Genomic DNA, 72089 nt, shown 5'->3' with positions numbered 1-72089 from the left:
ACCTTTAATCCCAGCATTGGGAAGGCAGAGGTAGGAGGATTGCTATGAATTCGAGACCACTCTGAGACTACAGAGTGAATTCCAGGTCAGCCTGAGCTACAGTAAAACCCTAACTCAACCCCCCCATAGAAAGAAATAAATCACTTTGAGTTTTTTTCTATTGATTTTCATTCCACAATTAATTATTAATTTATTAATATCATAATTATATTTTATTTAAAATAAAATGTTTAAACAAACACAAAACTAAAACCAAAATGAGCTGGTACCAAAGAAGAAACTTTATCCTTGAAGGTGTAGTAAAAGAATTACCCCTTAACAGGTGTATGAGGAGGACTGAAAAGATGGGCCCTGGGGAGGGTGGGATGAATCCTAACTTTAAAATTTCTTTTGGGGGCTGGAGAGATGGCTTAGCGGTTAAGCGCTTGCCTATGAAGCCTAAGGACGCCGGTTCGAGGCTCGGTTCCCCAGGTCCCACGTTAGCCAGATGCACAAGGGGTCGCACGCGTCTGGAGTTCGTTTGCAGAGGCTGGAAGCCCTGGCGCGCCCATTCTCTCTCTCTCCCTCTATCTGTCTTTCTCTCTGTCGCTCTCAAATAAATAAATAAATAAATAATTTAAAAAAAAATTTTCTTTTGGTTCTGGCCTATGACTCCCAGAACCAGAAATCAGGTACTACCCACAATGAATGTTGTTCAGAGAGAGCTATGAGGTTCCCAAAACATGACAGACTTCTGTCAAAGCACTTAATTACCCACCTGAGGTGAAAGGTTAGACCCTATTGCTGAAGAAACCATATGCTGCTGGTACAGAATACAGAAAGACATGGCTGGAATACAGAAGAGAGTTAATCCCCAGAGTTAGCTCATGTAGTGCTGGGAAGCGCTACATGAGTCACTGGGATAAAGTGGCCTACAGAGGTGTGAGCAACGAGGTGTCTAAGCTACTTAGAAGCAAACACCCCGACAAGATGTGCAGTGGTGGCACATGCCTTGGGTAATCAGTGATTTTCTGTTTGGCTAAGAGATCTGCTCAGTGTAAAGAAACCCATATCTGGAATTAGGAACTAGATCAGAATCGTATGGAGACAAAGGTTATGCTCTCCAGTGTTAAGCTCTCACAAGTCGTTCACTGAAAGAAGGGTTACATACATCAAATCTCCCTATATTAATAATGCTTATCCCATTTAAACTATGCTGACTTCATTCTCCAATAGAGAATCTGTTCTTCTTTTTCAGAGGATAGCAAGACCAGAGAAGATAAACTACTTCTTGCACTTCAGCCAAGCCAAGGCTGAATCCACAGAGGAAGTGGGGAGATGAGCAAGAGTGCTGCTTCGATGCTGAACCTGATAATCAGCCCCAGGGTGTAGGAGACAGACCTTGAAGATACTCAACACCTACCAAAGCAGAGATCCAGAGGCTCCTAAGAGTTCATCACTGAAATAGACTTAAAACTTACTCACAATGGCTCAGGGAACTTTGGAGAAGAGAGGGAGGAAAAATGTACAGCCACAAGTTGGGATTTCATACCCAGAAGCATTCCCCTCCATATCTGACTGATGTTCCCACAATGCATAACCCACAACCCCATAGGGAATATCAGCAACTCTACTGAGGAATGCCCTCAGTGGGATGTGGCAGGGATGAAGGAAAGAGTGGTGCTAACACATGATGTATCCAGACTAAGGTTGTCAATAATGATAATAATAATAATAATAATAATAATAATAATAATAATAATAATAATAAAGAATTCAATAAGAATTTTTAAGAAAAGAAAACTTTTACTTTCTGTGTGAACAAACTTGGACTTTTAATATTTATTTATTTGAAATACAAATAGACAGAGAGAAAGAATGAGCATGTCTGGGCCTCTAGCCACTTCAAATGAACTTCAGATATGTGTGCCACCCTGTGTATCTGGCTTTCTGTGGGTTCTGGGAAACTGAACTTGGATCCTTAGGCTTGGCAGGCAAGCACCTTTACCACTGAGCAAGCTCTCCAGTCCAGGACTTTTAATTTTAACACAACCATCTATGATCTTATTGCCTATTTATAAAAAAAATAAGCGTTACAGCTGTCCAGCCAGGCCAAATTTACCAACTGATGTAATGGTAGCATGTCTGTTATGTGAGGCAACCAGCTGCTCTCTAAATGGACTTGAGGCCCACCCCATGATGAAGTCCTTCCTGGTACTGAAACCTAATGAAAAGCCTATGACATGGGAAGACATAAACCCTAGGGGGGAAAGTACTACTGTTGTCTGGCTATATTATACCCACCAATCTGCCCTCTAATTACTTATGTTTATGTCTATATATTAATACCTCTAACATTTTTTGTAATAGAAAATTATTTTCTCAGATGGTGGTGAACACTGGTGTGACGCAAAAACTGGACAAAATGATGAGAAGTGACAGTAGAGTGTCCAAATCTAAATTAGACATCTGTATCTCACCCTCCAATGCTTAGGACACTGCAAAGGATTGGGCAGAAAGAATACAAGAGCCAAAAGAGTCAGAGGAGTACTTATGATACTGTCTTCTAGAGACAAAGTGGTTTATTTATGTCCTCACAATGGCTGATGTTACCTACACAATATCTCCATAACAGAGAAAAATAATTACATCAAAATAGAAGAGTAGTGGGAAAGAAGAAGAGATTCATTGGTGAGGAGATGGGTAGAGCTAAAGGGAAGGTGGTGGAAGGAGATAATGCTAGTGGTATACTGTTTGCATTTATGGAAGTTGTCAGTAAACCAGTTTTTAAAAAGTGGTTGAAGAAGCAGAAATTTAAAAAGAATTGTATAAAAGCCATTTTACTTTTCATAATTATTCTGTTTCACCACAAGAGGGCGCATGGAGACCAAATTAAAAAATATAAAATATAAAAGGTCTTTGATTAAAAATTTTTACAGTTGTTTTTAAGCTATTTGAAAAGGTGATTTATTTCACCACTGGTATATTTATTTTATAAAACACAGTTTCACTGAGCATTAGAGTTGGCTAAATATTAAGTCATTCCATATTCTTCCCTGAATTTGGAGCTAAGAAAATGGTTTTGTTGTTTCCTGAAATAGCTAAGTCCTCTTCATTTGCTGGATGAAGAAAAAAACTAATAAGAACACGCCTTCAACTGTCACCTTAACGGACAAGAACAGTTTGACAGTGGGCAGGAATACCTTTTGTAAAAATGAGTGTCTCAAAGGAATTGATGCTATACGTGAGAATGATTTTACTTTTCATATTTTCAGTGAAGGTTTATTAAGTCATAACATTTATTTTTTTAATTTTTTTTTGCTCATTTTAATTTATTTATTTGAGAGCGACAGAGGGAGAGAAAGAGGGAGAGAGGGAGAGAGAGAGAATGGGCGCGCCAGGGCTTCCAGCCACTGCAAACGAATTCCAGACGCGTGCGCCCACTTGTGCATCTGGCTAACGTGGGTCCTGGGGAACCGAGCCTCGAACCAGGGTTCTTAGGCTTCACAGGCAAGCACTCAACCGCTAAGCCATCTCTCCAGCCCATAACATTTATTTTTAAAATGTCCTCATTTTAAAAATTAACTTTCAATTCAAAATGAATGTTAAATTTGTAATTCATATTATACCATTCTCTCTTATCCTCTTTCCCACACAGAATAGAGCAAACCTTACATGTCTCTCAATAAATATAAATATCTTTATGCTAAATATATACAAATAAATTGTATTTTTTTATAAATTCAGGAAGCATTAAGTTTAGGTTTCTAGGCTATTTGGTACAATTGCTCAAAAAGAGACTATTATTAGAAGGGGGATTGACAACCAAGGAAAACAGAAATTCAAAAGGGAGAAATGTTTCAACAACTTTAAAAGCAGTTATTTCCCAAGAGAAATATGTTCCATTTGAAATATTATACATGTCAAAATTCAAGTAAATGGTTTTCAACTTTAGGTGAAAGAAATCGGGACATTTATTTTACATTTTATCCAGTCCTCTCTGGAAGTCAACAGTGAGAAACAAGGATTTTGGAAATTTCATATAGATATATGATAAAAGTAACATTCCACATCCCTATATAATTCCTATTAAAGAGATGAGAGGAAAAATATAAACTAGTAAGTTGATGCTCCATTCCTTGTAACATTTTATAGAAAATTAACATTGGAACCAGCACAGAATATACAGTAGCATTAAATATAGGAAGCCAGTGCAAATAGTTTCCAGAACTATCTGTTATACTTTAGAAAGTGCGTAACTGTGCTCTATGCTCTTTGTAAGTGTGTTGGTAATTTATTATCGCCTCTAGTTGAACATATTTAAAAATATTAAATCTTATATGCTAAAAAAGCTGTCTGTTGAGGTCGTTCACATACTTATTCAGCAAATATTTATAGAGTGTCAACTATATGCAAAGCAACTTTGCTTTGGAAAATAAACACAGAGAAATACACCGTGATCTCTGTGTGGAGGAAGTTCTTGCCTAGCTTGAGGGGAACAAACAAGGAAGCAAAGAAGTTTAAGCTTTAATAGATACAAGACACATTCCAGAATGTCCCAAATAGATAGTAGCTGCTTTGAGTTTCAGAAGTGAGGTACAGTGCAGTATACAAAATAAAGACTGACAGGAAACACTTGAGAACTGCAACTAACCAGAGTCTGAACAAGTCTGTGAAAAGAGACATTTGCCTGATAACTTAGTGAGAAAAAGTAAATACATCAACCTTGTTGAATTGAATGTCACATATTGAGAAATAGTGAGCAATAAACAGAATAATTGAGAGCCAAGGACTTGTGAACACTGGAAGACATGGTTTACCTATAAGGAAACTTAACAGAAACAAAGCAGACTAATGTGATAGAGAGGAATGAGAAAGGAGAGGTGGGGGACATGGAAGAAAAATTCTGAAGGTACAATATATACTTTTACAAAATGTTCTTATGTAACACAGCAACACATTCAATGAATATATGAAATGAATTTTAAATATAAAAGGTATCTCACTAACAAACAAAAACAAAACAAAAGGAACTAAACAAGGGCTAGAGAGATGGCTTAGTGCTTAAGGCGCTTGCCTGCAAAGCCAAAGGACCCAGGTTCTATTCCCCAGAACCCACTCACGTTACCCAGATGCACAAGGGGGTGCACACCTCTAGAGTTCATTTGTAGTGGCTGGAAGCCCTGTTGAGCCCATTCTCAGTTTTGCTTTCTCTCTCTCTCTTTCCCTCTCTCTCTGACGCTAATAAATAAATTTTAAAAAATTTTAAAATAACTAAACAAGCAGAGAGACTTGACAGTGATTTAATAGCCCAGAGGCAAAAAAATATAGACCCAGACAAGATTGACAATGCTATTGCTTGGACCTTAAATGTTCAAATGCCCATGCTTTAAAGGAATGGCCACTAGGAAACTTCTGTTTGGATGCCATGAAACATATAAATGGTGTAAACTACTTTGAGGTTTTTATATCATTGGGTCTATGAACTAGAAGGAGTATGTAGGAGCCTGGGACATTCTACTTTCTGTCTTATTTCATGAAACAGATGAGTAGTTTGTTTTGCTACTCTTCCATAATGGGATGACTTGTCACAGGCCTAAAAGCGATGGAAGCAACTGGACATGGGCTGGGACCTCTGAAACTGTCACCCAGAATAAAGGTCTTATCTTAATAAATTAGCTATGCTAGATATTTGCTATAGCAATAAAAAATCTAACAGATAGAGATAAAAATTACATGATTATATCTAAGTTATTTATATCGTAATTTATATAAGCAGATTAGAAGAATATTCTGGAACCATTCCAGCCAAATTATAAAATTATCAATGGAACTAGAGAAATCTCAGAACAAAAGGTTAGAAGACATTTTTTTTTTCTCATTAATGGCTTTAGTTTCTGAACTGGCATAATGAAGTATGCAGGAAACTGAATCAGTTATGTGATTACTCTTACTAATACTCAGAATTCAGAATGAGAAATGATTTTATTATTAAAGGCAAGGAAGTAGAAAAAAGAACTAGTGAGGAGGAAACGGGTTTGCAAACAGGTCTAGATTTGAGTTGGAATTATGAAGATGTGTCATTTAGGATTTGTTTTTGCTGAAGTCCTCATTTTCCTGCTATACTGGAATAATAATTGTACCCTCATCATAAGCCTATTTTAAGGAACAAGTAAAAGCAAACACCTATATTGCCACAGTTTCTTTACTTGTGAGAAAAAGAGGTTTATTTTGGCTTACAGACTCAAGGAGAAGCTCCATGATGGCAGGGGAAACAATAGCATGAGCAGAGGTTGGACATTACCTCCTCACCAACATCAGGTGGACAACAGGAGAGTGTGTCCAACACTGGCATGAGGGAAATTGCTATAATACCCATAATACCACCCCCAACAATATAATACCTCCAGGAGGCATTAATTCCCAAATCTCCATCAGCTGGGAACCTAGGATTCAGAACACCTAAGTTTATAGGGGACACCTAAGTCAAACCACCACATTCCTCCCCTGACCCCCATAAACTGATAACAATCCATGATGTAAAATGCGATGCATTCATTTCAACCTTTAAAGTCCCCATAGTTTTTAATCAATCCTAATAATATTCAAACATCCCCATAATCCAAAGTCTTTTAACTGATCCCAAAAATAATCCCAAAAAATAAACCAAAAAAAGAACACCCACACTGCAAAAGATGACATTTGGCATAGCAAAGAAACATTCAACCAATACAAGATTAAAACAGGGCAAACAGGGCTTGAGAGATGGCTTAGCAGTTAAACACTTGCCTGTGAAGCCTAAGGACCCTGGTTTGAGGCTCGATTCCCCAGGACCCATGTAAGCCAGATGTACAAGGGGGTGCATGCATCTGGAGTTTGTTTCCAGTGGCTGGAGACCATGGAGTGCCCATTCTCTCTCTCTCTCTCTCTCTCTCTCTCTCTCTCTCTCTCTCTCTCTCTCTCTCACTCTCTCTCTCTCTCTCTCTCTCTCCCTCTCCCTCTCCCTCTCCCTCTTTCTCTCTCTCTCTGTGTGACTCTCAAATAAATAAATAAAAATAAACAAAAATAAATTTCAAATAAACAGGACAAATATCAAATTTTGTACTTCCAATCCCAGCAACTCTAGCCAGTGACAAATCTCCAAGTATGATAATTCTAACCCAGCAAAAAGGCTTTGGAGTTCCAGTTCCACCCCTCCAGCTAGGATACTCACTGTACTAAGAAACTTCATTCTAGGCCAGCAGCTTTCCTTAGCAGCCATCTCATGGTCCAAGCATCTCTACTCGGTCTCCACTGCAACCCACAGACTATCCTCATGGCTCCATTGGGTCTCCATTCAGGCATCCAGCAAACCTGCATTTCGCTGCCCATGGCCAGTTCCAAAACAAAAGACAATGTTGCAAATTCAATGACCCTCTCTTTCCTTCACTTCTTGTACTCCATAATACCAGATGGGGTGCCAATTTCTCTATCTTGGGTGGATTAAGCAGACTTTGGAGAACAGGACACTCCTTGAGCATTCAGGCCCTTTCAAAAGACTGCATTCTTTCTTTTGTCCTAATGCAGGTCAGCTGGCCTAATTTCAATGGTTATCATCTCTCATACAATTGTAGCTGAATGGGCAACAGTTTTGGCCAAAATATTTCTTTTCTGTGCCAAATATATCCCTCTGCTCACAACAGTCCATTTCTGTGTAATGCAACCCTGTACAAGTTCTTAGGACATGGACATAACAGAAAGCCTCTCACACAAACTGCTTCTATCCCAGTCCAGGCAAAGTTCTTTCTCATCCTGATAAGCCAAACCTCACAGTCCATAATTCTTATTGCATTCAGGTCTTTCAACTCTGACCAGAATAGTCCATCAAGCTGTACTTATAACACTTCAAAGTGTCTCTTAGGCCAAGATTTCAAATCCTACATTTCTTTTAAAAATCAACTCCAAAAGGCCAAAGCCACACAGTCAGGTGTCTAGCAGCACCACTGTTGGTACCACCTTTACCATTACATTCAGCTTCACATTGCTGGCAGAAATCACTTAACCAAGAGCAACTTGTTATATTTCTGAGCTTAGTACATGAAATAAGCATTAGAGGAAATAAATATAGATTTAGCATGTATCTTCCTATGGGGCAGGCTCTTAAAGTTCATGTTAGTGACATAGATTGTGATTACATACAGAATTTCTCTGACTGATTATAGGAAGCACATCTTCCCCTCAAGATAAGAGGTACCCTATGTCCTATCACTTTTAGCATAAGAGTCTTTGAATGGCATGTTATTTGTATTTATGATGTTCTTTTGTACGTGTGTGTGTGTGTGTGTGTGTGTGTACACATGCCAGGGTCTCCTATCAGTGAAAACTGATGCTAGTCTGATTTACATGGGGAATTGAACCATGGTCATTAAGCTTTGCAATGAAGCACCTTTAATCACTGAGCAATCTCCTCATCATCTCTGGGTAACTTTTGACCTCAACTTCCAAAGGCATAAAATAAGAAATTACAATAAAGTAAATTTGATCTGTAAATTTGATTCTAAAATTTCTTACAAGAAATATCCAAGTGCTAGTATCAAAAATTTATATAATAACTTCTTCCTAACAATATTCCTTATTCTTCTCTTCATTCTCTAAATAGCTGGAGAATGTTTTGTAGGTATGTTTTTAGCTTCTCAAAGTAGTTTGAGACAGCTGATCCTTTTATTCCTTACATGCACAACACTTTAGTAAGTGCTCCATAAGAGTCCCTCAAAAGATCTCTTTCTCATTATCATCATTTAACCAAAGATATAGCTAATAATTGAAATAGCATAAGCAGTCCTTTACTTTTCACTGAATCCCAGAAAAAAATATTTGTTGTCTTAGACAAACCCAGTCAATATGAATGAATTAGTGGCATGTTATGATAAAGGAGACCAACATTCAAAATTGATTGAGACAGTCTGATTATTCACCTCTATACCCTTATGTTCTGGGGTTTTGACAAAACAAATGCAGGACAGAAAGTGTTGCCTCCTGAAAGAGTAAGAATCAAAGATAGTAAAAGTTAATCTTTTCTTTTTTAGAGAAAGTGAAGAGAGAGAGGGAGGGAGAGTGAGAATTGGCATGCCAGGGCCTCAGCCACTGCAATGGAACTCCAGAAGCTTGTACCACCTAGTGGGTATGTGCACGCTTGCACTGGCCTCACCTTTGTGTGTCTGACTTACATTGGATCTTGAGAGTCAAACATGGGTTCTTAGGCTTTGTAGGAAAATGCCTTAACTACTAAGCAATCTCTCCAGCCCAAAAGTTAATATTTTAAGATAAGTAGGAAAAAGAAAGAAAGAAAACTCTAAGTAAGAATGAAGGAGATAACAAGCAATAGCAGGGAAAACTCTTCTCTTGATGAAATATTTGTTGGCTGGAATGGTTTGACATTTCTTATATATGCTTACTAAATATATACTAATGCCATGAAGCTTTAAATATATCTACGATATTTCTGTAAAATTAATGTATCAATTTACATGCTTTTAACTTGACACATTCAAAATAATTATTATAGCTGATTTACTAAGGACCAGATTTTAAAGTGCTAATATTTTTGACATGGAGAAAACCAGTCAGATAATGTAGAAAAATATTAAAACTCTGGAGTATTAATTTATTTTGAGAATACTTTATTCAAGAGCTTACTCCTTTAGTTAGGAAGTACTATAGTTGGGGAAAGTAGAAGTTAAAGGTAGTCATTTGTCAATATGCAGTGAAGCAAGGTTCTCCACCTTGGTACTGTTGATATTTAGTTTTAGATCATTCTTTTTTGTTCAAGTTAATCCTGCTGGGTGTTACAAAATGTTTAGCAGCATCTCTGGTCTCCACACACTAGATGCCAGTAATAAACATCCTCCTAGTTATGAGAACCATAAATGTCTCCAGACATAGCCAAACATCCCCTAAATAACTTGTGACTTAGAATTTCTGCTCTAGACCTGTTATTTTTGTCTCATTAAATCATTCACAATATATAGCTAGAGGGGTGCTTAGAAATAATTTATTTCCCTTATTCTAAAAATAAAGAACCTGATAACCAAAAGAGAAAAGGAATAAAAACCTAGAAAGGGATATATATGTATAAAATTTAAATAGTATCTTGAAACATTTTTCAACCTATAATCATTTCCTTCATTCCATCTTCAGCCTTTGATTCTTACTTATTCATTATTTATTTATGTATTTACTAATTTAAATATTCAAACATTCAGTCATAGGTTTAGTGAGTCAGTTATCTAGTCAGTCATATTACTATTCTACTCCGTTGTCCATCCCAAATTCTCTCTTGGACCACATTTTCAAGCCTTTGCCAGATCCACTCAGCTGTGAGCTATAAATTCCAAGCGTCATGCAAGGCCAGCCAACTGCAGCAGCAAAAAAAAAAAAAAAAAAAACAAGAAAATATATTCACAAAACCTATTGTTTCTCATACCTCATTTATTTTCATGATTGAATTGTAGTGTATGATAAAATTTTATTTGTGTACTACTTTAATTTTAGGATGAATTCTAGAGGGTTCACAGCAATTCAGATGAGCATATCTACATTTGTTTCATTTCCATACACATTTGTAAGGAAGTAAAAGTTTTTAGGATTCTGAATATTCACAGCTCATATTCATGCTAAATTTGAAAACATTGGTAAATTTTGAGTCTAATATTTTTGCTTAAAATGACAAAATCAAGGTATACAACCTTTGATCCCAGAACTCAGGAGGCTAAGGTGGTAAGATTGCCATCCATGAATCCAAGGCCATTCAGGGTTAGGGAGTGAGTTTCAGGACACTTTTGGAAAGAGTGAGACTCTGTCTCATTTAAAAAAAAAAAAAAAAAGCTGATAAAGGGCAGGAGAGATGGCTCAGCACTTGCTTACAATGCCTAATGGCCTGGGTTTTTATTTTATTTATTTATTTTTGTTTTTTCAAGGTGGGTCTCACTCTAGCCCAGGCTGACCTGGAATTCACTATGGAGTCTCAGGGTGGCCTATAACTCCTACCTCTGCCTCCTCAGTGCTGGGATTAAAGGCATGCACCACCAGGCCTGGAATGGTTTGATTTTGATTCCCCAGTATCCATAAAGAGCCAGATGCACAAAGTGGTGCTTGCATCTGAATTTCATTTGATGTGGCAAGAAGCCCTGGTGCATGTATTCTCTCTCCCTCTCCTTGCAAATAAACAAATATTATTTTCCTTACAAAACAGGTAAATTATGACAATATATGTGAGAACCATAGTGAAAATGTTGGAAAAATACATTTTACTTATCAAAGACATAAGAAACATATAAATGTTTTTATTTTATGGGTAATTATGTGATAGAATACATGGGTTTTAAATGAATAATTTTACTCTAATTTCTCTTCTTTTAAAAATACTTTCACCAAGATTTATAAATGATTTCATAAATTTATATTATCATATTTCCATATTCAGAAAGCTATTGGTTACCCACCAAGGCTATGATTCACTATTGCATTAGCATGTACATACTGTCAAGGTGTTTGCTTCTGAGTAGATTAGGCCTCTGGTTGTTCACACCATTGTTGACACTTTCCTCCAACAGTTCACGTAAAACCTTCCAGGACTAGATGGGCTGTCTGAGGACTGGCTCTCTTCCAGATTCCAGCCCGGTTTCTCCATGCTTTGTGTCAACAGCATATGGTTTCTTAAGCCTCAGGAGGATAATCAAGCATTTTGACATAAATCTGTCTTGATTTGGGTACCATGTAAGTCTCCAATCAACATCTCATTGTGGGTAGCATCATGCCCAGAGATATCCCCCCCCCAAAAAAAATAACTGTTTTGCTCCCACAACACATAACCCACAACCCCATAGGGAATACCTGCAATCCCACTGAGGAGGGACTCCAACTGAATGAGGACATTGATAAGGGAGAAATGGGTACCAACACATGATATATCCATACAAAATATGATATATATACATATATATACATATTATATATGTGTATAAATTTCATCTCATATAAGGATCATTATGTCAGCAAAGGAAACTGATAACTCCAGATATGGAGATACTAGGTAAATGGTTATGGGTAGAATCATCTAGCTTTATAAAATATATACAGGGTAAATATGGACATACAAAATACTATAAATTATTTTTTTTTGAGGTAGGATCTCACACTAACATAACATGACTTGGAACTCACACTGAAGTTATAGGCTGGCCTCCACAATCCTCCTAGCTCTATCCACTGACTTCTAGGATTAAAGGCATGTGCCACCACAACTGGCTTATAATTTTTATACCACATAGAACAGCATGAATCATAACTATGAATGCATTACCTCACATATTGTGAAATTAGAAAAAAAATTGGAGAAATAATAGGATGGAATTTCTATCATTTAGCATTAAAGTAAACTATTTCATTGCCATTAGAGAAAGGACAGAAGATGCTAATTTTATATAATTTATCTATTTGGAATAATTATTAGGGAAGATTATTCAAATACCTTCTTTGTAACTTCCTGTATCAGTTGTTTTTTTTGTTGTTTTGTTTTGTTTTGTTTTGTTTTGTTTTGTTTTGTTTTGTTTTTGCCTGTCAACAAATACTCAACCAGAAGCAGCTTATGGAAGTAAACAGATTTAATTCAGTTTACATTTTTGAGAGGACGCTTCATGGCAGCAGGCATGGGAGCATAGCTGATCACATCTCATTAGAGTCAGGAAGTAGGGAAAGAACAGGCCATGAGGTCAGTGCAAAACTTCAAGGCCAGTCCCTGGTGATCCACTTCATCCAGCAAGTTTCCACTTCCTAAAGATTCTACAACCTTCATAGTCACCCACCTGGGTCCCAAGTGTTCAAACATATGAGATTATGAAGGACATTTTACATTCCAAGCCAAAACATGGCCTGACCCAATGTATGACAAATCCCCAATACAAAAAGTTGCCATCTCCAAATGACATTTCCTTTCTTTAAAACTTTAACAAGTTGTATGGTATGATTATTACTCTGTAGTATTTAACATACTTAGTAATTCCAATTTTTCTATGGGGTAGAGAACCTATAAAGTTAAATAACACTAAATTTATTGGAAATTTTAATGCCTAGTAATTAGTGAAACATACTACTAGTCCTTACAATTAAATAAAAAATCATTTTGACAACTTAAGTTTAAAATAAGGCATGTTTTAAAAGTTCTTTCTCAGGTACCTGGTTTCCTTTGACTATAATATTGCATTTGCCTTCATTCTTTTATCTACCACTATCTCTACATAGTAGATCTCAAAACCAGACAACAGATTTAAGATACATTTCAAGAATACTTACTACATACCAAATTAGCATCACATTTTCTGAAGTTTCCAGGTGCCTTACCCATGCAAGCGTGTAAGACACTTCCTCTGAACACCTTTGTTGAACTTTCTCCCCTACATCCTGTACTAAAACCCACAAAGAAAGAAAAAGCACACACACACACACACACACACACACACACACACACACGTCAAGAAAGACCCTCTGCCTTGAAAATTAGAAAAAAAAAATATAAAAGTTCAATCCTCAATTCAACAAATTGTTTTGAAATGTAAGTTGAGTTTATGTGAATTTACAGATTTATTTTTCCTTGATCATTTCAGATTTTATGCCAAATATATGCTCAAAATGTATAGGTGTGGATATATTTACCTGCTTTCATATACGTATGATTTTCAGCTCACAGCCTTTAAACTTTCTAATAAGAAACATCATTTCAATATCTTTATTTGACCAGTCACCTAGAAAAGAGTAATTTTTAAATTAGTTCAGGAATTGGACTATGTGAACTTCAAAGTGACTTTCAACTTCGTTAGACTCTTTCTCATTCTCTAGCAAATTCTTCTAGGTAGAAGCCACTTATAAGCCTGACTTCTGATCAACCTACCTACCCAAAATAGCCTCCTCACTCTCCCCATCCAGTCTTCTTACCACCTTTATGTTTTATCATGTTAACATTAGCAACTAACCTAGTATTATGTAGTTATTTCCTTTACTGTCTATAATCCCCATGACATAAGGCGGTACTATGTTTGTCATTATCTTTACTGAATTTCTAGTATACAGACATATGCCTTGTGCATAGTAAGTACTCAAAAATGATTAATAAATGTATATATGAATTTATCAGACAAATCAGAAATGTGGCAAAATTAAGAAACCATCTGATTTTACCCTTTACATTCTCAAATTGAATTGTATCTGATTAAAATAGTTACATAGAAAATAAATTGGGTCAGAGTGATGGGAGCAAGAAGAAACACCTATTGTGGATAAAATGCAACTTAAATATAATATAAAACCATAATTTATAAATATAAGCAAAAATTACTTTGATCTTGATGTAAACACTCAAATTGGAAGAAAACATTTTAGACAGAGTAATTTGAATAGAGGTTACATAGTAAGTGACTATTAATGATATGTTCTTCTTCACTTCTAGGTACCATGATGGTAGTTTTGATGTTAATGTCTTTTCTTATGTCTTTTCTGAGAAAGAAACTAAAGCATTTTTTTAAAAAAATATTGTATTTATTTATTTGAGAGAGAGGGGATCAAGAGGGAGCACCAGGGCCTCCAGCCACTGCAAATGAACTCCAGAAGCATGCACCACCTTGTGGTAACTGGAGAGTCAAACCAGGGTCTTTTGGCTTTGTAGGCAAGTGCCTTAACCGCTAAGCCATATCCCCAGCCTGAAACTAAAGTATTATTTGGAGGAGAGATAACACAATTTGTAAATCACTAGTTTCTAATATCTAACTGTTAGTAAATAAATAAAATTAATTTAGTAAATCACTGATGCTTACTGAAGTTGAGAGTTGTGTTCCTGGATTTTCATTGAATATTTTTCAAAAAAAATAATATTTGTGTGTAGCAGGGGGCCAACGGGACCTCTTGTCAACTACAAAGAACACCAGATGCAGCTTATATGTGTGGCTTGAGAACTAAACTCAGGCTATCTGAACAAGTTATCCAGATCCAGAAGAAAGAAAGTCAATTACTTCTTGGGTTCTGGTCATTTCCATTTTGTGATTCAATTGCTACTCTTTGAAACAAATCAAGTAATAATATTTGTATTCCAAAATATCTGTGATTGATTTAAAGAAAAAGAATGTAGAAAATAATCCAGGGGTCTCTAGATAATTGCAACCACTCTTGGTAATGTAAGGACAGAAACCCCTTTTTACCATTATATGACTATATTTTTCACCTATCACATGAGATTATAAATAATTTACTTGAGCACTCAGCTTGCCTGGTAGGTGCTACTATGAATAATACATGCTTCTACTATCATTGTACCCCAGTTATCTCTACACAAAAGTATTGTCGGATGTATCTTCCTTTAGGAATTTTAAGGTTCTTAATAGACTTTGGATATGAATCATACCAAAATTTTATGTCAAAGGGGAAAAGAAGATACAAGAATTTACTTGAATTTTCTGAGTACAAAGTTGCTGTCATTATGAGAGTCTATACAGTCTATATCAAAATAGTCAAATTTACTGATTTGCATCTTAGTAAAGGGCAAATGCTACTATGTTCAAATGAACTCATTATGTCTGAGGGCATAAAGATTGATTCAAAGATCTGCTTGGGATTGGGCTAATAGCAAGTGCATGCTATCACACTGAAACGGGGTTTTAGGGGTTCAAGAAAGTTCTAGAACCCCAAACCCTGGGATCAGTTTTGCATTTAGCCAGAAAATTAGGCAAACCAAACAGAGGGATAATTTTTTAAATTATTATATTTATTGAAGGAAGTACAGAACCAAGGGATGGAAAATGAATATACCCAAGTGGCCTGAAAGCCCATGTGGTGGGCCTGGAAAAACCATAAAAAGAAACTTAGAGAGCAAAGAAAAGAAAGTAAAAAGAGCTCCTGTCATGTGGATGGCAGAAAATGTAAAGAGCCCATATGGGAGTAGGGGGTAGGGGTAAGGGGTTCTCCCCTCATCCCATTCCAGACTGCCTAGAGGAGGGAAAATCACAGAACCTGGAGGTTTAAGAGTGGTCAGGCAGCCAAGATGGAGGCTTGTCCCTCACAAACATCTCTTTATAACCATATTTTGGTAGGTGTTGTCTTCTGGCTCTAGTGAGCCAGAGAGGAGGCTGATTGGTTTGTGTTTGAGGCTGGCTCAGGAAGTGGCCAGCCATGAAACCAAGGTTTATCTTTGAATTCTAGGAAAAGACCTTGCTCCCAGGGAGGGGCTCAGGTATGGAAAAGCAGGTCTAGGGAACTAGGCAAGAGATTAAAAAGTCAGATCATTTTTTGATCTCTGGTAAGTGCAGATTTCAAGGGCAGACCTTAGTGCTCCCTCTCAACAATGATTAAGGATGTTGTGGTTAGGACTAGGGATTCAAAGGGAAAATATGTACAAATTCTTTGGATCCCTAATTCTAAAATCTTCCCTCTTCGCCCCTAAATATCTATCTAGCAGTATGAATGAGGGTATAACTGAAGGAAATATTGCAGAACTGTAATCAACATCTCTCTTATTGTATATGAGGCCCTCTCAATTGGAGAGAACTGATATCTAGTACTGAGAATCAAGTCAGAATCTTATGGATAGGAAAGCCATAGACTCCACAAAGAAGCTTCCACTCATCTTTGGCCAAGTCTTTGGTGTATATAGCCATCCAAAAATCTCCTAAATGACTAGACTTACCCCCTTTAATGTTTGTCTCACTATTGGTTGGAGAGTTTCTTCTGTTTCATAGAAAACAGTTTTTTTTTTTTTGCTATATTCATTATTTTAAAAAAATTACAATGATTTCTAAGTCTTGACATTGTAATGTTCCTCACTAAGACATTATCCCCTTAAGGGCCTACTTTGGTTTGGTTATTCCAAGTGATTCTAAAAATTTTGCATACCAATATGCCAATGTTAGTCTATCTTTTGAAAATAAGTAATTCCTTCTAGATTGTGAATATTTTCTGGAAATCCACCAGCCTTTGAGGAACTTCTGAACAATAAGTCACCACAGGGAGCAGAGGTAGATGTTAAAGAATTTACTGTTAATTCAAATACTAACAATAGTCAAGTAGAAGAAAGTTCTTTGTTAGGGATAAACAGGATGGTAGAAGGGGAAAGGTCACTGAGCCTGGTAAAAAAGAAACTTTATCTGAGTGCAGCCAAATCAGACAAGACAAAAATGTGAAGTTTGCCTGATTTGCTATGGCTCATCAACATAGTCATGGCACACAACAGGGACCAGGAAATCCAATCCCCACCTTACATACTGCATAGAAACTAGTGATTCAGCAGCTGGTAGATATTTTCCATTGAGAAAGAATAAAAAGGATACCCTCTCAATTCTGAGATTCCAGACATGGAGGACCTAGATTATATTGGGGAACAGCATAACAAAAATGTCTTTCAGGACATGAAGTGAGTAGGAAATGATTAAAAAGCAAACAATTATTATAGAACTATTAAAAAATAAAAGTTATTCTTACCTTGCTATTTTACCAGAGAGTATTTATTGAAACATTTATTCAATATGCGTTTATTTAATAGGGTCCCAAAAGAGAAGACAAAGAATGTTAAATTTATTAAAGGAACCCAAATATAATGGGGAAAGAGACCATGCTCACAATCAAATTTAATAACAAAGAAAAGTAATAGTGAGTTATCTGATTTGCTTATAAAGTCAGAGTTTTGAGTTATCTCCAAGGTCCTTTTATAAATTCAATAGATCCTTTTATAAATAAAGTTTGGGGGTTTGTATGCATATGTAGTATGAATATCTGTATGCATGTTTATATGTGTGTAGGCACCTGCGGAGGTCAAATGTCAATGTAGGGTGTTTTTCAGTATCTTCCTCAGTCACTCTCCACCTTACTTTTGGTGTGTTTTTCAGTTGCTCTCCATCTTATTTTTTTGAGACAGGGTCTCTCTCTCTCTCTCTCACATACATACACACACACACACACACACACACACACACACACTTAACTTAAAGTTTACTGATTTCTTATTTAGCTAGCAAGCCTTAGGCATCTGCTTGCCTCTACTTCCACAGCTCTGGGATTAAGAGTGTGGGCCCACATTCTAAACTTTTTTGTGGGTTCTGGGGATCCTAACTCAAGTCATCATGCTGAGCTGCAAACAATTTTCCCACTGAGCTGTCACACCAATCCCATTTTAAGTTTCTTTTTATAAAAGTAAACTTCCAGTTTTCTGATTCTAAAATTTAACATAGGAGTACAGTATATTCTGAGAGCACAGCAGAGGGAGAGGGTAAAACTAATCTCATCAAAAGAGATTGAGAAATGTTATGACAAATGTGCCATTTGATTTAGACTTTCAGAGATAAATGTTTGCTAAGCAGAACAAGTGTGAACTGGGGCTTTTCCAATTTACAGAAAGGGCTCATGCAAAAGCTTTGAATCATGACAGTACTTCAGTTTCCTTGTAAAGAAGATAAAATTTTATCTGACCATTAATCATATATAAGTATTCAATGTCTAAAATGTGCTAAAATTAATTTCCAGTTTCTCACTCTGCTGTTTATATGTCCTTCAGAGTCATTTTGTTTATAGTTCTGACTATTGTTTCCATAACACTGTTTGTTTCCCTATTAGTGTACTTACATATTTTATTCTGTTTATATTCTAAGACATATTTAGTCATAAGGACAGATACTAGATGGAAGATTAATTATTTAAATGTCTCTTTCAATTGAAAAAATAATATGAAAACTTTAAAATGCATGAAAAATATCTCAAAGGCATAGAATTACTAGGGAAATACTTTAATATTAGAATAAAATTCAGTTAATCTGGAAGTTATCTATATATAACTCATACTGAGTGTCTACCCTACCTACAGGTTCTTATGCTAGGTCCTGAAATAGAGGATGCTGATTTGGGGAGTAAAGGAGAAAGCCAAAGAGACCAAAACACAAATAAACCTATGGCAAAATTATACCATGGAGAAAATAAAGGACAGCTGTATAATGGTAAAGAAAAACAAATCTTCATGAAATCTCAAAACTTAAAAATTAAGATCCTATCAAAAACTATTTGTGGGGAAAATGCCATGTCATCTGTCCACGAACATAGTCATGCCCTTACATTTTTGGTACTTTAGTCAGAACCTTTCTTTATCAGTTACTTCTTTGCTGCTGTTTTTCAGTTTCTTTACCTCTTCTGTTTACCACACTGAACACATTCAGTCTCTCTGCACCATCTTTAAAGGACTTTATATTTTTGCTAATACTTCTGCTCATTCCCTTCACTCTCACTCTCACCAGCCTTTTGAGACCAATGGAAGGATTTGCTATCCATTTGTACATCTCCAATTATCCCCTCCAGTTTCTTAGACCTCTTCTAGAATTGTCTTTATCAGTATTGTATTTTGTTTTAATGAATATTTCTGTAATCTTGTCACTGCACTTTAAGTTGAATATAATTTGACATTTCTAAAACTACAGTCAAACCCTCAGGTTCACTAAAAATACACATACATTTGTGTCTTTCAAATCAAGTTTAGATATGTAGTACATAAGTACTTTGTCCAAAAAATAGAAGATAATATGACATATAGAATATATGTGTGTTTTTTGTCAGGAAGTTATAAGTAAGCTGAGAAAGTGAGTAAGTTTTGAAGTTTGAATAAGTTGTATCTGTTGTGGCTCATACTTCATGGTGTTGAGTTTCTTAATGCATGAAGGTAGACCTCTTATCTGATATTTCCCCTTGTTGATCTCTAAGCTATTCATTATCAGTCCACAGCTTTTATGTTTTTTCATTTATTGTTGCAAAGCTCACATAACTGAAACATTTCCAAAATGTTGTCACTGCTAGGTCACTGAAGTAGTTCTATGTTTGAAGATTGGGTTTAAAGCAAATAAACTAAAACAGCCACTGGAGTTCTTAAACACTGCTTAAAATCTTGATTGATCTTCAAATTATTTTTCATTTAGAAGACCATGTATTTGATTGGATAGTCTTTTTGCTCTAACAGAGTACAGCTTTGAATTCCCCTTAAAGTAAATTTCTGTAGCTGGTTCACAAATAAAGATCAAACATCTAACTTTCAAATTATCTGGCTAAAAGCCATTAATAAGGTCAGAGCCAAAGATACCTCACTTTCCAAATTAAACTAAGACACGAAACTTAGAAAGGAGAACATATGCAATTGGTTTTATATTAGAAAATTTAAGATAGATATATAATAATAATGGCTAATGCAAATACAGAATACAGTAACTTTTCTTTATTTTTTGGTGTATACTTATTCCCATTAAATTCAAATTAAACAATCCTTTTTAGAATTGTTTGATTACAGGAAACCAAATTTTACTTTAATATCAAGCCAGCATTATGTTAGGTGCTGATATGCATACAAAACATAACTTATTTGCTTAATGGTTCATTAGAGGTCACTACACTTTCATATATACATTGCTATATCTGTTTATCCTAAGGATTTCCTATGATTATATATACATATTTTATTATACATGAATATATATATATTTCCAGGGAATAAAACATAGGTATTTTCTCATGCATTCTGGGAATGCACTATATCCTAATGATTATTTAAAGCACAGAGTAAAATCTTTATTTTATAGAACCTGAAAGAAATTAACTAACATGTATAAAGGTATAGAGTGATTACACAAACTCAAGAACAGGTCTTAAAAATTATAAGCCAGTTTTATATCTTTTCTACCTTTTCTGTAATCCAGAATACCTGAATTTAGGGAGTTTATTATTTACATAGCCTATCATTAAATTATAATGACCGAAATTGTAATCACAGCCTAATGAAAAAAGTGCTGTCAAAGGCAGTAGAGTGGAGGATAACTAGGTAGGCTGAGAATTAGTGAAATTAATCCTGTTGGAAAATACTGACACACTGAACTCCACACAAATATACAATTTCTTTCATGAAAATAATTTTAAAATTATAAAATATAAGTCAGGTGTGGTGGCACACCACTTTAATCGTAGCACTGGAGAGGCTGAGGTAGGAGTATCACCATGAGTTTGAGACCAATCTGGGGAATAGAGTTACAGATCAGCCTGGATTACAGAGAGACTCTGCTTCAGAAAATGTTAACACTCAATAAAGGGCCAAAAAATGGCAGAAAAAAATGACAAAAACCTCCAGTCATTGTGGTCTATGTAAATAGCCTATAGAGAATGAAACAATGATACAAAGTTCCTTATAGATAAATGGTCAACTTACATGAAGATATAATTTACCAAAAGGGATAAAGTAATGGTTTGAAAACAAAAAATATTATCAAGTACTATTTACAATACTTTACAAAAGGAAATAATATACAAGTTCTATAATTAAAGGGCAATATACAAAATTGATGTTTGAATATAACTAGTACCATAAGAACCATGACATTATGCCTACTCTTGTCCTGGAAAATCTCATTTCTGAAAATTTATTTCAAAGAAATCTACCAAGGGGAAGGAGAATTTTATGCATAAAATTATTAATCAATACAAAGCATAAGTAATAGAATAAGAGAAACTCAAGTACTTAACAGTAAAGGAATGCTTAAGCAAGTTTGATGTAGGCACTCAACAGATTGCTATAAACCTATTACCTTGAATTAGGTGTGGTGGTCTGCACCTATAATACCAACACTCAGGAGGCTGAGGCAGCACCAATCCAGCTGGGGTAATATAACAAGATCCTAAACAAACAAACAAACAAACAAAAAGCAAATAAAATAATCTAACTGAAGACGGTAACAAAAAAGGAGGAAATGTTTATATTGTTAAATTAAAAAAAGAATGATACCTGATCTGAAAATATGTATATCTGTAATGGAACATAAAATAATAATATTCAAAAATTTACTTATCCTTTTGTAAGTCTAAGTTATTTCTTCACTATTTTGGATTTATCTCATTGAATAACTACAACAACCCTTAGAAGTAAAAATCTTATTTTTCTTGTCTTGCAGATGGTAATGACGAGATTTCAAGATGATAACTACTACCTCAAGGTGAAAAGGTCATAAGCTATGACATATTCTACATTTAAAATCTATGCTTTTGAAAACAAGGTGGAGTTTATAATTCCCAGTCAATTTCCCCATGGTATTAATCACCATTATTTCTTGAGTTGCTTTTATATTTTACTGTTTCTATAATGAAAAATTATAAACATATACAAATTAACGGAACAGAAGTGTTTTATAACCAAATGAATAACTCTTAGTGGAATTCAAAGGGAGAGTAATTGCTTTGAGCATAGCTAGAAGGCACAGAGATAAAGGTCACAGGTTGAGTATTCCCAAGTAAATGCAAACACTGAATTTAAAAAAAAAATAAAAAGATTTATGGTTACAATGAAGACTATAAGTTATGTTCAGGGAATAGTCAATAAACCTGTTTGACTGGGCAGAAGGATGCCGTGAAAGTTAAAGCCTGTAGAGGAAAGTTAGTGGCCCAAGGAGTTAAAAGTAATTTTATAGCAAAAGGTTATTTTAATTCAGTGGAAAAGACAACAATCACATTTTCTTTTTGTTTTGCTTATTCTTTAAAACCAATTGAATTTCCAAAAGAATAATATGATAGTCAAAGATAGACAAGAACAAGCAGAGAGAATACTCCAGGGATTTTCCTAGTAAACTAAGAGTGACTTGATTGGAGGCTGCAGTGACCATGGCAGTGCAACAAATGGAAAGGAACAGATGCAAGAAATATTGTATGAGAAGGCTTGGCAGGCTATGGTGACTGATTGGATATGGGGATGAGGAAGGGGGAATGCATTCTTTGATTTTTTTTTTTTTTTTAGTACTCCTTCCATCAACCATACACAAATGTTGTTGGCTCCTGCTTTCAGTTCAGATGATTTCAAATTGAATTTTGTACCTTTTTTTTTTCTCCCAAGAATTTCACAATGCTCTCTGGGACAATTAGAAACCCACTAGGGTGTGGCAAACCAGTACTGTGCTAACCAAAAAATTATTATTTCTAGCTCTATAGTTAATGCCTATCAACGTTAAGCTAAGCTCCAGCATGTAGAGCAATTTCAGAGTTTAGTATTAAGAAACAGAGCCGGTGCCCGTGCCGCCCGCTCCACCTCGCTTCTCCTCTCCCCACGGAGGCCCTGGGGGCCCCCGAGTGAGAAGCAGGGACCATGTTCCAACGCAAGCTGACTGCTCTCGACTACCACAACCCGACCGGCTTCAACTGCAAAGATGAAACAGAATTTAGAAACTTTATTGTTTGGCTGGAAGACCAGAAAATCAGACACTACAAGATTGAAGACAGAGGTAATTTAAGAAACATCCACAGCAGTGACTGGCCCAAGTTTTTTGAAAAGTATCTCAAAGATGTTAACTGTCCTTTCAAGATTCAGGATCGACAAGAAGCAATTGACTGGCTTCTTGGTTTAGCTGTTAGACTTGAATATGGAGATAATGCTGAAAAATACAAGGACTTAGTACCTGATAATACAAAAAATACTGACAATGCAGCTAAAAATGCAGAGCCATTGATCAACTTGGATGTAAATAATCCTGATTTTAAGGCTGGTGTAATGGCTTTGGCTAACCTCCTTCAGATCCAGCGCCACGATGATTATCTGGTGATGCTTAAGGCAATTCGCATTTTGGTTCAAGAGCGTCTGACACAGGATGCAGTTGCTAAAGCAAATCAAACAAAAGAGGGCTTACCTGTTGCTTTAGACAAACATATTCTTGGTTTTGACACAGGAGATGCAGTTCTTAATGAAGCTGCTCAGATTCTGCGATTGCTGCATATAGAAGAGCTCAGAGAGCTGCAGACAAAAATTAATGAAGCCATAGTAGCTGTTCAGGCAATTATAGCTGATCCAAAGACAGATCACAGACTGGGCAAAGTTGGAAGATGAACATGTCAGAATTTCAACTTCTTACCTACTAAGCACTGTTAGGAACCATGTACACTGCTGGCATGTGTTTGGAAATCAAATGTCACATTTTCAGGGGAGGAATCCCAGAAAATTGACTATGTTCTAGAGATTTACCACCATTGCTTTTTTCTTTAATAAAGTTTGGAAAGTTCAGGGAAAAAAAAAAAGAAACAGAAAAGTACAATATATCAGTAGCATATATTCTCATATTCATGTTATTTTGTATTAGGTAAAATCAAGACCCTAAAAAGGGCACTCTAACTAGAAGGGTTCAGTCCACAAGTTTTCCTAAGTATTTTTTGTTTGGTAAAACTCATTTATTTATAGCATTTTTAGTTTTTTCCCACTCTGATTGAGAATGACAATCTGCGATGTGACAGGAGGGTGACAGTTTCTTCAACCAACAACATGGAACTTAGCCAAGGAGAGTGTCTTTTATGATGAATGAGGTTCTGGTTTCTACCAGAAACATTATCACATAATATATTAGTTTTATGTCAAATGCTCTGAAACTTTTATAGTCTTTCCATTCAATGAACTGGGGCCCACTTGTCTCAGGGCCTTTAAAAATATGACCAGAGGATATTAAAACAGGGTAAAATGATTTATAAAATTTCCTTCATGAATCAGGGATGAAAACAAAAACATGTCAACCAATATTTTTATTTCTCAGAAAATGGCTATTACAAATCAGATATCGATAGGCACACAGACACTGAGTGAACATTCAAAGAATGACTTTGAGTTAATATCCCTAACTTATGTGATCAATTAGTGTCATGCTAACAAAGCTTTGGAATATGCCCCAGGTCAAATTGGGCATGGTCCAAGTTGCTTTCATAGGAAATTCATACAACCAGGTTGTCCTAGCCTAGACAAAGAGTTAGCAGATTTGTAGACATGAAGAGGGATACAGGTTTGGAAGGGTAAATGGAGATCTTCCAGCAGCAGGAAAAAAAAGCCTTGATGTTTCCTAGTGATCACTGTAGATGGAATCATATCAGGTGGCTGCTGGATCATGATGGCAGCACCTGTGCTTATTGTGACCAGAGGTAAATCATCACAATGTGACATTTGATCAGCCTGAAGGCCAGGCTACAGATTCCAATGCCTGCCCTCACACCTGTTCATTTTTTGTGTGCAGTCAGCCTCTAGGAAATTTATTTTATCTATCTTCCCATTTATTTGCTTCAGTATTTACACAGTTATTGATATCAGTCATGTTAAACTAAATGCTATTAAAAATAAAACAAATAAAAATTAAACAAACAAATGAAAACCTTTTAGTACAGATTATAGACTCTACTTTTTCCTGAACTCTTGTGGGAATATATTGAAATATCATCATCATCAACCTCTATCCCAAGAAAGTTTTTGAATGAAAATTCCGGCTATGAACAAAGAAAATTCTATAATGTTGACACAATCAGTTTTTAAGTGTTTGGGAAGAAATGGCCTAAGTTTAATGATCTGTAACAGCTGGGACAGATGCTAAACCCCGGAGTGGCTGAGCAAGATGGAAAGAGCCCTGTGTTGAGCCCGAGAAAGGGCTTCCAGTATCTTTGGCTTGCTAACTGATTGGGAAATTCAAGTAAGACACTCCTTCACTGCACAGCCAGAAAGGAATTGAAACAAGCTTCAAAAGTCCCTGCCAACTCTGTCATTTTGATTCCATGAGGTCCCATTCTTTCTATGTTTGTTTTTAAAAGGGAAATATCCTTCAAACATAGCTATTTTGGTAGTGCTTTTCCTGAGGAGGAGGCACAAGCACCGTTGTAACAATAATCTTGTCTTTGTGTACATGTTTAATGATCTTAGAGCCTTCACTTTGAGCAATGGGGATATTTTGTGCAACTGAGAGCCAAGAGAACTCCTTGATTTTGAATTTTTTGATCAAAATCTCTTCCCTCCATCCCAAAACATGCTCTCTCATTTGCAGGAAGTTATATAATTATATTGTTGAACATCAGGCCATCAGCAAAGAAAAGGAGGGCAGAGAAACAGAATCTACTCTCTGGCTAAATTTTTTTGTTGTTGTCATTTATTTGTTTACTTTTTTGCCCCAGTGATTGAACCCGAGATTGAACCCAAGATCTTACACACACTAGCCATGAAGTTACACACTGAGTCACAATAGAAAAGTATATACTAAAAAGATGAAAAGTCCTCGTCGTAAAGCAAGCACCCATATTATAGGTGGTAGGACCATACAGTACTAGTCAGACTTAGTTCTGCTAACTACTGACATAAAGGGGCAGCATATGAAAACTAGAGAGAGAAGCTCCAGATTTTAATAACATGTGTATGTGACTACAGAGCAGATGCCCTACAAAAGGTGCAAGATTGGCAGGAAGGGCATAGACATCTACAGTTCTGATGGGCTTCTCTTCATGCTAACTGCCAAAGCCCCTATGTGGTGAGGCTTAGAATATTGTTAGGGTGATCAGTGATTGATATTAGGCTTAGGTACCCAAGGGAGGGGGGTGCAGTTTATCCTATGTAGTCACTGGGCAGGGAGCGTGTGGGGAAAAGACAGGGAGACCCAAGCTTGAAGGAAAAGCATGGTCAATGATTTTGTTTGTTTGTTTGTTTTGTTTTTCTTCTTAGGTTATGTCTAGAAAGAGAGGGAAGAAAAAAAGGAAACTGGATTTTCCTTAGGCCTTAAAGGTAATAAACAATCCCTTCCACCCTACCTCCAGAGACACACTTCTGATTTTATAATGAATGTCAGTGAATAATCACTTTCTGAACAAAATACTATTTCTCCTAAATGAGTCACTAAGAAAAGGAAATAGATTTATTTTTACATTTTGCAAAGAGGTTTCAGGGTCAAAAGGTAAACAGCAGTATTATGATCTAATGTGAAAAAATCTAATCAACTGACAAATCCCTTAGAGTTCCTTGGCTCTTTCATTAAGTAATATTATACCAGGAGCTTTCACTAACTTACTTCAATTTTCAACTTAGTTTTGTAGTCAGAATCTGGTGAAATAGCATCAAGTTTGGCTTTTCTTAGCCCTATTGTAACTCCAGGTCTCAATCTCCTTACATTCTATAAATGGACTTTGTCTTATGGCCCCATTCTTAGCAATACTTTAGTTCAGGTTTTGAAGATATTTTTTTTTAATCACCATACATAGTCATGTATTCCTTTACAGCATTTTCATACATAGGTTTTTTTTTTTTAATTGATTCTTCTCCTTGCTCCCCTTCCCGTCTCCATGTTCCTCTTTCCATGGTATACCTTTTCTACTCCAGTATTTTTCTTTCTACTTTCATATCGCATGGCTATTATTCCCCTTCCCATCCCTTTCCCTTCATTCCCCTTTTTTCTACATTATGGGTTCTACACTTTTGATGTAATTGAAAGCACAGCATAAAAATTAACCCACAAAGGCCCATTATTTAATAACCCAATTGAAGTTAAGACTGAAATAACTAAGAGTTATATAATCATTCAATGCTCATGAACAGATGCCAGCTCTCTCTCATTCTCTGGCAATGTCAACTACTTTACTCTTCTTACATTACATTTACAGGCATAGACTTCCACTTACTGCCTTGGACTATCCCTAAGTCTACTGTCCTGATCTAGCAACTTTTTCCTCAAAGGGAATAATATTAAAATAGTCAAGAAATTCATACTATATGCTACAGAAGAGCCCTTATCCAAATTCTTAGCTACTATTACAAAACCCAGCCAGTTGCTTCAAAATTTTCAACTTATAAAAAGATCTTATTTTAATACTAACATAGTCAAATTTTTAAGTAAAGATTGCCTCAGCTTTGAAACCACCCATTTTGAATAGAATACTTTTGTGCTAGACTAGATGATCTGTCATAGAGAAATTGTTCTGAGTCCTTAGGGGCTTGATCTCCACCCTATTTCTTATCATTCAACCTGTTTTCCCACTTCTCTTAGAGGCAGAGGAGGAGATTCTACTTAGCCTAATTGTTGTGAGCCACTAGAAGGAACAAAAATGTCTTTCTTGGGTTACAATATTAAACCCAAGCAGACACTATTATCTACATTATCAGTAGATAGTTTAAAGGTCACCACTTCCAAAAAGGATCTTGATAACTTCTAAATTCAAAGCACAACTGAGCACTTTGTATTTGTAATTCTGGCTATGATTAGTGAAGCATATCTTATCTCACTTTCTAGGGGAAAAAAACCCAGAACACAACAAAAATTTCACATTGCTAAATACCTTTATAAACCAATTTAAGAAAACTGCTCTTAAAAATGAGCTGTTACAAAATCCAGTGTGGTGATTTCTTATAACTACTGCTGAGAACTAGAGCAAAATACTTGTAGTCTGTAACGTTGTTAACTGTAAATCTAAAAAAACAAAACTCATCTTTAATCCAAACACAGCTGTATTTCCTCATTCCTCCATGTGAACCTGTATTTCCTTCAGGAATGCTTATAAGGAAGGAAGGGTTGGGTTGGAGAGATTGCATAGTGGTTAAGGCACTTGCCTGCGAAGCCAAAGGACAGAGGTTTGATTTCCCAGGATCCACTTAAACGCGACGCACAAGGTGGTGCATGCATATAGAGTTTATTTGCAGTGGCTGTAGGCTCTGGCAGGTCCCTTCTTTCTCTATTTGCTTCCCTCTCTCTCTCTCTCTCTCTCTCTCTCTCTCTCTCTCTCTCTCTCTCTCAAATAAAGAAACGGGTTTTTTTTAGAAAAATTAAAAAAAAAAAAAGAAAAGAAGGGTTGGCCAGGAGAAATGACAGAGATTAAAGCACTTGCCTGCAAGTCCAAAGTTCCCAAGTTCAATTCCCCAGGACCCACATAAGCCACATACACAATGTGGCTTATGAGTCTGGAGGCCCTGGTACATCCATTTTCTCTATCTCTCTCTTTCTCAAATACATAAATAAAATATAAATAAGAAACGAAATGTTGAACCTATACATTGAAGAACTAAGTTGTTTAATCACAACAAAAACACTATTATTACAGTGAGATCAGATTGCATGCAAAATGGAGAGATTGAAAGGAATTGTAAGGCAAGAATTTTTGAATGTTTTCTTCACTTTAAAAGTCCCAAAGTTACAAAGATTTTCAGATAAAGAAATAGTGCATTGTTTCATTAGATATACTGTTACACATTCTTTTCTCATTCCCTCCTCTTTCCCACTCTCCTCTCCATACTTTTTCTTTCTTTCCTTTCTGTGTTTTATCCTAACAAAAATTATACAGAAGTATTCGGTTCACATTTCCTATCTTCTTTTTCAAAATTTATTTTTAATGACAGCTTCCATACTTAGAGACAATAAGCCATGGTAATTCCCATCCCTCCTTCACTTTCCCTTTCACAAATCCATACTCCATCATATCCTCTCCTTCTCTTTATTAGTCTCTCTTTTATTTTGACAACATCATTTTTTCCCTCCTATTATGAGGTTCTTATGAAGATAGTGCTAGGCTCAGTGAGGTCATGGATATCAAGGCCAATTTCTGTCTGGATGATTGCATTGTAAGCAATCCTACCCTTCCTTTGACTCTTACATTCTTTCTATCACCTTTTTTTGCAATGGGTTGAGCCCCAGAAGGTGTGATAGAGATGTTTTAGTGTAGAGCCACTCCTCCATCATATCTTCTCAATACTATGGTGACTTTTGGGTCATTCCAGTGGTCACCACAATTTGTAAAGAGAAGATTCTCTAATCAAAACTGAAAGAAGCATTAGTATATGGGCATGAATGTTAAGTAACCTTTCTTCATTATGTTTAGTCCTCAAAACCTGCCCTTTTCTCAAACTCAAAAAAGTTACATAAGCTTGGAGGTTCCATTACCTCTGCTAATGGTTGATTGATGAGTAAACATATGATGCTGGTTTGGATTAATAAGAAAACAGGGTTAGGCAACCACTGGGGAAGACCCCAGAATGCAACCTGTGTTTATTACCATCCCACTAGACTTTTCAGTCATCAACACTGAGATAGAAAGCACTAACCAAGCCTTCCTCATGTGACTGGTTTTTTTCTAGATAAATCCAGCAAATCTGAAACTGCCTTTGTTTATTCCAAGGAACAGTGTTGTTATCACTGGCTTATGTGCAGCTATGCTGTGATGAAAAGGAAAGTGCCCTCACAAACACCAATTCAACTTCTCTTAGAAACCTTTCTCATGGTCTGATTTAGAAAGTTTTATAGTGTTCCTATTAGTTTACATGAAATTCCCTAGAGAGATAGAGGCTTCATATGGCAAGTACTAGAGGTCATATTTTCAGACTGCTACTGATGAGATATGATATGGATGGTGAAAGGAAAGGAACACCTGTTCTACCCTGAGACAGCATGTTGTGGTGGATGGAATAGTGAACTCAGAGTTAAGAGATCTATGTTCCAGGCCAAACTCTGCTACATCATATTTGGTTTTATGACTCTAGGCAAGTCTGAACTCCTGGAAACCTTAGTAAAACCTGGTTTTAAAAAAGTTGAAGAACTTTGCAAACATAAATGGAGAAGTTTTGCAGGATAAAAGTGAATGAGAGCTACAAAATGGATGCCATTCTATACAGAAGGAATACATGATGCTTCTATGGTACAAGACTTTATTGTCATTACAATAGATACTAGAGTTCATATTTCTATATTTCCTAAATAGCACTTAACTGTGCATACATGTTAAAGAAGTTCAGTGGACATACCACACAGTGGAATAAGAACTAACAATATAGGCAGTATGGTTCTCTTTTGTATTACATTTGTTTTTATTGTTTCTTTCCAGAAAGAAGCAATAATTTAAGTTCAAGTCAGCAATTTTATTAAGTCTCATCTTGGTAACAGGCTAAACTCAATATACTTCCACTACCAAAACTAAAAGGCAAGTTAGACAAAGGCTGATACAGGTCAAAGATTACAGATACATATGCAATTTTATATATTTTAATATATATGTTATAAACTTACCTATAATTACATATGTGTGTGAATTGTGCATAACATAAGACACTACTAAAAATAGAATTACTACACAAACCTACCTAATTTTTACTTGGTAAAAGTGAAGTCCAGAACCTCTGTAATCCCTGCAGACACACAAGGACCTCAAGTTTTCTCCTTAAAATGGATTTTTTATCTTATACTTGACAATCCAGAACTAAAAACTCCACAGACACTCTTATATCCAGTAATCACAAAAATTACCATGAAACTAATAAAGGCTAAGAACAATAGAAGCTCTTTATTATTATATGTTATATATCATCATTAATACTCAAGGTAAAATAATGTAGATTGGAAGTTTCCAGTTAAAACTTGTTTGGATGCTAATAGCATTGTGACTTAGCAAAACTAAATTGAAAAGAACATACTTACTAAAATATGCACAAACAGATAGACTTGAGGAGGTAAGCAAAGTGGGCAGACAGGCAAGAAGAGACAGACAGGCAGGAGGATTAAGGGGCAGTAAAAGTGAGAACAAATTGTGCTCTTAGTTGATTCGGCTATGACTATATTTTGGGTCTTAAATACATCTCAAAAGCCAGTGTGTTGAAGACCTTATATCCATCCTTCTGAATCACTGGGACATGAAGAAATCTTTAGAAGGTGAGACCTGCTGTAAGAAATTTAAATCATTGAGTCATGCCCTTATGTGTTTGGAAGAATTATTAAAATTCTCCCCCTCCCTCCTTCCCTCTCCCTCCATCTTTCTCTTTCTCTCTCCCACATGAGGTGAACAGACTTTCTCTGCCATATGTTTCCCTTCCATAACATATTGTACCACCATAGGCCCAAAACAATAAGGCCAAATGACCATGATTTGAAAGTTCTGAAACTACGAGTCAAAATAAACCATATCTCTAAATTGGTTATCACAAATGTTTTGTCAAAGGAACAGAAATATCACTAACATAGTGAGAGAACTTTTTGACTTTGTTAAACTTGCTATATAAATATATTTTAACTATATTGCTTAAAATTGCTTAAATGATCAGTAGTTGCATTTGGGATAGAGATTTGGAACAATGACAGAGTTGTCTTTGGAGGAATTTGCATTATGGATGGCACAATCATATTCTTCTCATGGCATCAACATCAACACATTCATCATATATAATGTTGAACATTATTTCAAATAAGTCATCATTATATCACTTTGCAATGTCATCCTAGTTCACCGTTTCATACAATATACTTGTTTCTTAATTGATTTTCTGGGTATTTCTACACAAACATCATTTTTCTTAAAGCAGTGTGTGCTTAATTGATATTCAGTAGCAAGTCTTGGCAACAATTAACAGTTTATTTAGCCTGAAAATCTTAAAAAATAAACCATTAAATAATCTACTAATGTGACTAGATTAACTGTGTCAATGTCAAAAGAATGCTGAGAGGGAGACTGCATGACTTCACTCCAGAATGAGCTATCCCTTAGCTGCCTTTTAAGGTTTATAGATGTTTAAGAAGCAAGCATTTAATATTCCAATGAAATAGAAGGTCTTCTTAAAGTTTAAAGATCAAGGGATAATATTCCGGTGAGGAAGGAAATGTAGTCCATCTTTAGAATGGGTATTGACATTTGTGTACCTTATATTCCTTTTGTAAAATCAATTACTCTCATGACTGAAGAGATATATCAATAGGTAAAGGGCTTGCTGCACATACATGAAGACCTGAGTTCAGAAGCCAAGCATCACATCAAAACTGGTGGAGTCTGAGCCAGGCGTGGTGGCTTACGCCTTTAATTCCAGCACTCAGGAGGCAGAGGTAGAAGGATCGCCATGAGTTCGAGGCCCCCCGAAGACTCCATAGTGAACTCCAGGTCAGCCTGAGCTAGAGTGAGACCCTACCTCAAAAAACAAACAAACAAACAAAAAACTCGTAGAGTCTGTACTCAAGTGCTTTCAAGGTGGACTCAAAAAGATTCCTAGACCTTGCTGGCTAGCTGAATTGGAGAGGGGCGGGTTCTGTGAGAGGGTATCTACCTCAAAAAATAAGGCACAGAAACATTAAAGAAGGCACTAGCCATTGACCTCTAGCCTATATATACACATGTACATGCATATATGTGCATACAATATATGAATAAAATGCACATTATGCTCACACAGAAAAAATCCATATCTCTAATCTACTTGATTTACTATCATATTTCAAAGTATAGACCTTAGTAGCAAAAAGCCATCTGTGTAGTGTTAATTGTAACATAAACAGAATATAAAATACTCCCTTTCCAAGATGTGTATACAATATTTTAATAGAATTCTTTAGCTTCTAAAACAAAATTAAATTTAGAATTCTGAGAGAATAATTTCCTATCATGACAGTGAAAAAATATATAGTTGATGTCTTGGTGAAAAAAGGCACAGAAAATGTCATACACTGCATTGCTTTTTCATACAAGTCCACCCTTTTGCACTGGCAGAGAAACGACCATCACACTAATGTGTGAGTAGAACCATTTATGGTGCTTGAATTTTAATTAAGGAAATTTCAAGCAGGATTTTATAATCATGATCTGGTTTGTTATGTTGGAACTGACAAGAAGAAAATATATGCAGTCCACTTGAGGAAAAAGACTATTGTTTTTTAAGCATGCTTTTCTGGCTTCCATATTACCAAGCTACCACTGTAAATTGGAATATTTGAAGCCTTTAATATATTGAAAGACTGAGTTAGTTTCAATTAAAGGCATAACATAATTGAAGATGAAAATAGAATTTCAAGAATAATGAAAGTGAACCATGTGATGTGAAATAATTTAGTATTCTGTGCTTTAAAATTAAACTATAAAGTAGGAACATAATATATTGAGCCAATAAAACCAAAATATATAGGTAAAATAACATTTTCCTTAATAATAATTAATGAATATACAGCTACCTGTCATTTATTTGGATGGGAACAAAACTTAGAAGTCACAAATGTATCTTTTTAAATTTTTTGTTTATTTTTATTTATTTATTTGAGAGCGACAGACACAGAGAGAAAGGGGCAGAGAGAGAGAAAGAGAGAGATAAAAGAGAGAAAGAATGGGCACGCCAGGGCTGCCAGCCATTGCAAATAAATTCCAGATACATGTGCCCCTTTGTGCATCTGGCTATCGTGGGTTCTGGGGAATTGAGTCTCGAACTGGGGTTCTTAGGCTTCACAGGCAAGTGCTTAACTGCTAAGCCATCTTTCCAGCCCCACAAATGTATCTTAACATAACTTTACAATGTCATTCCAGATCACAAATATATTTTAGTGTCACTTGCTATATTATGGAGCAATTGAAACAGTTGGAAACTTTTAAAAGCACTCCAGGGGCAAGACTTAAGTTTCTTCCTCCTATTATTCAGGACTAGGGCTTCAGATGAAGTTTGATCTGGTAAGACACAGAGATATGGATTCAAGACTATGACTTACGAATGAGAATATGGCTGAGTACTCAAAAGCACTTGCTTACAAACCCTGCTGGCCTGGGTTCAATTCCACAGTACCCATCTAAAGCAAGACTTAAAATGTCGCTTGCAGCTGTGATCCAAAGTCACCTGTTGTGACAATAGGAGGTGAAGACAGGAGAATCCAAAGTTCACAAGCCAAATAGTTTGACCTTCCTTTGCAGTATTGCAATTTGTTTACAATGGCAAGGGACCCCATCTGAAAGCATGTATAACATAGACACCTCAAAGTTGCCCTTCGATCTCCACACATATGTTGTATGTGTATCAGAATTTTTATATAATTTAACGAAGGTTTATTTAAAGAGTAAACCTTTTTACTTGAACAAATTGAGAAAAAGAAAAATATTTTTATAAATTAAGTAGGGCTCAGATTCCATTCTCTTATTTATGAAATTGTTGTATCTCAATCCCTATTTCCCACTTTTGAGACAGTCTCAAATGTAGCCCAAGCTGGCCTCAAACGTGCTATGTAACTGAGGCTAACCTTGTAATCCAAGTCCTCTTGCTTCTCCTTTTTGAGTGCTGCCATTACAGCTGTGCTCCACTGGTATATCCACTAGAAAAACTGTAAATGCAGTGCAGAAACAAGAGTCTCTTTATAAAAGCAAGGTTTTCTTTTTTTTTTTTCTATTACCTCTTGTGGGGAGCTCTAGTTCTGCTCCCAAGATTTGACTATACAAGCAATGAAAGGAGGAATCTAGAAAATAGCCTGGTTCTTTAAGGAGCTAAATCAAACACTTGGAATTTTGCCCAGAAACAAATGGCTGGCCAACTTTGCCTTTAGCTACTTCTCTGTTGAGAGAAACAGTTCCAGAATACAGAAGTGATGTTATTTAGGACCAGTAGCCTATAGTTATGTGTAGGCCAGGGAAGTTTTTAAAGGGCTGCAAATGTACTTACTACTGAGAAAAGTCCCAAGTTGGGATCCATGTTTACAATATAATCAAGCACTTCACCTTTCATTGCCCTTGAGAATATGTATATTATTGCCCTCTCTCGATTTGCTCACTTCTTTTAGTGGCAGCAAGACAATATAATGGGAAGTAGTACAAACACTGTAATTAGATCACCTGAGGTAGAATTTGATATTGGGCATGTTATCAACCTATTAAAAGAATCAATCAGCTTGCTCATCAATGAAATTGAAATTGTTGTGGACCCACAAAAGGCTTATATGTTGATGGCTGACTTATCAGCCAGGAAATCTAATCATTGAGACATGATTGAATCATGAAGTCTCTGCTATCCTCAAAGGATTGATCCAATTATCTAATTATATTTTGATACCTGGCCTTACATAGGTACTGGAAAATTGAACCTGGTTTTACAGGCTTTGTAAGAAAGGGTAATTAACTGCTGAGTCCTTCATTTTTTAAAATTTTATTTATTTATTTATTTAAAAGAGACAGACAGAGAGAGAAAGAGACAGACAGAGAGAGAATGGACACACCAGGGCCTCCAGCCACTGCAAACAAACTCCATATGTATGTGCCACCTTGTGCATCTGGCTAAAGTGGGTCCTGGGGAATTGAGCCTTGAACCGGGATCCTTAGGCTTTAGAGGGAAGCGCTTAACTGCTATGCCAGCCCTCCAGTCCCTGAGTCCTTTATTTTTAATAACAGGTTAGACCAATTGTAGTTTTTAGACCACAGAGTGATTCCTCCATGTGAAAAGCTGTGAGGAGTATGTAAGCATTACAGGAAATTGGTGGGCCACAATTGTATGAAATAGGACACGGGGGCATGGTTTTGCAGACTATATCTTTCCCTGGACCTATCTCTGATTCTGCTTCCCAGCCACCATAAAATAAGCAGTTCTGTTCTGCCATTGTCTTGCATACTCATAGGCCAAGAAACAATGCAGCCAGCTGACCATGAATTAGAATCTCTGAAACTATCAACCAAAAAAATAATGCTGTTGTTCTTTTAAAAATAGAGTAAATAACTCGATCAGATAAAAGGCTTTAGCAGAGAAATCTGAAGTTCAACATGTTTAATAAATGCTTAATATTATTATTAAAAATGCCACCCTTTGTCCATTCTGTGAAGCTCTGTGATTCAAAACCAAAATTATTTTTTCTATTTTACTCCTTAATATGACTTGTTGCAGCATTGGACCTTTTGAAATATGGCTGCTAAATTTCTGTGGAAGTTTTCCCTTATTTCAGTGCATCAAACATCAATATGACTCACCACCTCTCACCAGTAATATGTAAGAATGCCTCCTAAATGGTTTCCAAATATAAGCATTGAAATTAATTTTCTTAGAGTGCTATGTATAAAGCCATAGTATGTAAGTTAAAGATTCATATATTCATAATAACATTGGTTGTAGGTGAAACTATTCAGTTGTTGGTAGAATTACTGTGCCCTACTCAAAAGCATGTGGCCAGTGTTCTCTCCATAAACACTGGAAAGTCCATGACAGATATGTCATTACCATTCATGCAATGATAGTATACTATACAAAGGGAAAGTTGTGTATGTTTTGCTAATGATTATATTCCCATGGTCAAACAGTGTAGGACACACACTATGTCCTCAGTAAGTATTTGATGAAAGAATAAATGAGTTAATGAAAGAAATTATACCACTGATGCCTCTAACCACTTTAGCTTGGTGTGATTGAATTTGTGGTAATTCAAAGAGAGTTGACATTGTTGCTTGACATACAATTGCATGACATGTTTCATTCAGCCCAAGTTGTGATAATTTAGTCATCATCTGGCATGTAAGAACAGGGAAGTCATTTATAAACTTGAATGGTGTGCATTCAGACATGATTAACAATGTGAGCTGGAATTGGTATGGCAGCCAGATCCCCCACAGTTTCCAAAGACAAGAAAGTGAGAAAAATTGATTCTAAGAAGCAAGAATTTGTTACTAGGAAGGAGAGAATTCAATAAAGACCCAAGTTAATGTTATTCACTTTTAGTAGATGGAAATGTATTCATGAGTTTTCAACTCAATGACCAAGCAGTTTATTATTTAAAATTCAAAAACATTCAGGAACTATTTGCTAAAAATTAATAAATAGATATTAATATTGTGTGTTGTTGCTATTCTATGTTCCCAACATACATACAGTAAATACACACATGTATATACATACATACATACAGAGAGACAGAGAGAGAGAACACAGACACAATGACAGGTGACAGGAGGTAGTAGTTGTTTTTTTGCCACATAGCAGCTCAGTACTTTAGGTGACATTCTGAAAAGGGAATATGGGGTTTGCATAGAAAAGATGACTAAATTCTTTTCTAAAAGTTAGATATCAATGTGCATGACTCTTGTTGGAATTTTGACCTTCTCCAGGAAGATGTATATCTGTACACTGAGGTACCGTAAGAGTTCTAGAAGCTGAAGGAACATAAAATGTGAAAAATAGATAGTTCCTGTGAGCTTGAAATATGAATGTGTTAGAGACTAAGCTAAGAACCTTAGGGTATCCAACTATTCCATGTTTGTATCCTTTTCCCAATGACAAGAAAGATGAATTTTTTCTCCTCATTCTTATACATAATCCTCAGAACACCATAATAGAGAGGAGGAAGTGATTTCTGAAGAGATAAGGTGGATTGCTCAATGGTAGATATTAGAGATTGGGTCAATTCTTCTGAAAAGAATGGAAGGAATTCCTACAGCTCCTGCCTTTCATACTTCAGGTAAGACAATACTAAGATGGTCTATTAGAATCTGATCCAGCAGCTTGTAAACTTGGTATATAAATGTGTAAGAACAACCATTTGCTCAGTTATGCATTATGTGTGTATCGTAGGGCCAGAGCAGCACATATCCTAGCTAACTTGTCATAAAGGTGATTACAAACAGAAGGTAACTGTAAAGAGAAACATTCTGGGAAATTTGGAAATTGAAATCTTCTTTGACTGAACTAAGACTGCCTGACAAATGCTAAATTATAATAGCCAGGCTTAAGTAGGAAGAAATGAAACAACAAATATGCCAGTGTTTCTGAATAAACTCAAACTTCCTGCTTTATAAGGTTCTGGCCATAGGTAAGGCGCAGGCACCTCACTCTGCCCCTCCATCTGCTGTCTCATTTGTGATCTGTCAGAGAATATGAAGGCTGTCTTTGCAAGGTACCCACAGTGAAGACACAAGTCTTCAGAGACAGAGATAGAGATAGAAAAAAAAAAAGCCCTACAGTGGAGAAAAAAGGAAAGAATTTCTTGGAGAAAGGGGGAGCAACTCAACATATTCCAGTCTGTTCAGCTAAGTAAATGAGTAGATCAGGCAGTCTGTAGTAAGAACTGTTTTGTTTTGTTGTTCTGTTCATTTTCTTTTGTTGGGGTTTTGTTTTGTTTTACTGCTTTCAAACATCAGGCTCCTATTATGTCTTCTGTGGCAAGACTGTAAAATCAGTACCACTAACTCTCAATCATCAACTCCACCATTTGAGTCACACTTGTGAGGTTCTCTGTAACTCGTCTTGGAGAATGGACTGAAGAAACAGTATGAAAATAGATGTCCATGTAACTATTCCCATAATGGTTTTTAACCCAGCCCCTCTGAGTATTTTAATTTTTGTTCTAGAGCTGCATTAGCATCTGCTTAAATTTTGTATCGGAAATCTCCCTAAACACTTAGGGACACACATACCTGCTCCCCACCACCCGCCCCCAGCTGCGGTTATACACCCGGTGGCTGAAGAGAAACAGGCACAAGGCTGAGACCTTACTCTGGTTTCCAGGACCAGGGAGAAAGAAAAAGTCTGGATTGTTTCACTGATTCATTACAAGTGAGCTTTCCACCCTCCTCTGTATCTCATCATGTCCTGTCTGCAAAATGGGGAGTTGGGAGACAACAGTCTTGCCTTTCTCATCTAACATTGTTTTAGGTTGGTAAATTACAGCTGTGAAAGAAAAAAATAATAAAAAGGGGGGGAAAAAAGCAATGTTAAGGGAATGAACCAAATAACTATAAACTAGTTTCTAGGTTTTCTTTAAGTGGATGGTATTATTATAAAGGTGTAGAACAGTCAGGGAACTGTGCTTTCTGGCCTGAGTGGATGAGGAGCTGAGGAAGTCTGGATTGGTGCCAAGTTACAGTCCTGGGCCCCGCAGGGGGCTAGGCCCAAGTTTGGGAAAAACAGTCAGAGTCCAGGGCTGTTGTGGTCTGGACAGAGGCAGAAAGACATGACAGACAGGCTTCCTTCCTGCTTTGCTCTTATCTGAGGGTGCAGAGAGTGGTATGAGCATGCCTGGGGTGCAGGTGAGGCACTTCTAGCCTGAGCCGGCCTCAGGCTCCAGTTTCCCCCTCTTCCCCATTGGCAACTTCCCACCCCCACCCTCTTCCACTCCAACACTTGGGTCCCCCTCCTGCTCCTCCCTTGGCACCTCCCCGGCCCCGCCCACGGTCTCCCACTCGGTTTGGGACTGCGTCATAAGTATCCCCAGACCTGGGCTTGCAGCTGCGTTAGACAGACTGGGAGAAAGTAGGTTCCGCTAGGTCAAGCAAGATCTCCACCTCTTCCAACCTGCAGCCCAGGACTCTGATTCGAGCCGCGCCTTACCGCGCAGCCCGAGGATTCACCATGGTGAAAATCGCCTTCAACACCCCCACGGCGGTGCAGAAGGAGGAGGCGCGGCAGGACGTGGAGGCACTCGTGAGTCGCACCGTACGAGCTCAGATTCTCACTGGCAAGGTAGCTCTCCCAACTCTGCCCCTGTCTGCCTGCTAGGGTCTGGAAGTGGAGAGGCGGGGAAAGGGAAGATGCAGAGAGCAAAATGCAGCTTACCCTGCCTTCCTTGGGGCCCTTACAGGCCCATTGGGCACTGTCCGTCGGGTGTGCTCAAGCTCCAGGGTCACTTTCTGTCCCATGGCTACCCACTCCCCTGGGCGCCCCCACACCAGTTGCACTCTGATCCTCTGATCCATCCGTTAACACCACTTATCCTAGAAGAAGGTTGCAGGGGGAATTGGTGGAGATTCCCTGGTAGTGGATGTCACCGTGGGGAGTGGGCTGCTGAAACGATCAGAACCACGCAACTCTGGTTCCAGCTCCAGGGATGCATAGAGCTTCCAAGGGGCAGAGCAAAAACCTTGGGTGAACTAGGGCAAGATGAGCAGCTCTTTCCTTCATTTAATGTGAGCGAAAATAAACGAAACTAAGTCTTTCTAGGATTGCTGTTTGTGGAAATTGCATGGAGACAAATGGGAACTCTAACTCCAGACTCTGGGACTTGGGGCAAGTGTGTCTGTTGGCACAAGGGCTGGCGGGTATTTTCAGTTTCTCACAGGTGGTGTTAAAACATTAGGTAAAGGAGCTGCCAAAGTTTAGTTTTAATTCAAATTCGGAGTGTTCACTGTGCCCTTTTAGTACAAGAGTTATGTTTTTTGAGTGGTATTTTCTTGACAAAATATTTTTGTAAAAATAAAATTGGGGATACTCATAGTTTTTCTTTTGGATCTTTCTTTTTGAGCAAAACCTCGCTTTGCTCATATAAAAGTCTAAACCATGACCAATGGTGCAATTTAAGCACCTAACTTTGCCAAGAATTGGAGAAGTACCCCTGACCAAGTTATTTTAGTCCATTTTTTTCTTCCTTTAAGCACCTAAAAGCATATAGCGTGGGTAAGCTCATTTTTTCATAGTAAAATCTGTTTTAAGCGTGATCATATTTTCTTCTGGTTCTGTGGAAACTGCAATATTGGGGCTTAATCTGTCCTAACTTGTGGCATTTTCTTTATGAAGTATTAACTTTTGTGTTCAGATTGGGTATTTGAAAAATGCTTTTAGCAAGACCAGAACCCATGTAGTAAGCTTGATTATGCACACAATTTGAAATGCTAATGTGTTTGTGCAGAATTTTCGTCATGGAAACTTTTAATATTTAACTCTGCAATCAAACTAGCTTTTGTGTATCATACATTTTAGAACTCAGAAGTAACACCCCCTTGCATTGTTGAGGTTTGGATTAAATGACAGAAGGTCAAATATGTAATTGCCTTCCTACTAACTTTGTCAGGGAAACATGGCCGGATTTTGGGGGAGGTCTAATTAGATGCCAGTAGTTAAATATAGCCACACAGTAATCCTTTTTCTTCCTGACCACCAAAAACTTCATGACTTGTAGATAGATTCAATTAATATTCAAGGACTACTTCTGCCAGGCCTGTAGTATGATGAGGAATAAAAATAATGAACATTTCCATTTTGTTTATATTTTTGTTAAGTTTTAGATATGTTCCTGTAGAATCCTAATCTTGATATTTTATGACATTGACAATAATACTTACCACAATATACTGTGATACATTGATCATTCAGATCACCAAAGATTGAACATGATGGAATAATATATGGAGGCTCCATACAATAATTTTAAAATATAGTTCAGAGAGAAATGAGCTATGATAATTGATTCTATCCCCCAAAGTGAATTCTAACAAATGCAAATGAAAACAAAAGGTTCTTATTCCCACTAAGTACAGATAATTTAAGAAAATGAGACCTTCATACTTTAAACATGCCTAATAATATATTTCCTGGATACTGGAAAAAGAAAAGAAATTACAGTGCAAATTGTTTTTTCATGTATCAATAATTACAAAAATAAATGTATCCAATAGATAAATTTTAATTAAGCCATTACCAAACTATTTCATCTTTCTGAACCTTAATTTAATTATCTAAATTATGAATTTTGCCTCTAGCTCTAGGTTACAGGTTTCTAATCAAAATTTAAAGCTCATCTTCATAGTGCTAACACTAATTTCTGTTTTAATACAGCAATTAATAATTTTTGAAATTCATGGGAATTGAGAAAACCCTTTGAGATATATAGGTGGAACAAGCTTAAATATATTTAACTAAAAATGAATCTCAATTTTTTACCTTTAAAAATCTTTATTAACAAAGCATTCATGAAATTATTCCCCAGTCTTTCTCTTTTCCATGAACTTGTGTGGTTTCACCATATTAAGGACAGTTAAGCGTCATAAATATTGTAGCAATTTCATGAGAAAGTCCTAGTGAAACAAAAAACAAAATAATTATTTTTCCATATAACCCTGTATAATTTACACTTCATTATTTCATTTATTTTATCCTTGCAGAATAATACAGGTTAAGGACAGATATTGTTACATACAAGAATGGAAAAGGTAGGGCCTTGAGTTCTCAGCCATAGGAAGGGCATGGTGAAGAGTTACATTTTGCCTTAGATCTTCCTTGTTACAATTCCTTAGCAAGTCTTGATTTAACAGAAACTTAAAAATCAGCCTCACAGACAGCTTTTGTGTATAGCACATTCTACTCTCCAAAGTATAGTGTTCAAATCCAGGACTTGGAAAATGCCATTTCATTAATGCAATGATCAAAATATTGAGAGGTACTACAATTTTATCTAAATTTCTTGACACAATTAAGAATATTCGAAGATAATTCACTACCTTAAATATTTTTCTTTCTGAAATGAAAGAAAATAAAATATTCCTGCCTTCTAGAACTCTTTCTAAAACTCAATTTTACAAAACATTTTTGAAAATTTAGCCAGTAAAATGAATAATATTAATACTTTTCTAAGGTAGCAAATGAGTTGTTTTATGAAAAAATAGCTTAAAAGCAGCAAATCATAACTACGTTCTAGAAAATTAGTGACTATAACACTGTATAAGTTAAAAGCTATTTCCATTTATCAATGCTGCATAATTTCTAAAACACCAGCTTCACTGCTTGTAGTTAATAATACTTTTGAATGCATTAAACATTTATGAATAATAGGTATTATGTTAAGTGTTTTGTAAATAAAAAGGATAGAACACCGCATTCTGTTAGTTTATATTCTAAAATATCACCATATTGTATTGCATCAAACTACATTAAAGTTTTGAAATCCTAAAAAAGAGTAATGTAGTTGAAGATAGTTTACATCTATTTGATGTCAGGAATTTCCTTGAAATAGTTTTAGACCAAAATGGCAATGTGTTTAAAAAATATGATAAGTTTTAAGGGAAGATAAAGAATACACAAAAACAACTGCCTGAAACTGCAACCTAATTTTGTTTTTTTGATTTTGTTTTTTAATAAATAGGAGCTCCGAATTGCCACCCAGGAAAAAGAGGGCTCCTCTGGAAGATGCATGCTTACTTTATTAGGCCTTTCATTCATCTTGGCAGGACTTATTGTTGGTGGAGCCTGCATTTACAAGTACTTCATGCCCAAGGTGATATTTATAATTCTCGATACTTTGAATTACTAACTGTTGTACATTTCATAGTAACCTAAATAATTATATGGTCATAATCAAAGAAATGATGCCCTAAGGAAAAAAAAATCATGTTCCCTTTAGATCTATCAAATCCATTCGCCTTCACAGTGATAATGCTAATAAACACGCCCACAATAAATTGATATGAGTTTTAGAAACAAATCAATTATCCTGGTCATGACTATGACAAAGATTTTTTTTTCTTTTTTTATCTTTTAGAGTACCATTTACCATGGAGAGATGTGCTTTTTTGATTCTGAGGACCCTGTAAATTCCCTTCACGGAGGAGAGCCATACTTCCTGCCTGTGACCGAAGAGGCTGATATTCGTGAGGATGACAACATTGCAATTATTGATGTACCTGTTCCCAGTTTCTCTGATAGTGATCCTGCAGCAATTATTCATGACTTTGAGAAGGTGGGGTTTTAATTCTTATATCTATTATGGAATTATCACTTTGTCTTCATTTATTTAAAGACAATGAATCTATTAATTAATACATACCTTTCTGAAGCAGAGCATTTGCACTCTTTTGTTATTGAATAACTATAAGCTAATTTTGAAAAGATATATCACCTTATTCTAATGGAACATAGAATACCTACAGTATTAATATCACCCATATTATTCCTATTTTTCATCTTTTTTTCTCAAAAGGGAATGACTGCTTACCTGGACTTACTTTTGGGGAACTGCTACCTGATGCCTCTCAATACCTCCATTGTTATGCCTCCAAAGAATCTGGTGGAGCTCTTTGGCAAACTGGCAGTATGTATTTTGGAGATCACAACTTTATCTAAGCATTTCAAAACTATTTTTCTTCCTAAATATACATGAGTTGAGCCAAGTATTACATTTCATTAAATAACTTGGCAATAAAAATGTACACTGTGGCAAAATAGATAGAACTGGTATATATTATTTTAAGCAAAATAAGCCAGACATGCACACAAATACTTAGGTTTTCATTCATAGATAAAAGCTAAAATAGTTGACTTGAGTACAAAATAATGATTATTAGAAGTTGAAGAAGGTGAAAAAATGACTTTGGATTTGAGCAATGCATGCTAAGTACATTTGTAGAAATATTACAATTAACTTGAAAAATATATAATGCTGTGTACCTAAACTGCTCTAACATGAATTCTATTTTTAATAATTCCTATTTTTTAAAAGTGTATCTGTTATAGATCAGAATTTGAATAATGTCTTTAAGAATTTCTTATTTCAATCTTTTTTTAGAGTGGCAAATACTTGCCTCATACCTATGTTGTTCGTGAAGATCTGGTTGCTGTTGAGGAAATTCGTGATGTTAGTAACCTTGGTATTTTTATTTACCAACTTTGCAACAACAGAAAGTCCTTCCGCCTTCGTCGCAGAGACCTCTTGCTGGGTAAGCAACGGATTGTTATCAGGTCAAAGGAAGAGAGTGAAGGTAGAATGTAAAGGAAATTTGTAGAGTATGTAGAAATATCTTTATATGGACAATAAAATTCAAAAACCATGTTTTTGTGCATTTCTCACAGGCTTCAACAAACGTGCCATTGATAAGTGCTGGAAGATTAGACACTTCCCCAACGAATTTATTGTTGAGACCAAGATCTGCCAGGAGTGAAGAACAATAGATCAAGAGTATCCTTGGTAATAGGAAGTCAGAAAATTACAATATGACTTTGACATTAATGTTTGTAGGATACTCAAGATATTTACTCACACATTTACTCTATTACTTATTCTGAGAAAGGAAAAAGGGAAGAAACTACTAACCACTGCAAGCTATTGTCCAATTTTAGTTTAATTGGCATTGCTTGTTGATCGAAACAAATAATTATCTTTTTCTTTTGAATTTATAGGGTTTAGATTTCTGAAGGCAGCATGAATATGTCAGCTAACATCCTGACAATAAATTACATCCTCTGTTTTTATTTAAAGCAAGCTCTTGGCAAAATCATATGGGAGAGCATGCTTTAAAGTTAAAATAATTAAAATTGTTCTTGATGCTTTTGTGTAAAGCATTTCAAATCTCTTGACATTGTTTTGTTCTTCATTTTACTCAACTTTGCTGATTTTAGAAATTACATTTTTCATTTCTGTTAGGTGCTCTTAAGGAATCTGACTTATCTGTGAACAATTTTCATGAGGGAGTAACTTTTTACTAATGTAATGATACTTTCTCACTGATATTTGTATTGTGAAATCCATAAAACTGTAAGGTGCTGAATGCTGTAAGGAGTTTTGGTTGTATATGAATTCTACAACCCTATAATAAAGTTTACCATATTCAAACATTTTTTTTTTATTTCCACCACTAGCTGGATAATTAGTGTGAAGATTATTATGGTTTATTTAGCTTTTGTTTACCTTAATCACATATAGAAACATGAGAAGAGTTTTGCATCCATTCATACCTATACTTACTTATGTTTTATAATCTATATTTTGTTCCTTTTGCCCAATATATCCATTAGTTTTGTGAAGATTCTATTATTTCCTTGTTATGTAAAACTCAACTGCCTACTGAGACGAGAGCCTTTGGATTGCAGCTGTTTAAAATATTTTAATGTTGGGGGCTGGAGAGATAGCTTAGCTGTTAAGCGCTTACCTGTGAAGCCTAAGGACCCCTGCTCGAGGCTCGATTCCCCAGGACCCACGTTAGCCAGATGCACAAGGGGGTGCATGCGTCTAGAGTTCATTTGCAGTGGCTGGAAGTTCTGGTGTGGTCATTCTCTCCCCCCTCTCCCCCCCCCCTCGCTCTCAAATAAATAAATAAAAATAAAAATAAAATATTTTAGTGTTGTTTGCTTTTCACACAAAAATTAGAAACTATATATAGTGATAGCAAATTACTAAAGACTAGTCTTAGGTAAGACATCAATGACTTTTATGAACCTCACATGCTGTAACCTTTACTCGTTTGTCCACGATAGCAACAGGAATATAAAATAACAGAAAAATCTTTATAGAATTGGTATGGAGAAAATCATAAATCCTAAGTGAAGGGTATAAATGAAAATTACATAGACAGTAAGGAAAGCATGAATGGCAAAATGAATAAATTCACAATTAAATTAATCTGTTCAGACTCATTTCAATCAACTTTCCAGGAGATTAGATGTTGGAAATTGGTTAAATTATTTGTCACACCATCTGGAAATATAAATCATTAAGAATAGGTAAAGAAAATAAAACTAATTGGACACAGAGTTATTGGTCATAAACAGCTACTAAAACACAGCAGCCAAATTATTTATAGTAATTTTGACAGCTACTTTCAAATAAGATAAAAAATTCAATGCCAAAAGAGACTCCTGTACAAGACACATTGCATATCAAATTGTGTCGGCAAAAGTAGTTAAAGGATAAAAAACAACTGTCCTTAACACAGTATGTAGCAGTATAAGTTTACTAATGAGTACTTTGAAAAAGAGAAAAAAATACTAAATATTGTCTGTATCAAACAGAAAGCTGAGCAATCATATATCTAATAGATCTTCTAGGGATCAGAGCTGTAGGTTTCATAAATAATGCCCCCTTTCTTGTCAATCAATTTAGCTTCTCTAACATGATTACTTACATATTAGCATTTTCCCAGTATCATTCTATGTAATATTGGGTAGATAGTCTCATGAGAAATACTGCTTTCTCCTTCTGTTTTACCTTTTAAATATTTTATTTATTTATTTATTTATTTAAGTGCAACAGACAGAGAGAGAAAGAGGCAGATACAGAGAGAGAATGGGTGAGCCAGGGCCTCCAGCCACTGCAAATGAATTCCAGACACATATGCCCCCTTGTGCATCTGAATAACACAGGGCCTGGGGAATCAAGCCTCGAACCGTGGTCCTTAGGCTTCACAGGCAAGCACTTAACCACTAAGCCATCTCTCTAGCCCCATGCTTTTTAAATATTTTGTTGAAAATTTTCATATGTATACATAATACATTTTGATTATAATGCCCTCATATTGCTTCCTTTTTTTCTACACTTTCCACTGCAACGATTCTTCTTATTATTTTTTTATTTTTTATTTTTTAATTAATTATTTATTTATTTATTTATTGGTTTTTCAAGGTAGGGTCTCACTCTGGCCCAGGCTGACCTGGAATTCACCATGGAGTCTCAGGGTGGCCTCGAACTCATGGCAATCCTCCTACCTCTGCCTCCCGAGTGCTGGGATTAAAGGCGTGAGCTACCACGCCTGGCTTCAATTCTTCTTTTTAAATAGTCTCCCTTGTATTTTAAATTCATTTTGTTTGCCTTCTTCTGCCACCCATGACAACATTTTTGTGTGTCCAATACTGTGCAGGTCTTGCACAGTTAACAATAGCCACAGTGAGGTTTTTTTTTTTTTTTTCCTTTCATGTCTGGAGGGAGAACGTTGTAAGGAGTCCTACCCTTCCTATGGCTCTTACATTCTTTCTGCCACCTTTTCCATATTAGACCCTGAGCCTTGGAAGGTGTGATCAAGATGTTACTCTGTACTCTAGTCACTTCTTTCCAGCACCAAGATACTTTCTGAGTTGTCCCAAGGTTACTGCCATCTGAAAAGAGAAGATTCTCTACCCAAAGTGATAGTAGCATTTAATATAAGGGTATGAATATTAAGAGAAGTGCTTACTGGGCAGCTTGATAAGCATAGTATATACACTTATCCAGACATCAGCAGATGTTATACCCCTAGGTTTCATGACTACCCCTGTTTTAAGTTTTCAGTATCAGGGATGTATTCCCTCCCTTAGAGAGGGCCTCCAGTCCAATTGGAGGGCAGTTGGTTTCCACCATGACAGACGTGCCACTATTGCACCTGTTGGCTCATTTGGCCTGGCTGGTCAATTATAAGGCTTGCAGTGTCCACTGTTGAGTATCTTTACTGATGGTGTATCTTTCTCCCATTGAACTGCATGTAGACTGGCTTCTTCCAGCTTTCTATCAGCTGGTCTACATGGAGGAGGTTATCAGCTCAGTTCCAGCAGGATTTCTCAGTGGCCTTGCAGCCCAAGTATGTGGAGTCTTCAGCAATAAGGTCTTCCCATCAATTCCTGGTGGGAAACCAAGGGCCTCGGCAATGGCCTATAATGTTTTGGGGGCATCAGGGACCTCCCTGGCCAACAACTCACTAGAAGGTATCCCATCACTGGCACTAAAAATTTTCTAGCAATGATCTTTGGCTCCTGAGTGTTCCATTGTCCAAAACTGAAGGATTCCATTTGATTTATTTATATCCTCTTAGATTTTGATTAGTCCTCCCTCCACCTTTCCTTTACTCAATCTCCTCCCCTGACCTCACTTTGGGCATTTTCACCCTATTGGAGAGACTTTTTGATGGGCATATCCATTCTTCTTAGCAAAAGAGCAGTAGAGGTTCCCTCCAGACCTAAAATAGCTTGGATATCCATGACCTCATAGTGCTTGACACTACCCACACAAGACCATCATAAGAGGAGGGAAAGATCATGACATCAAAATGAAAGAGAGACGATTGAGATGGGGAGGGGATATGATGGAGAATGGAATTTCAAAGGGGAAAAGGGAGGGAGGGAGGGAGGGAGGGTATTACCATGGGATATTTTTTATAATCATGGAAAATGTTTTAAAAAATTGAGAAAAAATAAATAAAATAAAATAAGAAAGAGAGAAAAATGACAGTAGATAGACCTGGGAATGATGTCATGTGCTTTTAATCTCACTGAGGTAGGCGGATCACATAGTGTTAAAAGACAGTCCAGGCTACAGGATGAGTTGTAAGTTAGCCTGTGGCTAGTGATACCCTGCCTCAAATAGACAAACAAACAGACAGGTTGCTGAAAATTTACAGAAAAAAATTAATTTGGATATATAAGTAGAGTGATTTGTGGTAAGAAGGTTTTGCCATGGATGTTTTCAAGTTTTCTGGACAAAATTCTTGTGAAAAAAAGCAATGTGTATCCTGGAGTTTAATCAGAGAAAATGGGGAGATATTGCTATTAAAGTATTTCTCTGTGTCATGGCTCAAAACTTCGACACACTGAAATTGGAAAACAATGGAGATTATAAGGCTTTAGACAGGTTAATAAAAACAAGTGGGTTTTTGTGATGTTTACAAAGAAGGGAAGAAATGGTGAACCTTATGATCTCTAGCTTTGAAATGTGTTAATTTTCAGATCCTATAGACTAAAGACTAGCTATACATAAAACATTCCCTTACAGAAGTTTATGGCCTTTGGTAAAGGGCTATCCCCTACTGGGGCTATAAATTCTTAATGGTTTTCCCATTGGCCAAGCCCAACTAAAACCCATAGGGGAAAGAAAAAATGATCCAATCCACAAGTCAGCCTCAACAATGCAACAGAAAAAAATGATGAGTAGGGATTCAAGGAAATAATATTTTCCTTCCCTTCCTCCCTTCTTTCCTTCCTTTCCTCCTTCTTTCATTCTCTTTTCTTTCTTTCTCATGTTTCTTCTCTCTTTCTCATCTCTTGCTTTTACCATGTAGCCTAGGTTGATTCCTCAAACATATGATCTTTAAGACAAAATCTTCATACCACCAAACTCATGGATTTTGATTGCCTATAATCTCAATTCAGATTAATATCCATTTTATATTTCCTCCTGAAGTTAAAATGTTACTTGTCACCATTATTCTTTGCATAAGGCAATAGATATAGAGAAAGGGGAAAACTAAATCATAGCTGCTTCAGCCCCTGGATTTCCAGTTACCTATGAGTCTCAAATTGATAATCATAGATTTCATATTCCAGAATCTACCTGCCATCTCCTGCTTTCTTTTTCAGCATTTTGACTGAGGGTATTGTGTTTCACCCATTGAAAGAACCTGAACCTTCATCACTGTAAGATTTGAAGTTTTTATAGTCTTATTTATGGTACAGTTTTCCATTAACTATGGGTATTTGGCAAGGAAATGAAAGAAGCACCTCAGTAAATCTGTTGTAGTTGAGTAGTAGTCTTCTTTGGTTTTAGTGTATTTTACAGCACTAGTTCACCTGACATATACAACTAATGATCAGCCGGGACAGGGACCCCTTGTTTTCCTATTCATTTGTGAGAAACTCCAAATGCCTAAGGATCTATGAAGCTTCTGGTTTAATGGAATCATTACTGTGTTTCCTGTTCTCTCCTTGGACAGTAAGATTTCTAAATTTACCAAAACAAATATTGTGGGAACAGAAAGCAGAAAATCTCTTAATTTAATTCTCAGTTGCAATAATGAGAACAGCAAATTCCACCTCTGGCTATGAGGGAAAGAGCATTCTACATTGACTGATATTTGAAAGTTTAGCATGAATGATAGTACCTCAACTTACAAGTTTCTCTTCCAACTGGCACAATAACTCAATTGTGAAAATAGGATTTTTAAATGCACCTAATAACATTATTTTAATTACGTACACTTAAGGTTGCATACCACTTAACATCATATCGTCAAGCCTTTAGTATCCCTAGGCCTGTTAGAAAGATATGGGAATAATTCAAAGTTAAGTAGTTATTGAAAGATGAGGTCATGACCTTATGCTCAATTTATAGTAGCACTGTAGTTATCTTAGCTCATATTTTTCTGCTAAAGAAACTTATTATGTCAAGTATCTAATGAGTCACAAGGTTCAAATGTCAGAGAAGCTTACACTAGGGGCTAGAACTACTGTTGAATATTCACTTACTCTCAACCACATTCAATATCAGCATTCTTATTGATGGCATAGTGAGTTGTAAGACCATGAGTGGTATACGTTGCCTCTAAAATTTCAAAAATTCTACCTGTAATTTTGTCTATTTTTTTCTCATGGTAGGCAGTTTAAAACTTGCTCCTAATGTAAAAAAATGACACACTAGCAGGTTGCAGATCACTGTATCCCCAGAAAACATCAACAATGTGGCAGATCCCCTAGGTATGCATATTAACTTGAAAAGAAACTAAGAAGGCTTGTTACTTTCTTCTCACCAGGTTCACTTAACATGATGTCATAAATGGAATGACAGGGCAAGGTGATTTATAGAGGCAATCAACAAAATAGTATCACTATTCACCAATTTTAATATAGAAAAGAGAAGATCATATAGTGCCATTTCATGGGAACCATTATGGGGATTATTGCCCCATTACTGAGTATATTTTTTTCTTATTTCATATACTGGAACTGAGGCAAAGAGCCATAAGTTTTATCTACAATTTCACTTGACACATAAGGATGCAGATCTTGTCTAATACTTATTTTATCGACTGACATCCAAGCACATTCTCTGAGAGGTGGGTTAAATTAGAGTTGTTTTCAGACGTCAGTAAAAGGTTATTTACTATGAAATGGACAACTAGCTAGTTGCTAAACCACTGATGAACCTAACTCCCATCTCCCAGAAATGATTACCTGCTTATGGCTACTTTGGCAGCAGAAGGGGTCTCATGTATCCTTTCCCCATCAATAGTTAAATATTAAGGTGCTAAGTCATGTGCAAGGATCCACAGTTCTTATGAATTCATGAGTATAACAGACATATCATATGAAGAAGATAGCATTTCATAATCCTCATCTCCATTATTGTGCTCTAAAATTCTGTCCACCCCTCTTCTGCAAAGTACCCTGATTTTATGAAGGGATGAATAAAGCATCTTGTTTGATTTTAAGCACACAGTAGTCACTGATTCTCAGCAATTATTTTTTTTCCAGTAATCAATCTCTCCATTGTAGTAAAGACTTTTATGACTAAGCCTTCAAGAAGTACTAATCTGGGACTGGAGAAATGGCTTAGCAGTTAAGGCATTTGCCTGGGAAGCCTAAGGGCCCCAGTTTTACTCCCCAGCACCCATGTAAGCCATATGCAGAAGGTGGCACATGCTTCTGGAGTTTGTTTGCTGTGGCTGGAGGCCCTGGCACACACATTCTTTCTTCTGTTCTATCTGCCTCTTCCTCTCTCTCTCTCTCTCTCTCTCTCTCTCTCTCTCTCTCTCTCTCTCTCAAATAAATAAATGAATAAATAAATAGTACATTAAAATATATTTAAAAAAAATAAGCTGTCCATGGTGTTGCATGCCTTTAATACCAGCAATTGGGAGGCAGAGGTAGGAGGATAACCATGAGTTTGAGGCCACCCTGAGACTACATAGTGAATTGCAGGTCAGTCTGTGCTAGAATGAAACCCTACCTCAAAAGCAAACAAACAAAAAATGTGTGGAAACAAATACAAATGTTTAGAAGACTTCTAAGGTCTATGTATCATATGCATAAGGCTATCCACAATAATCCACAATGCTCATTTGTGGCGACATAAGAAAAGATATCAAATTAGCTAATTAAAAAGGAGCATAAATTTATGTCCTATACAGTTCTAGAATCAATAATGTCCAAGACTAGCAGATTTGGTTTGGGGCAGTGATTTAATCTCCACTTTAAAGGTATAACCTTATTGCCATATTCTTTGAAGGAGATGAATGCTGCCTTCAAAAGTTATTAAGGGGTGAAAGATGCAAAGGCTGCCCTTATTAGAGTTACTCATATTATCCCTGAAGGTCTTAAATTCATGACTTAATCACTTATTACAAACTCCCATGTCTTAAAACTATCACATAGATGCTTTTTTCAACATATTAATTTCGGAGGACCATTCAAACTATAGCAATTCTAATGTAAGATTAAAAAGAAAATTTGAATATATTTCAATGTTAATAGGAAAGGAATTTTAGATAGACACAGTTTGAAGACTAACGAAAGATGGAGATATTAGCAGGAGCAGAATATTAAGAAAGTGGCAATAGGAGTGGAGAAATAGCTCAGTGATTAAGGCACTTGTCTGCAAAGCTGACCTGGGTTCTATTCCCTAGTATCTCCTTAAAGACAGAGGCACAGAGTGGTTCATGAATCTTGAGTTCTTTGAGCAGCAGGAGGCGCTGGTGTGCCCATTCTCTCTCTCTCTCTCTCTCTCATACATAAATATTTTTTAAAAGAAAGTAATAGTCGAGATAATCACAAGTACTATTAAAGAGATTATCATTAGAAAAGAAAAATGAGTTTGGTCTCTTCCACTGAAATAGAAAACCATTGAGAAAGTGATTGACAATATTTTTATTTTTACATTTCAAATTTAAGAATAGTACATTTAATATTTCAAACTCCAGGACAATGGATTGGCCATGTATCTCAGTGGTAGAATAAGTGCTATTATGCACAAAGACCTGGGATTCATTCCTAGTACCACAAGAATAAACCTGGATAATGACAAAGTTGAAAACATAGCCATAGAAGTACATGCTAATATGGAGTACAGACACTGTATTGAACAGTTTCCTTACAGGGATGTTTATGTGGCTGAAAAATGGAAGAAACTAAAATGGAAAAAAAAAACTGATGCAGGGGTTAAGATTTTCATGAATGAAGAGGGGAACAATATGTGGTGAATCATACCTTTAATCCCAGAATTTGGGAGGCTGAACTAGGGGGACCACTATGAAACTGAAACCAGCCTGGTCTAAAGAGTGATTTTTATGTAATCCTGAGCTAGAGAGAGAGACAGAGGAAGAAGAGAGAAAGAGAGAGAGAGAGAGAGAGAGAGAGAGAGAGAGAGAGAGAGACCCTGCCTCAAAAAACAAAACAACATTGGGCTGACGAGATGGCTTAGAGCTTAAGTGTTTGCCTGTGAAGCCTAAGAACCCCAGTTTGAGGCTCAATTCCCCAGGACCCACATAAACCAGGTACACAAGGTGGGACAAGCATCTAGAGTTCATTTGCAGTGGATGGAGGCCCTGGCATGCCCATTTTCTCTCTCTCTGTCGCTCTCAAATAAATAAATAAAAATAAGCAAAAAAAATTTAAAAAAATATATTAATGGTGGGGGATGGGGAATAGGAACAATTATAAGTGAATAGATTGTTGCAATAATGGCTGCTTTACATGTCTATTTTGTGCCAGTATCATGTAGCTTTTAGTATTATCACTCTGCTGTATAACTTGAAATCTGGAGTGATGAATAAAATAGAGGACCCAGGTATAAGCCCATGTAGCTAGAATGAAATGAGTTTTGACAAAAGCACCAAAATTATACAATGAAGACAGCATCCTCAACTGGGGAAACTGGATTTTCAGATGTAGAAGAATTAAACTATGCATGTTGGTTGTCAATAAATACTTTTTAAAAAAAAAAAGGAATGAAACTAAATCCTTATCTATCACCTTTTCAAAAAAGTCAACTCCAAGTGGATCAAGAAACTTAATTCAAGACCTGAAACTGAATCGAACGTAAAAATAGGGAATACACTCCAAGGTACAGGCATAAGTAAGGATAATTTGAATAAGGCTCTAGTTACTCAGGAAATAAGGAAAACAATCAACACATGGAGACCACATAAAATCATAAAGCTTTTACATAGCACATGAAACTGCCCTTCAGAATGGGAGAAAATCTTTACCAGCTATATAACTGACAAGGAGTAATATCTATAATTACAAATAACTCAAAAACTAAGTGAATGAACAACCTAATCAAAAAATGGGCTATGGGCTGGAGAGATGGCTTAGTGGTTAAGCGCTTGCCTGTGAAGCCTAAGGACCCTGGTTCGAGACTTGATTCCCCAGGACCCACATTAGCCAGATGCACAAGGGGGCGCTTGCATCTGGAGTTCATTTGCATTGGCTGGAGGCCCTGGCGTACCCATTCTCTCCCTCTCTCTCTCTCTCTCTCTCTCTCTCTCTCTCTCTCTCTCTCTCTCTGTCACTCTCAAATAAATAAATAAAATATTTTTAAAATGGGCTATGAAACAAAACATCTCTCAAAAGAACAAATGATTTGTGTGTTTAACATCTTTAGCCATTAGGAAAAGTAAAATTAAAACTAGTTTGAGAATCCATTTCAGTGCAGTCAGAAAGGGTACATCATCAAGATACAAATGATAGCAAATGCTGTTGAGGATGTAGGATAAAGAGAGCTCTTATCGATGTTGACAGGAGTATAAACTGATGCAGCCATTATGGAAATTAGTGTGGAAGTTTCTCAAAACACTAAAAATAAACTCCTTTATGACTATGCTAAATCACTCCTGGGCATATACCTAAAGGATTCTATCTCCTACTACATAGATACTTGTATATCCATCTTCATTGCTGCTCTATTTACAGTGGTAAGTAAATTGAACCAGCCTAGATGCTCATACACTAATGAATAGATAATTTATAATGTGTAATATACACAATGTAATTTTGCTCAGCTGTAACAAATGAAATTATGAAATTTTCGGGAAATTGCAAGGAACTCAAAAATATAGAAAAACACCAAATGTTCACACTCACATGAGAATCTCAGCTTCAGATTTCCAGATATGTGTGTCTACTTGGAATGTCTATAGGTATCAGGAAGACAGAAAGTGAAGTAATGAAGTCAGAGAGGGAGGAATAACCCTTAAATAGGAGAATCTAGAGCATAGGTGATATCAAAGTAATTAGGAGTGGGAATATTGCAATGGAAAGGTTGAGCAGGGTTGAGAGTGGAAGAATGAGTTAAAGAAGGGAATGCAGTGTGGGTTAATCAAAACTTAAGAGTTAGGGATTGGAGAGATGGCTCATTAGTCAAGGTGTTTGTTGCAAAGCCAAAGGACCCAGGCTCAATTCCCCAGGATCCACATAAGCCAGATGCACAAGGTGCCACATACGCCTGGAGCTCATTTACAGTAGCTAGAATCCCTGGCATGCCATTCCCTCTCTCTGTCTCTTTCTGTCTCACTTTCTCTCTCTCTCAAATAAATAAATAAAATAAAACATTAAAAACCTTAGTAGATAGGAAAGAACCATATGGAAATCTACTAATTTACAAACAAATTAAAAATATAATTAAAAAATAAAGGAATGAACAAAGGTACCTTGCATGGATGGATAATGCTTTTCCTGGAAGCCATGGATTATTTATTTATCTATAATATTTTATGTATTTGGAGAGAGAGAGAGAGAGAGAGAGAAAGTGAGAGAGAGGGAGAATGGTCATGCCAGGGATTCTAGCCACTGCAAATGCACTTCAGATTCATGTGCCACTTTGTGAATCTGGTTTACATTGGTACTGGGGAATCCAACCCAGGCTGATGAGCCCCCATGGGTTATTTGTTAAATGAAAATAACAGTGCCAGATGTGGAATACATTCCTTTAAGTTTTGGGTCAGGGACATTCCAGTGGTCCCCAAAACAATACAGGCTACTCCCATTGCTCTTGGTTGCTCAACAGAAGTGAACAGCAAGACTCTATTGCTGGAGACTATGACTTATAGTTGCAGGATGCAGAAAAATCGTGCTGTAACTGAACTACAAATCTCCCTACCAGCTATCTCTCACAGTATTGCAAGGTACTATGAAAGCTGCCAGGTAAGAAAAGTCATAAATGGCATCACCCAGCCAAGGACTCTGTGATTTTATAATATTGCCATGTCAGGCAGGAGCAACTTATTGATGCAGAAGTGTCATAACTACTATGGGGGTAACTGTTTTCTGATTGAATTTGAAACCTTCTCTACAAGAGGACATTCATGCCTGATACTATAAGCCAAATCAAAAGACCAGGGCTGGGAAGACCATAGGCCCTGGGAAAAACTGCTACTATTGTTTTACTAAACAAATATGTGGTAAAATACCTTCTAAAGATTTATATTTATACTCACAGAATAGTACTACTCTAAGCTTTGGGTAGAAAGGCATGCTATTTGCAGTGGGGTGTGGTTAAGACAGGGTCTCATTACCAGCGAAAGTGATAAATGCAAGTGACTAATGAGTGCTCATCCCTACATGGGACATCTATATCATCCTTTTCCAAGGCTAAGGAAACATCACAGAACTGTGATGGAAACACAGGAAAGAAATGGAGGATGGGAAAGAAGGCTGTGAAACTTTTACCTAGACATGACAAGGCCCTTGTACTCATGAACTCACAGCAGCTGTGATTATCTGCACAAGACCTGTCAAGATATAGACAGCCCATCATGGATGGGGGAGGGGCTTATGAGTCACCACCCACTCCTGAAGAGCTATTGGTAGTTAATGGTTGCTGGAGGAAGGAGAGATCTTCTCCTCAAGGATGATCCACAAGGATGGGCAGGGAGAAGGGGTTCAGTGCAAGTGGGAGGTGATAAGGAAAGGGTGATGGACATCCATACAAGGAAATTACAATATATATGTATGAAACTGTCAGAGAACAAAAATAGTAAATAAATACAGAAATGAAAAAGAATGGAATAGATGGTACATTCCAATTGTATGGACCGAGAGGGGGAAATAATTTTGTACAGGATGAGCAACAATAATCCGGAGTGTCTCTGATGAGAGCTAAAGAACATAATCATTATTATGCTTCATCTTGATTAGCCAACTTTATGGGAATAAGAATCACCTAAAAAACAAGCTTCTGAGTGCCTCTATGAGAACCTTTCCATAGAGACTTAACGGTGGAAAGACCCACTTGGAATGAGATTTGCACTATGAGATGATGTGGGTCCTCTGACGGGATGAAAAAGGATAAATCAAATGAAGAATTAGTACTCATCTGTCTCTACTTAACTGCAGATACAGTGTCCAGCTGCCTTAGACTTCCCCCTTCATGCCTTCCATTATATCTTCAAATTGTGAGGTAAAATCAAATCTTCCTTGTTTTCTTCAGTTGCTTTTGTCAGATATTTTGTCACAGCAACAAGAAAATAGCTAATACAATTCTTGTGTCAAGAATGAGATAAGGGGCTGGAGAGATGGCTTAGCGGTTAAGCGCTTGCCTGTGAAGCCTAAGGACCCCGGTTCGAGGCTCGGTTCCCCAGGTCCCACGTTAGCCAGATGCACAAGGGGGCACACGCGTCTGGAGTTCGTTTGCAGAGGCTGGAAGCCCTTGCGCGCCCATTCTCTCTCTCTTCCTCTACCTGTCTTTCTCTCTGTGTCTGTCGCTCTCAAATAAATTTTAAAAAAAAGTAAAAAAAAAAAAAGAATGAGATAAGGATTAATGATTTTCCTCAATGCAGTATTATTATTGCCTATAAATGCCTTTCCCTATATAAAATCAAAGAGAGATTACTGATGAACTATAAACATCAATCTAATGTATGTGCTGTATGTAATAGGAAATATGTCAAGTTTATTCTAAAATTCACCTAGGAGAATAATATTTAAGATTAGCCAAAATAATTTTGAAAAGAGAATAATAAAAAGGTTCCTTCTACTCTAGCAAATGTAAAATTTTAACTTGATTTTATAATTAAAACAATGAGGTTTTACAAATGGAAAAAGAATGAACACTCTATTTAAAACTTACAGATATGTATGTACGTATAAATGTAGCATTATGCTAATGTGTGGTATAAGTAAATGACATCAGTATAACAGAAGAGAAGCATAATAAATTGGACTAAGTTTAACTAATTAAAAAATAGCTTTGGAAGCTGGGAGTGGTGGCTCACGCCTTTAGTCCCAGCACTCGGGAGGCAGAGGTAGGAGGATCACCATGAGTTCAAGGCCACCCTGAGACTACATAGTGAATTCCAGGTCAGCCTGGGCCACAGTGAGACCCTACTTCAAAAAAAAAATGGCTTTGGAAGACCTGACTGTTCATATGGAAAGCAAAGTTAAGTGTCATAGCTTATGCCATTGACAAAATGTATTTCCAGGTGCACTGGTGCTAGAAATATAAAAGGAAGTTATTGTAAACACTATAACAAATTATTGAAGGCTATTATCTTTATCTTGGAATAGAAAAAGAACCCACAAAGAAAGAAAGTAGTAATTAGCAACGAGAAGGAGTCACAGCATCAATTTTCAAGACAAGTTTCAGACTAGACATTTTTGTAATATTCAAACCTGACAAAAATGGTTTAATTTTTTAAGTGGTTTAACTTTTTGTCCAACTGGCTTTACATAGGTCCTGGGGAATTGAACACAGGTCAATAGGCTTTGCAAGAAAGTACCTTTGACTAGTGAACCATTTCCCCAACCTGGTTTCATGTTTTTTCTACATATCAAATAATAAAAATGAGGAAAGTTTAAGTAAGAGAAAGTCATAAAATAGAAACAACAGAGCTTGTCAAAGAACCTATGAAATATACAAAAGGGTCTTTAACCTTTCTAGTAACCAAACAGATGCAAAGTAACACCAAATTAGATAGAGATATATTTTGTGACTTGATATTCCCTTCTACATGGCATCTGCCTCAGAAAACCCTCTTATTTGTACTCAATAAAGCATATATTTTATGCTTATTGTGGTACTATAAGTAAAACTAAGAATAGAGAAAATGTTTATGACAAAGTAATAACTGATATTTACTGCCTGATTCTCATGAGGCAGGTACTAGTCGCATAACATAACCTTGTGCCACCACATTAAATCCCCACATCAACATTATAACCTGCATTTTATTGATGGCAAAATAAGTCACAGATTAACTAGTTTGCCCCAAGCTAGTCTGCTTAATCACTATAATACTGCATAATAATTGGCTAAGTATGCTGTAGCATTTTAATTATGAGTGATAAGCAGTAATTTAAAAATGAAATTCAGCCAAATGAAGATCTCCAACATGTATATCTTTAAATCAGATGAAAATATCTCCAGCATATATTACAGACTTAAGAAAAATGACACAAATGTGTCTAATTGCTACCATTTATTTTTAACAAATACAATTTGTACATGTATATATTACTATGAAAACACACAGAGAATTATTTTAAATAATCAGCAAGAAGGAAATGGACATAAATTAGGAAATTTATCAAGGAAAATCTTAGCTTTCAGGAAGAGTGTTATTTTTTTAAAATCATATTTTAAAATTGAAGTAAACCAGACACAGTGGTGCACATCTAATCCCAGGGGAAGGCAGAGGTAGGAAGAACACTATGAGTTTGAGACCACCCTGACACTACATAGTGAATTCCAGGTCAGCCTGGGCTAAAGTGACCCTATCTTGAAAAAAAGGGAAGTAAAGGAAATAGGCATTGCATTCTAAGAAGTTAGGAAGTTATTATTGTGTCTTTATCACAAGGATGAAATTTTAAAAGAGGAAAAAAATCCTTACGTTTGTAAGAGAAAAGAGATTTCAGGGCAGAATACCTAATTTTTTAAAGCAGACACTACAATTCAGAGAAGTAAACAAATCAGGAAGTTTTGTTAAAACCAGTATTAAAATAGGGAAACACAAACTACATGATAAATTACTGGAGGCTCAGTGTTGCTTAGACTTACAGATGTACTTTTCAGAAGATCCCAGTCATCAGGTGGTTCCTCAAATTTTGGAAGTTTACTTTCTAAGAATTTAATAGACTTTCATAGACAACATCAACGAAACATCTCAACATGCTTTTATCATACAGAGGAGAGAAGGAGCCATTTTGAAATTATGGCATTCTTCACTTTTTTTTCTTTTTTTAAATTTTTTTTATTTATTTACTTGAGAGAGACAGACACAGAGAGAAAGACAGATAGAGGGAGAGAGAGAGAATGGGTGTGCCAGGGCTTCCAGCCTCTGCAAATGAACTCCAGACGGGTGCACCCCCTTGTGCATCTGGCTAACGTGGGACCTGAGGAACCGAGCCTCGAACTGGGGTCCTTAGGCTTCACAGGCAAGCGCTTAACCACTAAGCCATCTCTCCAGTCCCATTCTTCACTTCTTAAAGTCTTTCCCTAGGAGAAACTAAACAATATAACATTCTAGAGTTTTATTAAAACCCAACTCACTTGTATAAAGGGAAATTTGCAATTCCAGCTTTCTTCAAACAAAGTCAGAACTTCACCAATTAAGACTAGAAATAGTATCAATAAAAAGAACCAAACAGCTGGGTATGGTGGTGCTTGATTTTAATCCCAGCACTTGGGAGGTAGAGGTAGGAATGTCACCATCAGTTTGAGGCCAGTATAGAGCTACACAGTGAGTTTCAGGTCAGACTGGGCTAGAGTGAGACCCTATCTCACACAAAATAATGAGCCAAACAGAAGTTCTGGAGCTGAAGTACAAAATGACTGATCTTCAACAGTAGATTCAATGAAGGAAAAATAAAGAATTTGCAAACAGGAAGAAATAGCATTCAAATTTGTCCATTCAGAAGAACAAAAGTAAAGGTGAATGAAAACAAAAGAGGAAAATCTAGACTTATTGATATTTGATAACATCAACTAAAATCACATAGGTACTATGGAAGTTGTAAAGTTTCGAGAAAGAGAAATGATTAAAAAGCTTAAAATATTCCAGAAAACCTGCCAAATCTGGAGAAGGAAAAGAACATTCAGGTTCATGAAGTTCAAAGAACCCCAGATAACTTTAGCATAATGAGGTCTGCACCAAACAATAGTGTATAAACATTTTTTTTTCAAATCCTCATGGCACTGAGAAGTGTTATTGGAGCTACTGTGTGACAATGCTTACCAACAGTACAAATAAACAGGAGACCATGCAAGCCACACAATCAACAAGAAATACACACTTGTGCAATAATGGCAAACAGCCTCTGTTGGTGACAAATTGCCCTTTGGTTGGACAGACAGGAAACTCACAACCCCCAGAGACAAGTCCCCATTATTTTCTGGACAAGTTGAGTGGATAACCTTATCAAAATGTCTCTCAAAATTATATGTATATACCCCTTAATCTGAGCTGCTATCACCCTTGATTGGAGGATCTGTTTAAATTTACAGATGGTATAAAAAAATGGGAAGATTCAAAATCTATCAATTCTATGAGAAATGACAGTTGACTGCCTACCATAAGATGTGCTCACAGGGATCCAGAATAATCTACAGAGGTAATAGTGATAAGTATTGCTCCCAGTGCTAGCCTGACAACTGCCTCCAGGGAAATAGCAACAAACATGGTAGAGAACTGAAATACAGAGCCTACAGAGAACTCAACACACACACAAGAAAACCAACTAATTGCTTGCAATCCTGACAAGGCTCAGGGACTATTGTTGAAGACGGGCATGAAGAGTCACAAGGTTAGAAGAAATATTTTGAGGCACAGTCTCCCCTGAGACCGATGGAGGCCCTAATTATGACACACTGAACACCAAGGACCTTACTGAGGAGGGCCCTCAGAGAAATGGAGACTGGGGGTGAAGGGATACAAGAAAATAAACTATATCAAATATATACATATATATATAAATTGATGAAAAGCATAATAAAAATAAAAAAGGGCTGGAGAGATGGCTTAGGGTTAAGGCACTTGCCTTCAAGGCCTAAGGACCCATGTTTGACTTTCCAGATCCCATATTAGCCAGACACACAATGGTGAAGCAAGTGCAAGGTTGCATATATGCACACGGTGGTGCAAGTGTCTGGAGTTTGATTGCAGTGGCTAAGGCCCTGGAACCCCAATTTCTCTCTCTCTCTCTCTCTCTATCTCTCTAAAAATAAAATAAAATAAAATAAGCCAGGTGTTGTGGCACATGCCTTCAATCCCAGCATTTGAGAGGTAAAGATAAGAGGATCACTGTGAGTTTAAGGCTGCCCTGAGAATACATAGTGAGTTCCAGGGTAACCTGAGCTAGAGTGGAACCGTGTCATTAAATTCCATGAAATAAAATAAAATAAATTTTTAAAAAGAAAAACATAAACCAACACATCATCTAAACCAGTTCTATTTCACCAGAACATCTAGGAAATCATATTTTAGCTGGGTAGTAGATGCTGTGGTACACTATCCATCCATCCAAAGGAATGAAGAAATTACTTCTTTAACTACTATGAGGGCCAATGAAGCTGGCCTTTATCTGCCAGTACTTTTGTAGACTGTCATAGTTGAAGAGTGTATCCTCATATCCCAAGCCTGTGACTTTCCAAGGTAGCCCCCATCCATTTACTGAATGATTGACTGGGGCATATTAAGCTGGGTAGTTGTGTTATTCGATTTCATAACAATTCATCAGTACTATTGCACCTTCACAACTCCTCACTAGGGTTGGCTGAGGTATTTAATAGTACCTGATAGCCCTATTGCTCCCTCTGTTCAGTCCTGCCTATTCCATTCCTTTCCCCAATTTCAAGACTGCTGCCTGATGAACTTCCTCCATGCTGATCTCTGTCTCCAGGGCTGCTTCCTAGAAAGCCCCTCCCTAGACAATCTTCTTGTGTTAAAACTTCATTTATGGGGCTGGAGAGATGGCTTAATGGTTAAGCACTTGCCTGTGAAGCCTAAGGACCTCAGTTTGGGGCTCAATTCCCCAGGATCCACATAAAATAGATGCACAAGGGGACGCATGCGTCTGGAGTTTGTTTGCAGTGGCTGGAGGCCCTTGCGCCCCCATTCTCTATCTATCTGCTTCTTTCTCTCTCGTCTGTTGCTCTCAACTAAATGAATAAAAATTAATTTTAAAAACTTCATTTAATAATTGGAGAAACAAGCAAGAGTACTGTTTTCTTGGTGAACCTGGTAAAAGCACAAGGGTGAAGGAGATAGACACGGAGAACAACCAACTCCGACCAAACCAGATATGCAGAGTCACAGAGGCTCCTAAGACCTCATTACTGAAATGGACCTAAAATGAACCCAACACGGCTCATGGAAATTTGCACAAAAGGGGTGGGAAGAATGTCAGAGCCACACATTGGGTCATGATACAGAGAGACATATCCTCCTGCCCATAAGTGATGGCTAACCCCACAATACAAGATACATATGCCCCAACAAGGAGGGTCCCTGTGGAGGGGCAAGGACAGGGAGGAGGCTAACAATGGTACCAACTTAACTATGTTCACTGAGTACAAATCTAATAAAAAAAAAAAGAAAAAAACTTCATTTATGTTCTGTTATCTTGTACATAAATTATTGGTGAATACCATTGTCAATCGAGCTCATGTATGTTCTTAGAATTATGAAACTTCTTTTTCCCCTGTGTGAATAATCTTTCCAAGTGTGTTATGTTACCTACCTTTTATGTGATTTAATCATTTTTTTCTCAGCTTTCTCAGTTTGGAGGGGGCTCCACACTATATGTGAAATCCATTGGCCTCAAAGAATTTTCTTCTAATCTTCCTGTTGTGGCTTGAATATGAAATGTCCCACATAGGCTTATGTTTGGACACTTGGTCACTAGTTAGTGGTGCTATTTAAGAAGGCTGTGGATCCTTTAGGAGTTGGAGCCTTACTGGATGAAGTAAGTCACTAGGGGTTGGCTTTGAGGTTTTATAGCCTGGCCCATTCCTGCTGTATCTCCTGCTTCTTGGCTAGCTGCAGATACACACAATGTGACCAACAGACTGCACATTCTTGCTGCTATGTCTTGTCATAATAGAATATGGCCCCTGGAACTGTAAACAAAAATAAACACTTCCTGTATTAAGCTGCTTCTTGTCAGGTATTTTGGTCACAGTAATGAGTAAAATAACTAATACAATGTTCTACATGATGCCTTATATTCTCGGGGATCTATTATCTTAGCAATATTAATCAGAGATGAGAGCAAAAAATATATTAGCAACATTGAGATAATTTTTCCCTTCCAGACATCTTGATCTTCCAAAGGCTGAACCTCTAAGTGGAGGAGCCAAATGCAGCTGGTGCCATTTCATTCTCTGCCTGCTCCTCTCTGTGAACAGCAGCTCAGGACCCCTCTCAGCGTCTCTTCAGTAAGCAGAAATTCCAAGTGAGGCACTGTCTCTTAGGGGTAGCTCAGTAGGCTCACATGCTTGAAGCAGAGCTCTGTTTGGCAGTTGATTCCTCTGGGAAAATAACTAATACAATGTTCTACATGATGCCTTATATTCTCGGGGATCTATTATCTTAGCAATATTAATCAGAGATGAGAGCAAAAAATATATTAGCAACATTGAGATAATTTTTCCCTTCCAGACATCTTGATCTTCCAAAAGCTGAACCTCTAAGTGGAGGAGCCAAATGCAGCTGGTGCCATTTCATTCTCTGCCTGCTCCTCTCTGTGAACAGCAGCTCAGGACCCCTCTCAGCATCTCTTCAGTAAGCAGAAATTCCAAGTGAGGCACTGTCTCTTAGGGGTAGCTCAGTAGGCTCACATGCTTGAAGCAGAGCTCTGTTTGGCAGTTGATTCCTCTGGGAGTATTATAGTGATGCAGGATTTGGGAGTTCAGGAAAGGTTCCCCCAAACTTCTGAACACCAATTTTGAGTCCTGTCCTTTTTTTTTTATTTCTTTAGTGAGAGTGACAGAGAGATAGTCACTACAATCAAATGCCAGATGCTGGCACCACCTACTGGGCATGTGTGACCTTGTGCTTGCCTCATATTTGTTCATCTAGCTAATGTTGGATCTGGAGAGTTGAACATGGGTCCCTAGGCTTCACAGACAAGCACCTTAACCACTATGCAATCTCTCCAGGCTGAGTTCTGTCATATTTTTAACAAAGAATTGATAAAATGGGACTCAAGAAGGATAAATTATGAGTTATTATGTTTATTTAGGGAGGAATCACAAAATTTGGGGTTTATATAAGAGAAATTGGGATCTATGAATAAAGCTAGAACAGTCATAAACCTATGGAAAGTAGGAATCATGCCCTTATGTGGAAAACACAGCACAATCTGTAAGGTTGAGTAGTGGATACATCTACATGGTCTAAGAGCCCATGGAAAAGTCCATGGACCTAGGGAAAATAAAATTATTCTTTCCTAGTCTGGGAAATTCATATAATTTGATCATAATTACCCCTTATTATCGTCTTTTGTCCTCTCTCCCCACCCAACTTTGATTAAATATTTTATTCTTTCCAACTAGTCCTTTTCTATTTGATATCATTTTTTTCTGCCATCCTATCTCATCCATGTCAACGTGTTCATGGGTTCAATACTATGCAGGTAATGATCACTGATATGACGTCATAAATTCAATGGTGATTTTGTGACTGGAGAATAGTAACCCAAAGTATTCTTACATATGCTCTCTCACACAGTCTTTCTGCTTACAATCCCACAATGTTCTCTGAAACTTGGCGGACGTTAAATAGATGTTTCATTATACTGAACACTCAACAGTCACTTTTTCTCAGAATTTCAATAAGTTTTGACTCTCCCCAATATCCACTGTCATTTGCAAAAAGAAGATTCTTTAACATAATGTGAGAGCAGCGCCAATCTATGGACATAAACATAATATAAATATTTAGAGAAACGGTGTCTGTCTTTGATGGTAAAGGGAGTTTATTAAAGACAGAAAAAGATTGAACCCATTTATTACCTATACTGTTAGTCTGTGTCCTTGGATTGGGAAATTTAGACCATTAATATTCAGAGTTATTTATGAAAAGTATGAGCTAATTACTTGTTCTTTCTGTTTGTTTTTTGGTTGTTTTTAAGATTTCATTTGGTTAAAGTGTGCTATACTTTTGATTATTTCCTCTCCTATAGATTCTTGAATGTTTTTATCCTTTTTAATGCAAAGAATTATCTCCACTAGCATCTCTAATGCTGGTAAAGTACTCCTAATTCCTATAACCTCCCTTGATCATGGAGAGTTTTGTTTCTCTTCATATTACAAGAGATAATTCGGCTGTGGATAGTAGTTTGCATTGACAGGTGTGTGTTGGTCAGTACTTAGAATGCATCATTCCAAGCTCTTCTGGCACATAGATTTTCCATTAAAAAGTTGGTTATGCACACCGGCACACTCCGCAACTCAGGAAACGTGAAGGGAGAGCAGCAGTGAGCAACAGAGGAGCAGACCACGAGGTAGAAGAACACGTGGAACAGTGAGAGAACCAGAACAGCTGCGGCTCCCTCCTCTTCCACCCCCCCCGCCACCTGAGCCCAGCTCCACCAAACATAGCAGCATCCCAGGACCGGCTGCCAACTTGGGCCGACAGCGGGACCCAAGCAGGAGCAGAGTTCAGCAGCAACATAAGCAGCTCCTGCACCAGTAACAGCAGCCCCAGCAGCAGCAGACCCAGGAGCGGCAGCAGCAGCAGATCCCGCAGCACCAGCTTCAGTGGCAGCAGCAGCAGTGGACCCAGCAGCAACAGTTTCAGCAGCAGTGGTGGCTCCAGCAGTGGCAGCTACAGCAGCAGCAGCAGCAGAGGCGACAGCAGCAGTGGGCCCAGCAGCAGCAGCTTCAGCAGCAGCAGCTACAGACCCATCAGCGGCAGCTTTAGCAGCAGCAGTTCCAGCGGCGGGTGTGCTGATCTCCAGGGCCACACTTGTCAGGCTCTGTTTGCCCCACGGGAAAAGCCAGTGCCCAGCTCTAGAAATCAGAACAGCAGCCCGAAGACCCAGGCAACAACTTGACTGAGACCAAAATCATCCAAGGTAACTGGAATTGCACCAATGAAGGGTCTCAAATGGTCACAAGCTGACTTGGATCCCTCAACAGACCAGAAATCTTAACCTCTATGTTGATAGAGGATCTGGTCGTTATAATAACTACTCTGGCATACATACTTGGGGCAGTTTTTGATTGAATGGGTACAGTGTTTAGTTAACTTTTAGAAACTACCTGTATTTTATTCCACTCAGCCTACTTGAATACCCCCATAGCAGGGAAACTCAACCCCTAGGAGCACCTTTGTAGATACTCTGAGAGTCTTAAGAGCCACACCTAATACCTTAAGCTCCTACCCTGAATATATATAATATCAAATCAATTGATATAGCTAAGAATACCCAGCTAGCTAGAAAATCCAAGCATTAACTTAATCCAAGATGCAAAAATATATACATTATAACACAAGAAACACTAAAAAGCAAGACGATATAAATCCACCTAAAAGTTTTAATGCATCAGAAATGTCCTCCAGTAAGAACGAGTTAGAAGAAATGCCTGAGAAAGAGTTCAAAAGAATGATTATAAATATGTTCAAAGAGATCAAAGAACAAATCAAAAGAATCAAAGAAGAAATCAAAGAGGAAATCAAAGGAATCAAAGAAGACGCAGGACACCAATTTCATGAAATAAAGAACACAATACAAGACATAAATAAGAAAATAGAAATAATAAAGAAAAACCAGTCAGAATTACTAGCAATGAAGATCACAGTTAATGAAATAAAAAACTCTATAGAAAATATCACCAGTAGGATGGATGAGGGAGAGGACAGAATAACTAAGCTAGAAGACCAGGTGGCAGATTTAATACAGTCCAACACAGAGAAAGATAAACTTATAGAAAAGTATGAGTGGGAATTTCAAGATATTCAGGACACTATGAAAAGGTCAAATAAAAGAATTCAGGGAATGGTAGAAGAATTCCACTCCAAAGGAATAGTAGGCATCTTCAACAAAATCATAGAAGAAAATTTCCCCCAAATTGGGAAAGAGGTGCCAATGCAGATACAAGAAGCCTTTAGAACCTCAGCCAGACAAAACCTGGGAAGAACCTCTCCTTGCCATATTAAATCAAACGACCAAACACACACACTAAAGAAAAAATATTGAAAGCAGTTAGAGAGAAAAATCAAGTTACCTACAAAAGCAAGCCCATCAAGATTACAGCAGATAATTCAACACAAACTTTTAAAGCCAGAAGGGCTTGGAGTGATATATTCCAAGTTCTGAAAGATAACAACTGTCAACCAAGGTTACTTTATCCTGCAAAGTTATCCATTCAAATAGACGGAGAAATAAGGACATTCCATGACAAAAGCAGGTTAAAGGAGTATTTGAAGACAAAACCAGCTCTACAGAAAATACTTGATAGAATCCTCCATGCTGAAGAAAAGGAAAAGCACACATATAGGGAACCTAGAAAAACAAGCAATACTCAAATACTAGTTAATACAAGAGAGCACAGGTAGAACCGGAACCACAAAAAAAAAAATGGCAAACATAAATACACACCTTTCAATAATATCTCTTAATATCAACGGCCTCAATGCCCCAACGAAAAGACATAGGTTTGCAGACTGGGTTAAAAAGCAGGATCCTACAATTTGTTATCTCCAAGAAACTCACCTTTCAACAAAGGATAGACATTATCTTAGGGTGAAAAGTTGGAAGACAGTGTTTCAAGCAAATGGGCCTAGAAAACAAGCAGGGGTTGCTATCTTAATATCGGACAGGGTAGACTTTAGTCCAACATTAGTAAAGAAAGATAAGGAAGGTCACTTTATATTGATTAAGGGCACACTCCAACAGGAGGACATTACAATCCTAAACATATATGGACCTAACATGGGGGCTCCCAAATTCGTAAAACAAACACTATTAGAAATAAGGTCACAGATAACACCAAACACAGTGGTGGTGGGTGACTTTAATATCCCACTCTCATCAATTGACAGGTCATCCTGGGAAAAAATAAACAGAGAGGCATCTGGACTAAATGAGGTCATAGAAGGAATGGACCTAACAGATATATACAGGACATTTCATCCAAAGGCTGCAGAATATACATTCTTTTCAGCAGCACATGGAACATTCTCTGAAATAGACCATATGTTAGGACACAAAGCAAATCTAACAAATTCAGGAAAATTGAAATAATTCCCTGCATTCTACCTGACCACAATGGAATCAAACTACAAATCAGTAGCAAGAAAGGCTATAAAGCATACACAAAAGCATGGAAAGTAAACAACACACTACTAAATGATGAATGGGTCAATGAAGAAATCAAAAAGGAAATCAAAAAATTTATAGAGTCAAACAATAATGAGAACACAACATATCAAAATCTCTGGGACACAATGAAGTGAAGGCAGTTCTCAGAGGTAAATTTATAGCCTTAAGTGCCTATGTTAAGAAATTAGAAAGGTTTCAAGTAAACGACCTAATGCTTCACCTTAAAGCCTTGGAAAAAGAAGAACAAGGCGAACCAAAAATCAGTAGAAAGGAAGAAATAATAAAGATTAGTGCAGAAATTAATGAAATAGACACAAAATTTAAAAAAAATCCAAAGTATTAATGAAACTAAGACTTGGTTCTTCGAAAGGATAAACAAGATTGATAAACTCTTAGCAAATATGACCAAAAGAAAGAGTGAAGAGACACAAACTAATAAAATCAGAGATGAACAAGGTAATATCACAACAGATTCCAGAGAAATTTTAAAAAATCATAGGGACATACTATAAAAGCATATACTCCACAAAGTATGAAAATCTGAAAGAAATGGATGATTTCCTTGATTTATATGACCTACCTAAATTAAATCAAAATGAGATTAATCACTTCAATAGACCTATAACAAACATGGACATCCGAACAGTTATCAATAATCTCCCAACTAAAAAAAGCCCAGGCCCATATGGATTCACTGCTGAATTTTACCAGACCATTAAGGAAGACCTAACATCATTGTTTCTTAAGCTTTTCCAGGAAATAGAAAAAGAAGGAATTCTACCAAACTCCTTCTATGAGGCCAGCATCACCCTGATACCAAAACCAGGCAAAGATAGAACAAAAAAAGAAAATTACAGACCAATCTCCCTCATGAACATAGAGGCAAAAATTCTCAACAAAATATTGGCAAACAGAATACAAGAGTATATCAAAAAGATCATTCACCCTGACCAAGTAGGCTTTATCCCAGAGATGCAGGGATGGTTCAACATATGCAAATCTATAAATGTAATACATTATATAAACGGGTTGAAGGACAAAAATCACATGATCATCTCATTAGATACAGAGAAAGCATTTGACAAAATCCAACATCCCTTCATGATAAAAGTCCTACAGAGACTGGGAATAGAAGGAACATATCTCAATATAATAAAGGCTATTTATGACAAGCCTACAGCCAACATATTACTAAATGGGGAAAAACTGGAAGCTTTTCCACTAAAATCAGGAACAAGACAAGGGTGTCCACTGTCCCCACTTTTATTTAATATAGTTTCGGAAGTCTTAGCCATAGCAATACGGCAAGAGACACACATAAAAGGGATACAAATTGGAAAGGAAGAGATCAAGTTATCATTATTTGCAGATGACATGATTCTATACATAAAGGACCGTAAAGCCTCTACCAGCAAACTGTTAGAGCTGATAAAAACCTATACCCATGTATCAGGATACAAAATAAAATAAAATAAAATAAAATACAGAATGGGAAAAATCTTTGCCAGCTATATATCTGATTGAGGATTAATATCTAGGATATACAAAGAACTCAAAAAGTTAAATAATATGGAATCAAACAATCCAATCAAAAAATGGGCTATGGAGCTAAATAGAGCATTCTCAAAGGAAGAAATATGAATGGCATATAAGCATCTAAAAAAAGTTCTTCGTCACTAGTTATCAGGGAAATGCAGATTAAAACTACATTGAGATTCCATCTCACTCCTGTCAGATTGGCCACCATCATGAAAACAAATGATCATAAATGTTGGCGGGGATGTGGAAAAACAGGAACCCTTCTACACTCTGGTGGGAATGCAATCTGGTCCAGCCATTGTGGAAAACAGTGTGGAGGTTCCTAAAGCAGCTAAAGATTGATCTACCATATGACCCAGCTATAGCACTCCTAGGCATATATCCAAAGGACTCATCTCATTTCCTTAGAAGTATGTGCTCAACCATGTTTATTGCTGCTCAATTTATAATAGCTGGGAAATGGAACCAGCCTAGATGTCCCTCAACTGATGAGTGGATAATGAAGATGTGGCACATTTATACAGTGGAGTTCTACTCAGCGGTAAAGAAAAGTAAAGTTATGAAA

General features: G+C 36.8%; 2 protein-coding genes across 2 annotated transcripts; both read left to right on the top strand.

Annotated features, from left to right (window-relative positions):
• Positions 1-23125: 23125 nt before the first annotated feature.
• Positions 23126-24049, top strand: LOC123456686 (RNA transcription, translation and transport factor protein-like). Its single transcript, XM_045140680.1, has one exon. The coding sequence runs from the start codon at positions 23141-23143 to the stop codon at positions 23873-23875; it is 735 nt and encodes a 244-aa protein (XP_044996615.1). The 5' UTR covers positions 23126-23140; the 3' UTR covers positions 23876-24049.
• A 15671-nt stretch (positions 24050-39720) lies between these two features.
• Itm2a (integral membrane protein 2A) lies at positions 39721-45824 on the top strand. Its single transcript, XM_004666967.3, has 6 exons — positions 39721-39970; positions 43362-43493; positions 43758-43955; positions 44196-44306; positions 44781-44931; positions 45065-45824. Exons 1-6 carry the CDS (start codon positions 39860-39862, stop codon positions 45151-45153), a joined length of 792 nt encoding a protein of 263 aa, XP_004667024.1. The 5' UTR covers positions 39721-39859; the 3' UTR covers positions 45154-45824.
• The last annotated feature ends 26265 nt before the right edge of the window (positions 45825-72089 follow it).

Source organism: Jaculus jaculus, chromosome X (assembly GCF_020740685.1).
Source record: "Jaculus jaculus isolate mJacJac1 chromosome X, mJacJac1.mat.Y.cur, whole genome shotgun sequence".
NCBI classification, from domain to species: Eukaryota; Metazoa; Chordata; class Mammalia; order Rodentia; family Dipodidae; genus Jaculus; species Jaculus jaculus.
The sequence above is the reverse complement of the archived record's forward strand: the minus strand, read 5'-3'. Positions and strand labels throughout refer to the sequence as shown.

Bases quoted from the DNA above. Each gene is read 5' to 3' on its own strand.
- Itm2a (XM_004666967.3), top strand. From the start codon at position 39,860: ATGGTGAAAATCGCCTTCAACACCCCCACGGCGGTGCAGAAGGAGGAG. The intron at 44,307-44,780 runs GTATGTATTTTG...ATCTTTTTTTAG, and splicing joins AGCTCTTTGGCAAACTGGCA to AGTGGCAAATACTTGCCTCA. The intron at 44,932-45,064 runs GTAAGCAACGGA...CATTTCTCACAG, and splicing joins TCGCAGAGACCTCTTGCTGG to GCTTCAACAAACGTGCCATT.
- LOC123456686 (XM_045140680.1), top strand. From the start codon at position 23,141: ATGTTCCAACGCAAGCTGACTGCTCTCGACTACCACAACCCGACCGGC.